At 37.8% G+C, this 72,089-nt stretch overlaps 1 protein-coding gene across 1 annotated transcript; it reads left to right on the top strand.

Annotated features, from left to right (window-relative positions):
• The first annotated feature begins 2,006 nt into the window (after nt 1-2,006).
• Nucleotides 2,007-55,201, top strand: CLEC4A (C-type lectin domain family 4 member A). Its single transcript, XM_046656256.1, has 7 exons — nt 2,007-2,119; nt 17,747-17,882; nt 28,893-29,009; nt 32,195-32,296; nt 50,455-50,624; nt 51,752-51,867; nt 52,888-55,201. Exons 2-7 carry the CDS (start codon nt 17,747-17,749, stop codon nt 53,027-53,029), a joined length of 783 nt encoding a protein of 260 aa, XP_046512212.1. The 5' UTR covers nt 2,007-2,119; the 3' UTR covers nt 53,030-55,201.
• Nucleotides 55,202-72,089: the final 16,888 nt, after the last annotated feature.

A 72,089-nucleotide genomic window follows, 5' to 3' on the forward strand; every position in this document is an offset into this window, starting at 1 on the left:
CAGGAATAGAATGGTTACTTTCTGAAAGGGCATGACCTGCTCTAAAATATCATAGAGGCCTCTCTGGATCATCCTACCAGGGTTTACCTTACACTCCAAGAGCATGGATTTGCCAAAGAGGGTTCAAACACCACTGGTTTATTAGGGCTAAGTGCAGACTATCTACTGTGCAGCCTACACTACCTGGACAGCATTTACTTTGACTAATTAAATCCTGGAATGTTTTCAGTTATCTAGGGACGAATGTATTTGAACACCCAAATGTGAAATATGTTGCCTTCAAGATCCAAAGAGGCTTATAAATCCTATCTTTTTAAATGATAACTTGTTATTTTGGAGGGGATATTTATTTTTTTTAATAAACACTTCTCTAAATGTGGTACAGAAGAGCTATCTCTTTCATTCGTGAAGAAACCCTCCACTCAGTGTATTCTGGAGGTCCTACTTTCATAAACATAATGTGTACGGAAACACTTCTCTAAATACAGTACAGAAGAGCATATCCATCAACACCCAGAAATAGCATTCTTCTTAAGGTATTCTGCAAGTACTACTTTCGTAAACATCTTTAGTATATTTGCTTTCAAACAATCCTCCTATATTACAGAGGTGCTATCACTTTCATTCTGGAGTGAATATGTAAATGCCCTAGATATCCTTCAGAGTCACCTGGAGGGCCTGTTTAAAGACAGATTCTGTGCCCCACCCCCAAAATTTCTGATTCAGTCTGTCTAGGGTGAGGCCCAAGAATTTGCATTTCTAACATCTTCCCAGGTGATGGTGGTCCTTCTGGTTTGTGGACCACACAAAGAACTATGGCTTAGATCACTCAGAAGTTCAGTGGCATGAAGCTTACCAAGGCAGCTAAAAATCCAAAGAGGCTTATGAATCCTATCTTTTTAAATGATAACTTGTTATTTTGGAGGGGATATTTATTTATTTATTTATTTATTTTTTAAGAAACACTTCTCTAAATGCAGTACAGAAGTGCAAGTTACCAGATTGTGCTCTCCTCATAGTATCTGCGTGATATCACTATTGGAGTGAACCACATGATGTCCTGTGAAATGGTGAGATGTTTAAGTTCTTTGCAGTATAAATGGTAGGACAGAATGAAAGAGTTATGTAGATCTGAGGCAAGATGTTGAAAGTATACTATTGTTTCTGGTAGGAGAAAAAGCAAATTGATTCTGATTTTTCTTCCTTATTTACTAAGTGGAGGAAACGATATCCACTATATTAACAGTATATACTAAGGACCAAGGACTGCACTGATTTGCTCTAGACCTCACGTCTGGAATAGCAGCTAAAATTAGAGTCACCACCTGACTAAATTTTTGGTAATCCACTGCCATTGTCTATAACCCATATACATTGGCAAGATGGGCAAGTTAAATCAAGAATATAATTGGAATCATCAACTCTTCATCTTTGAAATCTTTGCTAATAGTACTAATCTCTGTGATTTTCTTATGGATACTTTACTGTTTTGGGTTTACTATTTTGTTAGGAAGGGGGAGATTTAGGGGCTTCAATTTGGCCTTTTCACCATGATAGATCTAAAGGAGACAATGTGGAAATTCTGCCAGCTGCAGATTATCTATTCCACCTGTGCAGTAGGCACTTGGGCAATAACCACAGGGTAGATTCAGCCTCTCATCGGCCTACTCCTTTTGTGGGCAAAGGAAACTCAACAGACTTTGATGTTTGGGATGTTTTGGGATATATGGGAGTCTTTCATATATCTCTTTATCAGTTCTTGAGATCACAAATTAATCACAGTCAAGCCTCTAGTTTTCACTTAAGAGACCTACCAAAGGTTGAATTCAACTGAGTTTGTAGTTTTCTAACCTGTAGAATCAAACTTAGAGTTTGGTTTTTGGCTTCTTCAGCCTGCATCTGTAAGCAATAAAGGAATCTTTTAACATAATCATAGAAACTCTGGTTTTCCAGTTTTACCTTAAGCCAAGAATTAAGGGCTTTGAGCTTGTTACTCTCTTTCTTTAGGTGGTCCAGTCCCATAAGAAGCAACTATTCTACTCTAGAGTGCTTACATTCTCTTTTCGCTTGCAGTCACTTGGTCTCCTAAAGTCTTGTCTACAATGGGCATTTTTTTAAGGTGACAGCATGTTTTAATTTTCATTTTAGTCTGTTCAGGCTGCTATTTAAAAAAATACCATAAGCTGGGTGGCTTATAACAACAAACGTTTATTTCTCACGGTTCTGGAGGCTGGGAAGTCTGAGATCACGGCACTGGCAGATTCTTTGTCTGGAGAGGGCCTGCTTGCTCATAGACAGCTGTCTTTTGTAATAGCCTCACAGGGTGGAAACAGTAAAGGAGTTTTCTCAGCCTTCTTTTATATGGGCACTAAGTCCATTCATGAGGGCTCTGACCTTATGACCTAATCATCTCTCAAAGGCCCTGCCTTCTAAAGCCATCACCTTGAAGGTTAGAATTTCAATATATGAATTTTGGGGGGACACAAACTTTCAGACCATAGCAATTTACTTGGTTATTTTGCCAGTGTATGACGAGGACTGCCAGGCCCATCCATTAACGCTAGTTGGGTTCACTCCTCTCTCATCTTCAACCAGGTTAGATAATAAATCTCAAATTTCCTCGATTTCACCGAGAGTCTATTGCCTTCAAGTTTTTATGGTACCAATTTCTGAAAGCAAATGTCTGGATTTTCAGCTTCTGTAGTATGTGAAGAGCTCTGTTTCATAGAGTGGGAGTGTTCTCCAAACACAGGAAGAGTTAGATGCTGGACAGCCCAACTGAATGGCGATACTGACCACACTTGCCATACTGTGATATGTTTCTCTTAATATGCTATTGTATTTTATTTGGTATTATTTTATTAGGATTTTTAAAAAGCTATATTCTTATGTGGTATCTACCTAGAGTCGTGATTTGTAGTTGTCTAATTTGGTTATTGGAATTATCTTCAACTTAAAGAAGGACTTGAGAAAGTTTCAATCATTTTTGTGTTCTAAAGAGTTAATAAAAAAGAGAATTATCTGCTTTTTTGAGGGGTAATAGAATTTGCCCATGAAGTGGCATTTAAAAAGTTGTTCTTGGGAGGCGGGACCAAGATGGCAGAGTGAGTAGTCTTCTTTGTCTCTCCCCCTTCGAATCTACAACTAATTGGACATTCACCGGTTAACAAAGGATATCCAGATAGCATCTCAAGACGCCTGAGAGACCCGTGCTGCTATACATCGGAAGGCGGTTGGACTCCCCCCCGGGAGGAGGTGGAGATAGGTGAAAACTCTCTGACCCCTGACCCCCGGACCGCCTAGTACCTGCAAGAGGCTCTCTTCCAGCAGACTCCCCAATAGCATCGCCACGCACCAAGGGCGGGAGTGTGCACTCACTGGCGGAGCGACGGTGGAAACAGGTGAGTATAGCCCTACCTAAACCCCCCACGATTACACCTAAGCCCAGGGGGAAACTCCAGGGTCCCGCACCTGCCGGCAGGGAAAGCCTCTGCTCGCCATTAGCAGAGAGGCCCCGCCCAGCATTCAGAACACTGGGAAGCTCCCAAAGAGTGGATTCCCCAGCAGGGCACCAGCCTGCCAGCCGCTGCTGGGCCCCCAGTCTCTGGCTGTGCATGGGATCGTGCAAGAGGTGTCCAGAGTTCCCGTGGGCGTGCTTGGGGGCTGGGTGGAGCTCCAGCACCTGGCTGCATGGCCCAGGGGGAAACTCCAGAGTCCTGCACCTGCCAGCAGGGAAGGCCTCTGCTCGCCATTAGCAGAGAGGCCCTGCCCAGCATTCAGAATGCCGGGAAGCTCCCAAAGAGCAGAAATCCTTGCAAGGCAGCAGCCTGCCAGCCTCTGCCGGGCCCACGGACTCTGGCCGTGTCCTAGAAGGGGCAAGGGGCTCCCAGAGATTCCATGGGAGTGGTTTGGGGCTGGGTGGAGCTCCAGTGGAATGGCTACGTGGCCCAGGGGGGAACTCCAGGTTCCCACAGCAGCCTCAGCAAAAGCCTCTGCACAGCACTAGTGGAAAGGTCCCAACCAGTAATCACAAGGCTGGAAGGCCCTGGGGCAAAAGTAGCACAGCTAGGTGAGCTAACCACAGACTGCAGAAGATACCCATAGCTCTGCTGGGACCTATAGTGGACAAGTGTGATCTTGTGGGCTCTGACAGTGACAGAACTGTGATTATAGGTGATCCTGCTCCCGGCTGCTGGGAAAGCCCATGACACCGCTGCAGACCCCAAGGAGGGAGCACATGTAGGTGGTCTGCAACAGTAGGCACCAGCAGCCTGAGGCCCCCTTGCGATTGCCCCCACAACTGATGAGGGACCCCACAGGACTATGTGACTATGAGGAGGGGCCCAGGTTCAGTCAGTAACAGCTGACAGGGTTCCTGGTTGGTGTGGTCTAAACAGCTGCTCCCCCCCACACCAGTTGCAACAAGTAGAAGCAGTGGCTAAACTCTATCTCTATGCGGAGGCACAAATCCACGCGATCAAGCAGTATGAAAAAATATATTAAATCTCCAGAACAGAAGGAAAATGATAAGTACCCAGAAAACAATTCCAAAGACAATGAAATCTATAACCTAAATGACGATGATTTCAAAACAGCCATTATTAAAAAACTCAATGAGTTAAAAGAGAATTCAGATAGACAACTCAATGAGTTCAGGAGCTATGTCACAAAAGAGCTTGATACTATAAAGAAGAACCAATTAGAAATGCTGGAGATGAAGAACACAATGGAGGAGATTAGGAAAAATCTGGACTCTGACCAGTAGGGTCGATAATATGGAGGACAGAATTAGCAATTTGGAGGATAGGAATATAGGAATGCTGCAGACAGAGGAGGAGAGAGAACTAAGACTAAAAAGAAATGAAGAAACTCTCCGAGAATTATCCGACTCAATTAGGAGATGCAACATAAGGTGTATAGGTATACCAGAAGGAGAAGAGAAGGAGAAGGGGGCAGAAGGCCTGTTCAAAGAGATAATGGCTGAGAACTTTCCAAACTTGGGAAGAGAGCTGGAACTTCATGTGACAGAAGCCAATAGATGTCCAAACTTTATCAATGTAAGAAGACCAACCCCAAGGCATATAGTAGTGAAGCTAGCAAAAGTCAATGACAAAGAGAAAATACTAAGGGCAGCCAGGCAGAAGAAAATAACCTACAAAGGAACCCCCATAAGGCTATCAGCAGATTTCTCAGGAGATAACTTACAGACTAGAAGAGATTGGAATGAAATATTCAAAACTCTGAAGGACAAAAACCTGCAGCCAAGAATACTCTACCCAGCAAAAATATCCTTCAAATATGATGGGGAAATAAAAACTTTCCCAGATAAACAAAAGTTAAGGGAGTTCATTGCCACAAGACCTCATCTTCAAGAAATGCTCCGGAAGAACCTCATACCTGAAAAATCAAAAAAAGGAAAGGGGTTACAAAATCCAGAACAAAGGAGATAAGCAGAAGGACAATAACAGAAAGTAGCAGCTCTCCATCAGAACATGTTAGCAAAAGTTAAATAAAACATTAAAGATAAATGGAACAGAAACACCAAGAATAAATATAACCTAGTCATTTTAACCACAAACTCACAACACAAAAAGGAAGAGGAAAAAAAAAAAATCTGACAATAACAATCTAGAAGGGGAACAGAAAAGAGATGGAACGTTTTAATTTAAGGAAATAAGAGGCTATCAGAAAAAGGACTATCTCATCTACGAGATGTGTTATACAAACCACCTGGTAACCACTAAACAAATAACAAGAATAAAGACACAAATTACAAATAAGAAGAAAGCCAATACAGACATTTACCTACTTGAATTAAGAATCCAAAAATCATGGGATGAGAAACAAAGGAAATGCAAAAGAACTGGAAAACAAGTGATAAAATGGCAGCAGTAGGCCCCCATGTTTCAATAATCACTCTAATGTAAGTGGATTGAACTCTCCAAACAAAAGACACAGAGTGGCAGGATGGATCAAAGAACAAGATCCAACAATATGCTGCCTCCAGGAAACACACCTCAGCCCCAAAGACAAACACAGACTCAGAGTGAAGGGATGGAAGACAATACTCCAAGCTAATAATGAACAAAAGAAAGCAGGTGTTGCCATACTTATATCAGACAAAGTAGACTTCAAAGCAAAACAGATAAAGAAAGACAAAGAGGGGCAGTATATAATGATAAAAGGGACACTCCACCAAGATGACATAACACTTATAAATATATACGCACCCAACACAGGAGCACCAAAATTTGTAAAGAAACTATTAACAAAACTAAAAGGAGACATCAACAACAATACAATAATAGTAGGGGACCTCAACACCCCATTAACACGAATGGATAGATCATCCAGACAGAAACTCAACAAGGAAATTATAGAATTAAATGAAAAATTAGACCAGATGGACTTAATAGAGATATATAGAACACCTCATCCAAAAACAGCAGGTTACACACTCTTCTCAAGCGCGCATGGAACATTCTCAAGGATAGACCGGAACTTGGGAAACAAAGCAAGCATCAATAAATTCAAGAGGGTTGAAATAATATCGAGCATCTTTTCAGATCATAATGCTAGAAATCAACTACAAGAATAAAGCTGGGAAAGGGGCAAAAATGTGGAGACTAAACAACATGCTACTGAACAAACAATGGATTATTGAAGAAATTAAAGAAGAAATCAAATATTATCTGGAGACAAATGAAAATGAAAACACACCATACCAACTTATTTGGGACACAGCAAAAGCAGCCCTAAGAGGGAAATTCATTGCAATACAGGCTCACCTCAATAAGCAAGAAAAATCTTACATAAACAACCTCAAACGACACCTAACGGAGTTAGAAAAAGAAGAACAAACAAAGCCCAAAGTCAGTAGAAGGAGGGAAATAATAAAAATTAGAGCAGAAATAAACAATATTGAAACAAAAAAGACAGTAGAAAGGATGAATGAAAGAAAGAGTTGGTTCTTCGAAAAAATGAACAAAATTGACAAACATTTAGGCAGACTCACTAAGAAAAGAGAGAGAAGTCTCAAATAAATAAAATTAGAAATGAGAGAGGAGAAATCACAACAGATACCAAAGAAATACAAAGGACCATAAGAGAATACTATGAAAACCTATATGCCAACAAGTTGAACAACCTAGAAGAAATGGATAAATTCCTAGACTCATACAACCTCCCCAAACTGAATCAGGAAGAAATAGAGAATCTGAATAGACCGATCACAAGTAAAGAAATAGAAACAGTAATCAAAAACCTCCCCAAAAATAAGAGTCCAGGACCAGACGGCTTCTCTGGAGAATTCTACCAAACATTCAAAGAAGATTTAATACCTATCCTTCTCAAACTATTCCAGAAAATTGAGGAAGTTGGAGCACTCCCTAACACATTCTATGAAGCCAACATCACCCTGATCCCCAAACCTGACAAGGACAACACAAAGAAGGAAAACTACAGGTCAATATCACTGATGAACATAGATGCAAAAATCCTCAACAAAATTTTGGCAAACTGAATACAGCAATACATCAAAAAGATTATACACCATGATCAAGTGGGATTTATACCAGGGACACAGGGATGGTTCAACATCCACAAGTCAATCAACGTGATTCACTACATTAACTAAATGAGAAGCAAAAACCACATGATCATCTCAATAGATGCAAGAGAAAGCATTCAACAAGATCCAACATCCATTTATGATAAAAACCCTCAATAAAATAGGTACAGAAGGAAAGTACCTCAACATAATAAAGACCATATATGACAAACCCACAGCCAACCTCATACTCAACGGACAAAAACTGAAACCCATCCCTCTCAGAACAGGAACAAGACAAGTGTGCCCACTTTCACTGCTCTTATTCAACACAGTACTGGAGGTTTTGGCCAGAGCAATTCAGCAGGAAAAAGAAATAAAAGGAATCCAAATAGTCAACGAAGAAGTAAAACTCTCGCTGTTTGCAGATGACATGATCTTATATATAGAAAACCCCGAAGAATCCATAGGAAAACTATTAGAAACAATTAACAACTACAGCAAAGTTGCAGGGTATAAAATCAACATACATAAATCATTAGCATTTCTGTATGCTAACAATGAACAAACAGAAAAAGATCTCAAGAACTCAATCCCATTCACGATCGCAACAAAAAGAATAAAATACCTTGGGATAAATTTAACCAAGGAAGTGAAAGATCTATACAACGAAAACTACAAGACTTTCTGGAAAGAAACCGATGACGACATAAAGAGATGGAAGGACATTCCATTCACATGGATTGGAAAAATAAACATAGTTAAAATGTCCATACTACCTAAAGCAATCTACAGATTCAATGCTGTCCCAATCAGAATACCAATGACATTCTTTACAGAAATTGAACAAAGAATCCTAAAATTCAGATTGGGCAACAAAAGACCCCAAATTGCTAAAGCAATCCTGAGAAAGAAGAACAAAGCTGGAGGCATCACAATCCCTGACTTCAAAGCATACTACAAAGCTACAGTCATCAAAACAGCATAGTACTGGTACAAAAACAGGTGCACAGATCAATGGAATGGAATTGAAAGCCCAGAAATAAAACCACACATCTATGGACAGCTAATCTTCGACAACGGAGCTGAGGGCCTACAATGGAGAAAAGAAAGTCTCTTCAACAAATGGTGCTGGGAAAACTGGAAAGCCACATGTAAAAGAATGAAAATTGACCATTTTTTTCACCATTCACCAAAATAAACTCAAAATGGATCAAAGACCTAAAGATTAGGACTGAAACAATAAGTCTTCTAGAAGAGACTATAGGCAGTACATTCTTTGACGTCAGTTTCAAAAGAATCTTTTTGGACACCATAACCCCTCAGATGAGGGAAACAATAGAAAGAATAAACAAATGGGACTTCATCAGACTAAAGAGCTTCTTCAAGGCAAGGGAAAACAGGATTGAAACAAAAAAACAGCCCACTAATTGGGAAAAAGTATTTTCAAGTTATTTATCTGACAAAGGGTTAATCTCCATAATATATGAAGAACTCACACAGCTCAACAACAAAAAATCAAACAACCCAATCAAAAAATGGGCAGGGGGCATGAACAGACATTTCTCCAAAGAAGATATATGGATGGCCAATAGACACATGAAAAGATGCTCATCATCACTAATCATCAGGGAAATGCAAATCAAAACTACACTAAGATACCACCTTACACCCGTTAGATTGGCAAAAATATCCAAAACCAAGAGTGACAAATGTTGAAGAGGCTGTGGAGAAAAAGGAACCCTCATACACTGTTGGTGGGAATGCAAACTGGTGCAGCCACTATGGAAAACAGTATGGAGATTTCTCAAAAAGTTAAAAATAGAAATACCTTATGACCCAGCCATCCCTCTACTGGGTATATATCCTAAGAACCTGAAATCAGCAATTCCAAAAGTCCCGTGCACCCCTATGTTCATCGCAGCATTATTCACAATAGCCAAGTCATGGAACCAACGTAAGTGCCCAGCAACTGATGATTGGATAAAGAAGATATGGTATATATGTATGCAATGGAATACTACTCAGCCATAAAAAAGGACAAAGTCGTCCCATTCACAACAACCTGGATAGACCTTGAGGGTATTATGTTGAGTGAAATAAGGCAGACAGAGAAAGACGAACTCTGTGTGACTCCACTCATAGGTGGTAGTTAACATATAGACAAAGAGAACTGATCGGTGGTTACCAGGGGAAAGGGGGGTTGGGGGGAGGGCACTAAGGGTGAAGTGGTGTACCTACAATATGACTAATAATAATGTACAACTGTAATTTCACAAGGTTGTTAACTGTCATAATCTTAATTAAAAATAAAGTTGTTCTTGGGGCCAGCCTGGTGGCACAGCGGTTAAGTTCACACATTCTGCTTCAGCGGCCTGGGGTTCGCTGGTTCGGATCCCGGGTGTGGACATGGCACCACTTGGCAAGCCATGCTGTGGTAGGCGTCCCACATATAAAGTAGAGGAAGATGGGCACGGATGTGAGCTCAGGGCCAGTCTTCCTCAGCAAAAAGAGGAAGATTGGCAGTAGATGTTAGCTCAGGGTTAGTCTTCCTCAAAAAAATAAAAGTTGTTCTCAAAACCTTTGTCTTTAAATTTAGTGAGAAACAAGTATGTGATGGTTAGTTCAATCTACAAAACAGAAGTTACTGTCAAGTTAGCTGCCTTTTGCTAAGTGTATGCTTCACTGTTGATGGTTGAAGGTCAGCCTGGAATTATTCAGTAGGGGAAACTCTAAGGGGCTGATTTTGAGATAGCTTCTTCACAGAAGGAATGTCTTTCAACCATTGACAAGTTGCCACAACCTCTATTTAGTTGCATGGGATTTTTATAAAAGTAATATTTGGCAATAGGGGGACTGGAGACCCACATCTTTTTTCTGTTTCTCACCAGCCACGACATAAACTCCATCCTTTTTTTGATCAGGATCCTTAATATTTTTATAGGTTCCAAGGAATCACAAAATCTTTGTTTTGAAAAAGACTTAATGACAATTTTGCAGAAAACATCATTTTCTGTAACATCCTTGAGAGATAGTTATCCAATATCTGCTTGGGTAGCTCACTCCTCAAAAGTTAGCCTTTTGAAATACAAACAAATTTGGGTTTTGGAATTAGGCAGGCCTGGGTTAAAATTAAAAGCCTATTTTTGTTGGATATGTGATCTTGGCCAATTAGCTAAATTCTCAGACTCTCAGTTTCTTTATTGGTCAAATGAGGAATAGCAATCCATATTTTTCAGGATCATTTTGAATATTAAATGAGATAATGAAAGCAGTATATTCATCACAGTGTGCAGGACATAGTGGGTTCAAATATGTTAATCATTATTGCAAGTCATTTCCCTGTTGATGACTCTAATAGCAAGCCTATTTGCTTTTTCCTTTTTTCTACTTCTTCTCCCCAAATCCCCCCACTACATAGTTGTATATTTTTAGTTGTGGGTCTTTCTGGTTGCAGCATGTGGGATGCCACCTCAGCATGGTCCAGCAAGCGGTGCCATATCCATGCCCAGGATTCAAACCTGCGAAACCCTGGGCCGCTGAAGCGGAGTGTGCGAACTTAACCACTCGGTCATGGGGCTGGCCCCAAGCCTATTTCTTTTAGTGGGAGGAAATCTAAATTGAGCCATTACAATACAGGAGAATTATTGATTCACAATACCAGGAAGGGCAAGGGTGAGGATGACCTTTAGAGTGACTGGTACTAAGAACTTTTTTGTAGACTGATACCAGTCCATGGATGGCTGTTATATGGCTATCATATAAATTGTGTTTAGAAGCTTGAGGAGTCTTGATTATTATTCTTTGTTTGGGTTTGATGGAAGCATTGTAAACCAGCAATGGAAAAACATAGAACAGTTTTATTTCTCCAATAACTGGTACCAACTTATCCCTCTTTAGATCTAGGATCAGAAGCAGAAAAATATGGCAGTCCATGTTTTCTTAGTTCTTTTCAATAAACACTAGTCCTTTCCAATAAATGATTATCCAATCTAACAATTAAAATGTCATTCTGAGGGCCTATCAGTTGCTGGTCATATGTAGAACTGTTGATCCTGTGTTATTTGCTTGCCGTACTTGATGGGTTTCTACGTCTTAAGAGTGCTTGGTGTATGTACTGTGTGCTGTCTATGTGTGCTGTCCTTGCCCCTGCTCCAGGTTATGATGGCCTCTCAGACAGGACCTTCTAGTCTTCAATCAGTGATTGCATCTCACCCTTTTTTGGTATGTTTCTTTGTTCTTAACCGAGGTGTCTCTCACAGCCTAGCCCACTGACAGCATCTCAGTGTCCTTAGTACTATGTATCAAGGAGTATTTTTAAGTCTCTTAGTTTGCTCTCCTGGAACAGGGGACGGTGTAGGTCTCAGGACCTATCACTATTGCCATCTCAGTACAGAACACTTCTGCAAGCATCAAGCTAGGAGAAATCCCAGTGAGAATGGGTACTTAACCTTGCATTCCAGATTTACTCAACCTCCTGAAAAAGATTATTACAGCAACTCTAATTTGTCCGCACTTTCTGGTAGTATTTGTCTTGTAACTTTATACTGATTCTTGACTTGACCATGTAAAATGCTTTGGCCGCTGAAAGACTACACAATGTGATGCAAGTAGAGATTTGAAACATGTGCACATTGGACTTGCCCTCTTGCTGCTTAGAACCTTGCTGGTTTAGCCTGCTGAAGAAGGAGAGACCACGTGGAGCAGACATAAGCTGTCCCAGTTTGGGCCATCTTAGCTAAATCCCTATCAATCTGGCATCTGACATAGATGCATGAGCAGAGTGAGCTGAGACCTGACACCTGATTCAAACCAGAAGTATCCAGCTGAGCCCAGCCCAGTTTGCTGAACTCACAGGAATTTGAACTAAATAAATGGTGGCTGTGGTAAGTTACTAAGACTTAAGATGGTTGATTATATAGCAAAAGATAGCTGATAATCTCATAAGTAATTCTGTTCTATATGTTGTAATAAACACAAGGAACTAAAAGGGATGTAGTAAAGGCAAAGTAAATAATATTTTAAAATAATTTTCAAGTTACTTATTAATGGAACAAAATGTCTGTCTAGTTGTAAATTTGGTTTCTTCCAATATTCGCTTTTAATAGCTATCAGTTGTAAAACATACCTCACAATGTTAATATGGCCCAGAATGAGAAGTATACTATTCGTTGTGCTTAACAAGTTATGATTCTCATTTTTCAATTCTCTCCATGAATCTTTTTGTTGAAACTATCTAGTAAATACCTTATTTCATGATATTAATCCAGTTGTTCTTAAAAACTAATGAGAGGGTGTTACTCTCATTTTAAATTCATCAATAAATGAGTTCAAAAGCCACTGAAACCCCTCATTTTGAATATTTCAGAGAGGAGGGTGTATAAGCCACACCCATACATAATTTCTGGCAAAAGGAAAAAAATCACAACATGATGGAAATATTTCTTTTCCAAGCATCACTTTTCCAAATGCTCTTTCCATAACACAAGTTTCTTTTATAAAGTGGTTGTCTTCTCATTTATTCTGAGTCGCCTTCTCATTTATTATTAAAACATCTTTACCTTGAAAGCACAAGTTAATTATGTGTGTGTGTGCTCATGTGCTTTAATATCTGCTAATTGACATACCACTGGAAGCTATTTCACAGCACTGAAAAAGTGAGCAAAAGTTAGAACACTTGTCCTTTTTTTTTGTTTTTCAAGCATAGTAACATTTAATAAGCTTCCAAATTCTTTTAAGGAATTTCCTAAGTGAACAAAATGGTCACTTCCCATCTTGTTAAAAAATATAGATATTCTAACAAACAGCTTGTTTTTATGAAATTAAACATATCGAAGTATTATAATGATTTATCACACCAACTGCCTGGAGTTAGGCCAAATTTCACAGGTTAAAGGCATATGCCTCCACAAGACTGGCCTCATTTCAGATACTAGCCACAAATTTGGGGGTTTCTAGGGCTACCCACACTTCTGATCAACTACCTACAAATTTCAGGTCTCCCATGACTCCTTTAGATTTGAGAAATCCTTAGAATAACTCACTGAACTCAGAAAAGTGCCAGCCATACTTACAGTTACAGTTTTATTATAGCAAAAGGATACAAATCAGAGCCAGCTAAAGGGAGAGATGCATAGGGCGAAGTCTGGGAGGATCCCAAATGTGGAGCTTTCATTTTCCCTATGGAAGCATCACCTTCCTGACACATTAGTATATGACAATACGCAGAGTATCCCCAACCAGGGGAGCTCCCCTGACCTTTGGTGTCCAGAGTTTTTATTGGGGTTTATTACATAGGTGTGCTTGATTAAGTCATTTGCCACAAAGTTGAACTCAATCTCCAGCATCCCTCCATTGTCTGTGCTGATATCTCATGGCTCAAAGCCTCAACCCTCTAACCCATGGTTGGTCTTTCTAGCTTGGCCAGTCCCCATCTTGAATCATCTTGATAGTATAAACTATCCAGGGGCCCACTATGAGTGACTTTATTAGCATAAAGTATCAGGGCTCACCATAAATAACAAAGACACTCCTACTACTCAGGAAGTTCCAAGGACTTAGAGGCTACCTCTCAGAACTGGGTTCAAAGGGCCAGCCAAATTCTTGATTATACAGATATTTAAACTACAATATGATGTAACTTGCAGAGTGAATGAACAGTGGAGGTACGCCATCAACTTCTCAGAGTTGTGGAACCTCCGCTCTTTCCCCATGATGGATCCCATAACACGCATGACATGCAGCCAACACTAAATCCATATGATATTAGTAAGGCTTATTTTCCTTAACATTTTGAATACATATAAATAGAAGTTCTAATATCTCCTTTCTGTGCCCCAGAGGATCCTCTTTTATACCACCTGGGCTACTTGTGCCCCATTTTGGAGATAACTTCCCTAGAGATCCCTTGGCTAAATAATTTAAAGAGTGCTGTGGTCTGAATGTTTGTGTCTCCTCAAAATTTATATGTTGAAATCCTAACCCCTAATGTGATTGTATTTGGAGGTGGGGCCTTTGGGAGGTGATTAGGTCATAAGGGTGGAACTCTCATGAATAGGATTAGTGTCCTTATAAAAGAGACCCCAGAGAACTCCTTTGCCCCTTCTGCCACGTGAGGACACAGTGAGAAGATGGCCATCTACCAACTAGGAGGGAGAGACTCACCAGACACTGAATCTGCTGGTAACTTGATCTTGGAATTCCCAGCCTCCAGAACTGTGGGCAATAAATTGTTATTTAAACTGTCCAATGTATGGTATTTTCCTGTTTTTGACATGTCTCCCTGTAGGTAGAGTATACTTCCCTGCCCCATTCACAGCAAGTCCAGGTGATTTCCATTGGCCAATGGAAAGAGAGTGGATATAACCACTCTTAATAGAAGATCTGAATGTTACTGGATGTTTCAGGTTACAAGGAACTGCTCTATGATCCTAGGTTCCAGAGTGAGACAATACTTAGAGACGAGCCAAGCAGAGTTACAGTCAACCTTACAGACCCTAAGCCCGCATGTAATGTGAGTGAGAAATAAATGTTTGTTGTTGTAAGCCACTCAGATTTTGGGATTGTTTAGGATACAGTGAAATCCAGTTGTAATGCAGCTTACTCCAGGGAAAAAGAGATGCCTTGAAGAATATAGTTTGCTTTCTCCTTACAAGCTTAGATTGTTAAGACTGTGATGATCGCTGATTATTTTTGGGATGAGGGTGTGTACATGCACACTTGTCCACATGCAAGTGCTTGTTAGGTCCAGGGGTTATTTTGCTGGAAAATTGGTAAGAATTAGCTCTACCTCTTCTCTTACTTTTTTTCATACACCTTTCCCTTTTCATACTAAACAATTCAGTCCTAAATAAAGCATTAGATGGGACAGAGCAAGGTAGGTGTCTTGTTATAGACAAGACATATATATATAGAATGGGGTGGGAGAACAGCAGTGGTCTGGTGCAGGTTGTGAGGGCTCAGGCAGGGGGAGAAGGGTGGCTATGCAGGGAGTTGGCTTGGCAGTGGTGTTAGGGCCCAAGAAGAGTGAGGAGAACATCCCTGCAGTGTTGAGAAAGTGCTGTGGCATGGGGAACTAGAGCCTGTGCAAGTTGAAGAGAGTATCCACACATGGCATTGGCCTGGTTTAGGGTATCAGAAGCAGCCTGGTGTGGGGTGCCAATGCCTGAGAGGTGAAGAAGACTTCTATGTGGTGGAGTCGTCAGGTGCAGGGAGCTCAAGCAGGGTAGAGAGGGCGTCCTTGCTGGGAGGTGGAAGACCTGTCATGGAGTGTCAGGGCCCAAGCAGGGTGAGGAAAGCATCCAGGCAGAGGGTAGACCTGGTGTGGGTTTCAGAGGCTGAGCAGGATAAGGAGGCTGTCCATGTGGTGGGGCACCCCAGTGTGGGGGCTTAAAGGCAAGGCCGGGTGAGGAGGATTCTACGCATGAAGGTAAGTAGGATGTTAGAGCCTAAGTGGGGAAAGGATAGATTCCAAGAGGGGATTAGGGAGCCAGCATCAGGAATCAGACTCTAGGCAGAGTAAGGAGGGCTTTCCTGTGGAGGCTGGCCTAGCATAAGGTGCCACGTCTCAGCAGGGTGAGGAGGGTGTCCATGGAGGTTGGCTGGCCCTGTTCAAGAAAACCAAAGCAAATGAAGAGGGTGTCAACAAAAATGGGGGCCTGGATTTGGCCTACCCAGGGAGAGATAGGCATCTTAGGCAAGGAGTGTGAGCAAAAATAGAAGACGGGTTAATTCCAAGGGATTGATCAAATAAGTAAATAAGTTAAAGATAATGGAAGCAGGTTTCTTAGTGTCATGGGATGGAGTTGAAAATGTGGAAAGGGAGAAAACTAGAAGGAACTCTTTGCTGTTGGACTGGAATTACAGGTATTAGTGTGAACTCTTGGTTTTCAATATGTTTACATATAGAAATAAATATAGAGGTAAATGTGCGTGTGTGTGTGTGTGATGCAGAAGAAGGAGGAGTTAGGTAGGGGAGATTAAAAGAAGGAGGATCCTTTGGGGAGAGCTGAATCTAGGGTGTGAGCTGAGCATGCCTGTGGAAGGATGAAGTATATAATTTTTGGAGTGTTTTCCTCTTGATCTTTGGAAAAAGTCATATTTAGCACTCAGTTTATCTCCTTACAAATTGTAATTCCATTAAATTATCCTAACTTGTTGAAAATAGTCATATATACCTGTATAACCTTTTGTTGTGGACTTGTGGGGCTTATATGGATAGAGAAGGATGGAAAGAAAGGGTAGCCCACTCCTCTAACATTCAGTAGAGAGATCTGCTTTCAGGAGTTGCTGGAGGTGACTATAGCAAAATGAGTGGAGATTCATGATGGAGTTAGTTAAGAACAACAGGGAAAAGCAGAGAGCGCTGAGGAGCAGCTTCAGAAGGCATACGATCTAAACTTTGACTTTTCCACTACATTGGTACACCGACTCTTGAAAGTGGGGAGGCTGACATGTAAATTTTCGTTGATGATCCTCTTAGAATGTGGTACCCCAAAGTTGCCCAATTGGCCACAAATGATGAGGAGCATGCAGCATGAATGAGTACATGCCCAAGTTGGTTGGTCTATAAATAATTATATTTGCCCATAGATGCACACAAATTCTTGAATTTCATTCCTTTTTTTTTTTTTTTGGTGAGGAAGATTGGCCTTGAGCTAACATCTATGGCCAATCTTCCTCTTTTTTTTTTATCTCCCCAAAGCCCCAGTACATAGTTGTATATTCTAGTTTTAGGTTACTCTAGTTCTTCTGTGTGGGATGCAGCCACAGCATGGCTTGATGAGCAGTGGTAGGTCTGTGCCCAGGGTCCAAACCAGTGAACCCCAGGCTGCTGAAGTAGAGCATGCAAACTTAACCACTTGGCCATGGGGCTGGCCCCCTTGAATTTCATTCTGGCTAGTGAGTTCAGATATCACAGTTCTCAGGAAAGATTTCCCTAATTGCTTGGTTCCTCTTTTCCTTTCCTTCCTATTGCTTTCCTCTACACTTTGAGTTCGTACTTTTATTACATTTGTTAGCACATGTTTAAATGTTGTGATTCTCACTGTGCTGGTCCTGGGGGTTGGGCCTCTCTGAGGTTTTTAGTTTTCATGAGATTCCTCTCAGGGTTGTTTGCCTATCTGGGACCTCTGTTCTCATCTAATTGTGTGATAGGAAGTATGTCAAGTTACCACCATATTTGGGTTTTATTTTAAGATGTTTTCAGGAAGAGGTGAAATGAACTTTTTGAAGAGAGCAGAAGATCTCAATATATCTTCAGAGGTCACTTATGCTGAAGTGAGGTTCAAAAATGAATCCAAGTCCTCAGGCAGCCAATCAGAGCCTCCTGAAGGTAAGAAACGTTTTCTTGTGGTCAGAGTTAATGATGAGATGAAGGATGTGGAGAGAATACTATAAACGAAGCATAGGGAATGTTAGTTGCTGGTTCTCTGGCTGGCCACAGTCAGAAAATGGGATTTACAGAAGATTGAGTTTCCTGAAAATAAGCTTTAAGGGATTGTACAGTTATACTATAACAAAACTGAAGTGTGAGAAATCCACTAAAGGCCCGAGCTAAGGAGAGTGCCAGTTATGGTGACAAACTGTCCCTCCTGTGCCTTCTGAGGCTGAATGAGGTTGTGGTCAAGAGATTGGCTACAGGTCCTTTAAACCATCAGCCCAGATGCAGGGGCTATTGATGAATTAGCGGACTTAAGAAGGGAAGAGTTTGGGTGGAAGTGATGTGGGTGTATCTGTTAGTCCTGGACTAACGTGGGACAAAAGATCTTTGCAGATGAAAGACTGGAAAGTCTTACCGAGAAACTCCTTTCCATTTCAAGGGAAATTGCTCTGCAGTCAGAAAATCCATTGCATACTGCATCTCTGAGATGGATTGAACGAAGTTGGGACTAGATAGAGGGTAATTTGATTAGCATGTATGATAGATATAGAGCAAAAGAGAGAGAGAGAAAGCACGTTGACTATAAGAAACTATGAGAGAGATAATGATTGTTCTTCTAAAACGCTTCTGTGGAGACGTGGAGAATGCTCAGGAAATCTGTTCTTTCCCTTAAAAAACTTTATATAACTTTTTATTATATATTGAAATGTTCATTACAGAAAAAAATCAAAAACTAGAGGTACACACAAATTTAAGTTATATGTGTTCTTACCATGTAGCGATAACTATAATTTACATTTTAGTGTATATGCTTCCAGATATAAATATACATAAATGTGTATATGTATTTTTCTAAATGTAAGATCATATTATATGTTATTGAGGGTTTTCTCCCACTTGTCAATTATTCACAACTTAAAGAAAATAATTCTTTTTTTTATTGAGGTATAATTGACATAGAACGTTATATTAGTTTCAGGTGTACAATGTAAATGATTTGATTTTTGTATATATTGCAAAATGATCACCACAATGTCTAGTAAACATCTGTCACCAGACATACATACACAAAATTTTTCTATTTTTCTACTTTTTTTTTTGAGGAAGATTGGCCCTGAACTAACATCTGTGCACATCTTCCTCTATTTTATATGTGGGACCCCTGCCACAGCATGGCTTGATAAGCGGCGCTAAGTCTGCTCTTGGGATCTGAGCCAGTGAACCCTGGGCCATTGAAGTAGAGTGCACAATCTTAACCACGCTGCCACCAGGCTGGCCCCCACAAAGTTTTACTTTTGAAGAATTTTAAGATTTATTCTCTTAGCAACTTTCAAATAAAGTATGCAATGATATTTAATAGTTAATAATACTGTAAGTTGCTATAGTCACCATGCTGCATTACATCACTGTGACTTAAACTTATTTCATAACTGGAAGTTTCAACCTTTTGATGTCCTTCACCCATTTTGCCCTCCCCCGCAACAAGCCACCTCTGGCAACCTCAAATCTGCTCTCTTGTATCTGTGAGTTCTGTTTTTAAAAGATTTTATTTAATTAATTAATTTATTTTATTGAGGTAACATTGGTGTATAACATTATATAAATTTTAGGTACACATCATTATATTTTGATTCCTGTGTAGATTATGTTTACCACCCAGAGTCCTTTTGCCCTTCCTCCCATCTTCCCCTGCACTAACCACCAATCTAGTCCCTGTATCTATGTGTTTGTTCGCTATTGTTGGTTGTTTTTAATCTTCCACATGTAAGTGAAAACACATTATATATGGCTTTCTCTGTCTGACTTTTTCGCTTAGTGTAATACCCTCAAGATCCATCCGTGTTGTTGCAAATGGCAAGATTTCATCTTTTTTTATAGCTGAGTGGTATTCCATTATTTTATGTTCTTTGTCTATTCATCTTCTTTATCCATTCATCCATTGATGCGCACTTAGGTTGTTTCCAAGTCTTGGCTATTGTAAATAATGCTGCAATGAAGATAGGGTTGTAAATATCTTTTTGAATTAGTGTTTTTGTATGTTTTTGGAAAAATACCCAGAAGTGGAATAGCTGGATCATGTGATAATTATATCCTTAGTTTTTGAAGACTCTTTATACTGTTTTCCATAGTGTCTGCACCAGTTTACATTCCCACCAGCAGTGCATAAGGGTTCCCTTTTCCCCACATTGTCGCCAACACTTGTTATTTCCTGTCTTTTTAGTAATAGCCATTCTGCTGGGTGTAAAGTTTTATGCAAGTTTGACTTGCATTTCCCTAATAATTAGTGATGTTGAATGTCTTTCCATGTGCCTATTGGATACTGTATTCTTCAGAAAAATGCCTTTTCAGATTCTTTGCCTATTTTTTAAGGGATTGTTTGTTTTTTTGTTGAGTCCTATGAGTTCTTCATATATTTTGGATATTAACCCCTTATCAAATGTATGATTTGCAAATATCTTCTCCCAATTGTTAGGTTATCTTTTCGTTTTGTTGATGGTTTCTTTTGCTGTGCAGAAGATTTTCAGTTTGATGTAGTCCCATCTGTTTATTTTTCCTTTTGTTTCCCTTGCCTGGGGAGACATGATATTCAAGAAGATACTGCTAAGACCCATGTTGAAGAGCATATTGCCTGTGTTTTCTTCTGGGAGTTTTATGTCTTACATTCAAGTCTTTAATCCATTTTGAGTTAATTTTTGTGTGTAGTGTAAGATAATGGTCTACTTTCATTCTTTTGCATGTGGCTGTCCAGTTTTCCCAACATCATTTATTGAAGAAATGTTCCTTTTTTCACTGTATGTTCTTGGCTCCCTTGTCAAAAATTAGCTGTCCATAGATGTGTGGTTTTATTTCTGGGCTTTTGATTCTGTTCCATTGATCTGTGTGTCTGTTTTGGTGCCAGTACCATGCTGTTTGATTACTATAGCTTTGTAGTATATTTTGAAATCATGAAGTGTGATACCTCCAATTTGGTCTTTTTTTCCTCAGGATTGCTTTGGCTATTTGGAATCTTTTGTTGTTGAATGTATATTTTAGGAATCCTTATTCTATTTCCATGAAAAATGTCCTTGGGACTTTGATAGGGATTGCAAGGAATCTATAGATGGCTTTAGGAAGTATGGACATTTTTACTACCAATTCTTCCAATCCATGAGCATGGAATATCTTTCCATTTTTTTTGTGTCATCTTTGATTTCTTTCACCAATGTTTTATAGTTTTCAGTGTACAGGTCTTTCACCTCTTTGATTAAATTTATTCCTAGGTGTTTTATTCTTTTTGTTGCAATTGTAAATGGAGCTGTATTCTTGGTTTCTCTTTCCGCTATTATGTTGTTAGTGTATAGAAATGCAACTAATTTTTGTATGTTGATTTGTACCCTGAAACTTTGCTGTATTCATTTATTATTTCTAATAGTTTTTTGGTGGATTCTTTAGGATTTTCTATATATAAAATCATGTCATCTGCAAATAGTGACAGTTTTACTTCTTCCTTTCCAATTTGTGTCCCTTTTGTTTCTTTTTCTTGACTGATTGCTCTGGCTAGGACTTCCAATACTATATTAAATGAATGGCAAAAGTGGGCATCTTTGTCTTGTTCCTTTCTTAGAGGGATAGCTTTCAGTTTTTCAACACTGAGTATGATTTTACCTGGGGGTTGTCTTATATGGCCTCTATTAGGTTGTGTTACTTTCCTTCTATACCTATTTTATTCAGACTTTTTATCATAAATGGATGCTATATCTTGTCGAATACTTTCTCTGCATCTATTGAGATGATCGTGTGATTTTCTTTTCATTTTGTTAATGTGGTGTATCACCTTGATTGATTTGCAGATGCTGAAACATCCTTGCTTCCCTGGTATAAACCCCACTTGATCATGGTATATGATCCTTGTATTTGATCTGTGTATTTGATTTGCTCATATTTTTGTTGAGAATTTTTGCATGAATGTTCCTCGGCAATATTGGCCTCTAATTTTTGTGTGTGTGTGTTGTCTGGTTTTGGTATCAGGGTAAGGTTGGCCCCATGGAGTGAGTTAGGAATTGTCCCCTGTTCTTCAATCTTTTGGAAGAGTTTGAGAAGGGGAGATATTAAATATTCTTTGCATGGCTGGTTGAATTCACTAGAGAAGCTGTCTGGCCCTGGACTTTTGTCTTTTGGGAGGTTTTTGATTACTGTTTTGATCTTCTTACTAGTGATTGGTCTATTCAGATTCTTTATTTCTTCTTGATTCAGTTTTGGGAGGTTGTATGATTCTAAGAATTTACCCATTTCTTCTAGATTATCCAATTTGTTGACACATAGTTTTTCATAGTATTCTCTTATAATCGTTTGTATTTCTGAGGTGTCCGTTGTAATTTCTCCTTTGTTTCTGGTTTTATTTATTTGAGTCTTCTCTCTTTTTCTCGGTGAGTCTAGCTAAGATTTGTCCATTTTGTTTCTCTCTTCAAAGAACCAGTTCTTAGTTTTATTGAACCTTTGTATTGTCTTTCTAGTCTCCACTTGATGTGTTTCCACTCTGATTTCTATTATATCCTCCCTTCTACTAATTTTGGGCTTCACTTGTTCTTCTTTTTTCTGGTGGCTTTATGTGGATTGTTAAATTGTTTATTTGAGATTTTTCTTTTTTCTTAAAGTAGGCCTGTATTGCTATAATATTCCCCTTTAGTACTGCTTTTGCTGTATCCCATAAGTTTTGGTATGTTGTGTTTTCATTTTCGTGTGTCTCCAGATATTTTTTGATTTCTCCATTGATCCAATAATTTAGTAGCATGTTATTTAGTCTCAATATATTTGTGACTTTTCCGGTTTTCTTCTTGTGGTTGATTTCTGGTTTCATACCATTGTGGTCAGAAAGATGCCAAATATGATTTCAGTCTTCTTAAATTTCTTGAGGCCTGCTTTGTTTCCCAACATATGGTTTATCTTTGAGAAGATTTCACATGTATTTGAGAAGAATGTGTGCTTTGTTGCTTTTGGATGGAATGTTCTATGTATATCTATTAAGTCCATCTGGTTTAACGTTTCATTTAAGGCCACTGTTTCCTTGTTGATTTTCTGTCTAGATGATCTATCCACTGACATAAGTGTGGTGGTAAAGTTCTCTACTATTATTGTGTTATTCTCAATTTCTCCCTTTTGGCCTGTTAATAGTTGGCTATATACTTTGGTGCTCCTCTATTAGGTGTGTATATATTAATAAGTGTTATGTCTTCTTGGTGGAATGTTCCTTTTATCATTATATAATGTCTATCTTTTTCTCTTATTATCTTTTTTGGCTTGAAGTGTATTTTGTCTGATATAAGTAGAGCTACACCCACTTTCTTTTGGTTGCCATTTGCTTGGAGTATCATTTTCCATGCTTCACTCTGAACATATGTTGTCTCTAGAGCTGAGATGGGTCTCCTGGAGGCAGCATATTGTTGGGTCTTGTTTTTTAAACTGTTCAGCCACTCTGTCTTTTGATTGATGAATTCAATCCATTTACATTTTGAGTGATTATTGCTATATGAGGACTTAATAATGCCAGTTTATCTTTTGATTTCTTGTTGTTTTATATTTCCATTTTTTCTTTTTCCTTGTATTTCTGTCTGCCATTTCAGTTTGGTGGTTTTCTGGGGTGTTTTTCTCAGTTTCCTCTTTATTTATGATTTGTGACTCTGTTCTGATTTTTTGTTTTGTGGTTATCATGAGGTTTGTATAAAAGATCTCATAGATGAATGAGATAGTCCTTTTTCTGCTGATAGCATCTTATCTCCATTAGCCTATGCAGATTCCATCCTTTTCTCTTTCTCGTCTATGTTTTTGTTGTCACTAATCATCCTTTTTTTGTATTGCGAATTTGTTATTAAATTGAAATGGTTATAGTTATTATTGATACTTTCTTTCCCTTTAGCCTTTGTGTTATAGTTAAGTGTTTACTAACCTATTCTGATATAGACTTGCAATTTTCTGATTCTGTCTGTCTATTTATCACTGTGTTTAAAGCTTGGTAAACCTTTTTTTTATTGTTTCAGGTAGGAAGGCTCCTTTTGACATTGCTTGTAAGGCAGGTCTAGTGGCGATGAATTCCCTCAGCTTTTGTTTGTCAGGGAAAGCTTTTATTTATCCTTCGTATCTGAAGGATAAATTTGTTGGATAGAGTATTCTTGGCTGATAGTTTTTCTTTCAATATTCTGAATATATCATTCTACTCTCTCCCAGCCTGTAGAGTTTCTGCTGAGAAATCCACTAATAGCCTGATGAGGGTTCCTTTGTAAGTTATTTTCTTGTCTCTAGCTGCCCATCGTATTCTTTCTTTGTCACTGACTTTTGACAATTTTAATATAATATGCCTTGGAGAAGATTTTTTTGCATTGAGATAGTTAGGAGTTATATTGGCTTCATATACTTGTATATTCAGTTCCTTCTCCAGATTTGGGAAGTTCTCAGCTGTTATTTCTTTGAGTAAGCTCTCTGCTTCCTTCTCCATCTCTTCTACTTCTGGGATACCTATTATCTTTATGTTGCATTTTCTTTTTTTCTTTTAAAGATTTTATTTTTCCTTTTTCTCCCCAAAGCCCCCTGGTCCATAGTTGCATATTTTTTCTTTTGGTTGTGGGTCCTTCTAGTTGTGGCATGTGGGATGCCACTCAGTGTGGCTTGATGAATGGTGCCATGTCTGTGCCCAGGACCTGAACCAGCAAAACCCTGGGCTGCCAAAGCAGAGTGCTTGAACTTAACCACTAGGCCACGGGGCTGGCCCCTATGTTGCTTTTTCTAATTGAGTTGGATATTTCTCATAGAATTTCTTTGTTTTTAAAAAATCTTAATTCTCTCTCCTCTTCCACCTGAATCATTTCTATATTTCTATCTTCAGTCTTACTAATTCTTTCTTCCATATGGTCTGCTGTATAGTCAATGATTTCTACTTTACTTTTTGTCTCATTAATTGTCTTCTTCATCTCAAGAATTTCTCTTTTTTTCCCCCGAGTTTCAGTTTCTTTGATGAACTCCTTTTCTTCATTAGTTTTATTCCTGAGCTCATTGAAATGTCTTTCTGAGTCTTCTTGTAACTTGTTGAGTTTCCTTGTGTCAGCTATTTTGAATTCTCTGTCAGTTAGATTGTAATCTTCTGTGATTTCAAATTTGGTTTCTGAAGAGTTGTTATTTTCTTTCTGTTCTGCTGTGTTACTGTAGTTCTTCATGGTACTTGATGAGTTGATCCTCTGCTGGTGTATTTGTGGTAGTAAACACCTTTTTTATTTGGGTAAGGCTTTGGTTACTTTGGTTCTGAGCTTCTTCTGATTGTACTTGAGAGCCTGCACTTTCCATCCTCCACTGCCTCTGCTAGAGGTGTCTTCAGTGCCTTCCATGTGCTGCTTGTGCCTCTGAGGTTGCTGGTGCCTTGCTGCTTATGATGTCACTACAATCTCAGGTGTCACCACTGGGGTCACCAAGCTGTGAGCACTTTTGCTGCTTCTGGGATCACCTGGGTCTTGTGGTCCCCCACAGGCTTTCTGCAGGATCTCCTCAGGCTCAGGTGCTGTTACTCCGTTAACCACCTGTGCTGCTGCTCCCAGATTATCTGGGGTTGCTGGAAGCACCACTGCCAGGGGTGCTAAGTTCACAGGTGTTGCTGTTGCTGCCAGGGTTTGGGGTCTTATATGCAGCCCTTGCTGCTGGTAGAGCCAGTGATGGGGATGCTGCCACTAGGGTTGGGTCACGGGTTCTACTGTGATTCATGAAGCCTCAGATAGCAAGTGCCGTCTGTCACTGCTGGGGGAGAGACAGGGGCTAAGCCATGACTGTTGTTGCTGGTCCTGCAGTTTCTGGTGGTTGGCATGCACTGGTGTGCTTTGAAACCTTAGGTCAGGGCACTCTACCCCTGCTGGGGAAATATGTGTTTTAGATGTAATCCCCATGTTAGAGAGACCAGTGCCACTGCCAGGGGAGAGGGAAGTGATGGGTCACTAGCTCTGCTTTGTGTCTTGAGGCCTCAGGACATGTGCACCACCTGCTACCACTGTGGTGGGCAGGTGCTAAGCTGTGAGTGAGTGTCATTGCTGCTCATGCAGCCTCTGGTCACTAGCATGTGTTGGTGTATTTTGAAACCTCAGATCAGAGCACCCCACCACCACTGGAGAAATGCATGTTTTAGTTGCTATCCCCACTGCTGGAAAGACCAGAGCCACTTCTATGGGAGAGGGAGGGAGGGGGCTGGGTCACTGGCTCCGTTCTGTGTTGTGAAGCCTCAGGATGACTGTGCCACCTGCCACCACTGGTAGGGGGTAGGGGCTAAGCCATGAGTGGTATGTCTGCCCCTGCAGTCTCTGGTTGCTGGCACACTCACCAGTGTGAAGATCCATGTTTTGAATCACTGCTGTGGGCAGGCGGACGGGGCTGCTCCAGTGGTTCCACTTGCCTCCTGGAGGTCCAGCCCACCACCTTTAGATACATAGATGCATGGATCTCTCAGGCATTCTGGTGTGCTGTGCAGGGAGTCCTCTTTTGGTCAGTGGATATCCTACTGGGTTTTAATTTAGAGAAGAGTGACAAAGGGAACAATTCACTCTGCCATGATACTGATGTCACCTCTATATTTTCCAGTCCTTCACTGAAGTTCTCACTGTGTTCATCTATTCTCCCAAGATCAGTGAGCATTGCTGTGACTTTTAGTTTGTCTGGTAGATTGTTTATTTCTGTTTTGTTTAGTTCATTTTCTGAGGATTTGTCCTGTTCCCTTATTTGGAACATATTCCTTTCCTCTTCCTTTTGCCTACTTCTCTGCTTATTTCTATGTATTAGGTAAATCAGCTACATCTCCTAATCTTGGAAATGTGGCCTTATGTAAGAGATGCCTTATGGGGCCCAGAATGTTCTCCCCTCTCATCACCAATGCCAAATGCTCCAGGAATCCCCTATGTGAGTTGCATGTGCCCTTCTGCTGTGGCAGGATTGCTATTGCTGCAGGTGCATGGGTAGGCTAGGCTGGCCCCTGGGCCAGCTAGTTGTAAGACTAAGCCACATGTGGCTGCTACAGTCACTTTATTGGGTGGGGCAAGCCCAAGCATGGCTGACTGCAAGGCCTAATATCACACAACTACTGCTGTTTTGCTGTTAAGTGAGTCAGGCTCCAATATGTCTGGTTGCTAGGCTCAGGGGCTCACAGTTGCTGCAGGCCTCTGGTGAGGCTCCCTGCAGCATGCAGCTGTCATCAGCTCTCTTTTGGGCAGGGCTGGCTTCTGGCCAGATCTAGCTATGCTGTCGTGTGGTACACAGCTGCCTCAGGAGTGCAGACGGGTAGAGCCAGCCCCAGGCATGGCAGTGCACAATAATTTCAGGCTTTGGAAGGCAGGGCAGATCCCCTGTTTGGCTGTTTGTGATGGCCAGCAGCGCAAGTCTGCTGTGGACCCACATGTCCCACCGATGTGGGCCCACAAGTTTGCTGTGGGGTCAGTCCCTGGAGTGGGATCCCTGCTGCCTGGCTATGCTCCATTACCTTGGGTGTTCTAGTGGTCAGGGAAGACCCTTGTGCTAACAGGCTAGAGGAAGGAATCCAATGTCACCTGCCAGCATCAGTGTCAACACAACTGAACTAGGCCACAATAATAGCTGCCACCAGTGTCTTGGTCCCTGGGGGGATGGGCCCAGCTGCCTCCTGGCTCTCTGGGATATGCTCTGAGCTTAGTGAGTGAGTTTTGTCTTTTTGTTTGTTTGTTTGTTTTTACCAATAGACTATGCACTTTTCTATCTGGTGTTTTTGTGCTGGTTTCTAGGTTGGGTAAGTTTGTGTGTGGGCCTTTTAAGAGCAGGTTTTTCTTTCTCTGAAGTTCTGTAATTTTCCTGGGTATATTCCCTATTGGTTTTCAAAGCCAGCAAAACCAGGTATTATGAGATATTGTCTCTTTGTGCTGGATCTAAGGGCTGGGGTGCCTAATGTGGAGCTCAGATCCCCTACTCTTTCAGAAACTACTCCATACCTTTGACATCACTTCTGGCCGTGAAGTACTATGGCTAGTATGTGGTTTTTTCCCTCAGCAAGGCTGTATTTCTGCCTCGTCCACACCTGTCAGTGTTGTCCCTTTTGTGGAGGTTCTTTTTATCCATTTTCCAGATCTTTCTCAGAGGAAATTGTTCCACAGGTAGTTGTAGATTTGTTGAGTCCACGGGAGGAGATGAGCTCAGGATTCTTCTGTGCTGCCATCTTCCAAACTCTCCCTGTCGCCCTTTGGATTCCACATATAGGTGGGATCATACAGTATTTGTCTTTGTCTGACTTATTTCATTTAGCATAATCCCTTCAAGGTCCATCCATGTTGTCTCAAATGGCAAGATGGCATTCTTTTTTATGGCTGAATAATATTCTATTGTATATAAATACCACATTTTCTTTATGCATTCATCCTTTGATGGATACTTGAGAAAGTAATTCTTAACCATGAAATAGCAATTAAAAGGATGTGACCTTATTTTAAGGATGTGATGAGGGATGATTCTAAAGATTTATCTGCTATGGTGTTATTTAAAGTTTTTGAAGTTGGAAACAATCTGGAAGGTTATTTGAATACATAATGAAATACTATGCAACCACAATAGAGAATGTTAAAGAAGAAAATATAGTGGTATGAAAAATGTTCATCATATAGTGTATGAGAAAATAGGAGATCAGAAACTGGTATATACAGTATGTCAATCATGTGGGAAAATGTGCATGCATGTATATACACTTTAAAAATTACTGGAAGGATATATACCAAAATATTAACAACAGTTATTGTCAATGGTAGAAATTTGTGCTTTTATGTATTTTTCAAAGTTTCTACAACGAACATTATTATTTCTTTCCTATTTTCATGTTATTTCAAATATTGCATTGTTAGTAATAGTGTGTCATCCAAGGAAAGGAGATGAGGAAGAGAAAGAGAAAGAGGAGGTAAAGGTCAGAATTTATTACTGATGAAACTAATTTGATTTCTCCTTCAGCTTCTAAAGAGAACACCAGCTTTCGCAAATGTAACTCTGGTTTTCTCAAGCTACCTCTTGTCTTATTGCTGACATTTTTGCTGCTATTTGGAATTTCATTTTCTGTCGCTTTTACCAGTAAGTATCCAACTGAATCTATAAGGAATGTCTGCCTTATATGAACAGATGGCATACATTAGATACTGATACTTAACAGTGGGTTTATCCAGAAATTTGGAAAAGAAGTCTTCTCTGGGGGGAGACATAATTAGTGGGAATCCATTGGGAATTCTGTTTTATTTGAATTTAGTTACTCTTCTATAAAAATAATGGAATCCACTCTCTTTAGAGAAATTGAGGAATATATGTGTGTGCATGTGTTTGTGTTGTAGAGTGAAATCTATAGGGCACCATTTCTACACTAGACAGTTGTGCAAGTGAGAGAGAATCTATATTTCCTTACTAGTGTTTATAAGGCCATGCCTTTTTGAGTGCACAGACACGTATTTTGGGATGAGCAGGTAGACAAGAAGGAGATGGGAAGAAATATTCCAGGAAGAGTTTCCCTTTGAAATTTCACCTTAATTATTTCTATTGTGCCCAAGACTGTGTGGAATCTAAAAGTCCATTTGGCAAATATGTGGATTTCTGCATATCTTTGGCTTTAAGAATTTCTCAAATTTTTAAAAGGTATTAAAATGAATATATATTTGGGTAGATATTTTATTCTTCCATTTTGTCATTTAATAAGCAATAATGGCTGTCTACTATATGTCAGACACTGTGCCAGACAGAGTCTAGACAGAGCCATAGCCCTTGGTCTCAAGAAGTTCAGGGAATGGTGGTAAGTGTTCAAATGAACCAATGGTTATAACATTTTATGGTAAGTGTTGTGTAGATAAGAAGCACAGGATGCTGAGATAGGCTTCCTGAAGGAGGTGACACTTACAGCTGTGTGTACCAAGAATGACGTAGAGATGTGAGAAAGCATGGAAAAATTTGTGGAAACATAAATATAAATAACTGGAACATATGGTGCTAAGTGAACTGTGAGAAATGAAGTTGTAGGTGGGGGACATAAGTAGGGCTCAGATTATGAAGAGTGTTTTGTAGCATTCTAAAGAGTATGGATTTTTTTCCCTGAAGGCTGTTTTATTAGTATCTTCTGCTGCTTAATAAACCAATCTAAAACTTAGTGGATTAAAAGAACAACTGTTTATTTAGCTCATAATTCTGTGGTTTGGCAATTTGGACTGAGCTCAAGTGGGAGGTACCTTGCTCCTGGCTGAAATCATTCATGCATATGCAGTCAGGTTCCTGTCACTCAGTTTCTAAGGAAGAGGATGTCAGCTGGAATGACATGGGCAATTCGGTCATATTTCTTCCATAGTTCATTAGGCTAGCCTGAGCTTATTCAAATGGAGACTTGTAGGCTTCCAAGAGTGACAGTGGAAATGAGCAAAGCCTCTTGAAGCCTTAGCTTTGAACTAACTAGAGTTGCTTCTGCACATTCTATTGGCCAAAGGAAGTCTTAAAGCCAGCCCACATTCAAGTGGTGGAGAAATAGACCCCACTTATTTGTTGGAAAAGCTGAGAAGTCATATTGCAAAGGAATGTGGACACATGGAGAGTTGAATATTGTGGCCACTTTTGCAATGTGTCGTAGTCATGGAGAGCCATGGAAGGATTTTAAGCAAGGAAGTGATATAATTAAATTTGACTAATAGAAATATGCTTTTGGCAGAGGTGTATAAAATGGATATTTGAGGACAAAATTGAAAGTAAAGAGAGCGGTTAGAAAGCCAATTCATTATCCAGTTGGGAAATAATGAGAACCTGATCTAAGGCTGTGGTAGTGAAGAAGGAGAAGAGGGGGTAGCTTTGAATGATAGTGAGGAGGTAGAATAAAGGAGGTAAAAAGGCTTGATGAACATTTAGATCTGAGGAATAAGGGATCAAGAGAAGTAAAGTGCAGCTCCAATATTCTGACTTGGTGAACTAAGAAATCATGAAGTTAATCAAAGAGGGAGATAATATAGGATGAATAACAGGTTTGTGATGAAAGATGGAGATTTAAGTTTTGGGCATACTGAGTTTTATATGACTCTGGAAACCTCAAATGGATGTATTTAATTGGAAACATATTTGTCTGGATCTCAGGAAAGAGGTCTGAGTTTTGGTAGTCATTTACATATGTGTAGCAGTTGAAACCATGGGGACACGTAATATCACTCAGGAGAGGATTTAGTACGAGGAAGAAGGATAAAGATGGAACTTTGGGGATTGTTACATTTTAAAAGAGATGGATGGAGAAAGAGGAGCTTTTCAAGGAGTATAAGAAGCAACAACAAGAAACATGGGGGCAAAACCAGGAAAGAGTAGTGTCCCAAGAGTTAAAAGGGAAGAGAACTAGGGTCAAGTATTACAGGAGGTCAAAGAGGAAGAAAACTAAGAAGTGGTCTAGGATATTACTGATGACCCACTGCAAGCCTGATTTTAGTGGAGTGGTGGAAGCAGAAGCCAGTATGTGGTGGGTTAAGGAGCAAATGAGGTCAGGAGGAAAGAAAGAGAAAATTCACTTTCTAGAGGGAGAGTAGGTTAGTTTTAAGTTGTGAGAGACTGGAGCGTGTTGGTGTACTAAGGAATAAGAGTCAGTTGGGATGGATAAAGGAAAGAAAGTGAAGAAAATAATGTCCTGCCCTCCTGATCAATGTTGGATTTTCTTTTTTGTGTGTGTGTGAGGAAGATTGGCCCAGAACTAAGATCCATTGTGAACCTTCCTCTTTTTGCTGAGGAAGATTAGACCTGAGCTAATATCGGTGCCCATCTCCCTCTATTTTGTATATATATGAGATGCCGCCACAGCATGGCATGATGAACAGTGCGTGAGTCCATGCCCAGGATCTGAACCTGCAAATCTCAGGCTGCTGAAGTGGAGCATGTGAACATCCTCAGATAGAAATGTTTAACCATTTTCTCTCCATTTCCCCTCCTCCAAGGCTTAGCCTTTGCATGCATCATACATCTAGTATTGAAGGAAAATATAGGTAAGTCCCTTTAGACCCACTGTAGGGGAACTGTCCTGTTCTCTTTCAACTACTGATCTTCAGCTATTTCTGAAGAAATCTATGGTTTCAAAATCAGTAGGATTAGGATTACATTAAATGTGGGGTGATGGGAAATTTTTTCCACAGTCTGGATCCTTCTACTCAAGTAATTGAACATTTGTAGACTTTGTTTGTGTAAAGAATGCAAGAGAGTAATAATAAAGAACAAAGTCAAAACACTACCAGTAAAATGAATGGTCTTATTCTCTTTTTCAGTTTATTATCACAAATATTCTCACTGTCTTAAAGAAGAAAAGACTATAAAGGAAATCAGGTACACAACACTGGAATGTGTGAAAGAAAACTTGAAGATGGAAGGTAAAAATTAATGTGCCTATAATTCAGTTGTTGACTATACTGTGTAAGGATTCCAAATCAATATTTCCAACAAGATTCACAGGGAGATCATACTAAGAAGTTGAGTCTCAGGATCATTTTAAGCTTTAGGTGTACAAATATATAGAACTTAAAACTCTTATATGCATATCTTTAATTTGTGCAAGGAGAGTCTTAATTGTGAAAAAGGTTATGTTGCTTTTGGATTTCTTCAGCCTTCACTTCTCTCTGAACTTTTGTGCACACTTGCTCTGTTTCTCACATATCAGTTAAAGCACACTTTCTCAAGAGAGATCTAATCCATTTGTGCTTTGAGAAAACATGTGTTGTATGTGTGTAAAACGTTTATGGGAGGATGCATAAAATACTCTTACTGAGTTCTGCCTACGGAGACTAAGCTTGAAGACGTTGGAAGAGAGCGAAAGTTTTAGTTTTGTTTGATGAAGAAGATGATGATGATATGAAGATGATGATTTTAATATAGAGGTGAATTGTTTAAATTAAAAAATAGACTATTTTTAAAGAATAGTTTTATTTTTGCAGCAAAATCGAGCAGATAATAGAGTTTCCATGTCACTCCCCTCCCCGTACATACAATTTCCCCAATTATTAACATCTTACATTAGTATGGTACATTTCTTACAACTAACGAACCAATATTGATACACTATCATTAACTAATTCACAGTTTATTCAGGTTTCCTTAGTTTTTACCTAGTGTTATTTTTGTGTTCTGGGATCCCATCCAGAATACTGCATTACATTTAGCTTTCATGTCTCTTTAGGCTCCTCTTGGCTGTGGTAGTTTCTTAGATGTTCCTTGTTTTTCAAGACTTTGACAGTTTTGAGGGCTATAGGACAGGCATATTGTAGGATGTCCCTCTGGTGGAATTTGTCTGATGTTTTTCTAATGATTAGACTGGGGTTACTGGCTTTTCAGAGGAAGATCATAGACATAAAGTAGCATTTTCATCACATCATATCAACATAATTTTTGACTGTTGATGTTGACTTTGATCAACTGGCTGAGGTAGTTTGTTAGGTTTCTCCACGGTAAAGTTATTCCTTTTTCCTCCTTTCCGTACTGTACCTTTAGAGGGAAGTTGCTTTGCACAGCCCACAATTAGGGCTTGGAGAATTAAGCTCCCTTTCCTGTAGGATAGAGTATTGTATTAGTCTTCTTGGGCTGCCATAACAAAATATCACAAAGTGGGTGGCTTAAACAACAGACAATTATTTTCTCCCAGTTCTGGAGGCTGGCAGTTTAATATCAAGGTGCCGGCAGGGTTGGTTTCTATTGAGGCATCTCGGCTTCTCTCTCTGGCTTACAGATGGCCACCCTCTTGCTGTGTCCTCATATGGCCTTTCTTCTGTGCACACGCAGAGAGGTAGAAAGAGAGAGAGAGAGGGAGCTGATGTCTCTTCTTCTTATAAGGACACCAGTTCTATTGGATGACCGCCCCGTGCTTATGACCTCATTTAATCTTAATTACTTCCTAAAAGGCACTATCTACAAATACAGACACATTAGGGGTTAGGGCTTCAACATATCAATTTTGGGAGAACACATTTCAGTCCATAACATTTCACCCTCTGACCCCCCAAATTCATATTATTCTTGCATGCAAAATACATTCACCCTGTCCCAATAGCCCCTAAATTTTTAACCCATTCCAATGTCCATTCCAATTGCAATTGGAATTCCAATTCTAATATCAAAGTCTCATCTGATTATCATCTAAATCAAGTATGGATGACACAAAGTATAATTCATCCTGAGGCAAAATTTCTTTCCATCTGTGAACCTATAAATCCAGACAAGTTATATGCTTCCAAAATTCAATGGTGGACACACATAGGATAGACATTTCCATTCCCAAAGGGAGAAATCAGAAAGAGGAAAGGGATGATATGTTCCAAACAAGTCCAAATCTAGCAAGGCAAATTTCATTAGACTTTAAGGTTTGAGAATAATCTTCTTTGGCTTGATGTTCTGCCCTCTGGGCCCGCTAGAGTGGCAGTGTCACCCCCATGGTTCTACATGGGAGCTCTGTCCCATGGCTCTGTGGGATAGCCTTGCCCCTGAGACACTGGGCAGCGGCCTCCTGGCCCACTGAAACCGAGAAGGTTGCCCCACACTCTGAAACCAAGGAGGAAACAGCCTTACCCCCTTCACCTGTGGTGAAAGTGGCAGCCCTGATGATCCTTGAATTGCCTTCAAGTCATTGTTCCCTTTTCATAAAAGATAATACATGTTTGAAGCCTATAGCTCTATTGCCCCATGCTGTAGAATAACAATACCATGCTGTAGAAAGTCCAATAACTTTCCTTCGTTCTGTCCCATTTTCTATCTCCTTTAGTCCCAGCTGACAGTATTTCTGCTGGTATGATCCTATTTCAATTCCTGGTTAAATCCATGGTAATCTCTTTATGGAGTGATTGTCCAGCCACATCCTTAGTGTTCTGTCCAGAATATATTTTCTCATTTTTTTACAATATGGCTAGGTTGAGAATTTTCCAGATCTCCAAGTTCTTGTTCTTTTTTGCTGAAAACTTCCTTCAATTTTATCTCTTTTCTCTTGCATTTTACTATAAGCAGGAAGGAGAAATCAGGCCACAACTTTAACACTTTTCTTAGAAATCTCCTCTGCTAAATATCCAAGGTTGTCACTTAAAGTTCTACCTTCCATAAAACAAGAGGAAAACATAATTCAGCATTTTTTTGCCAGTTTATTACAAGAATTGCCTTTCCTCCAATTTCCAATAGCATGTTCCTCATTTCCACCTGAGACCTAAAGCATCTTTAACGTTCATATTTCCACCATCATTCTATTCATTACAATATATGTATTCTCTAAGATGGTAGAACCTTTATCTACAGCTCTCTTTTCTTTCTGAGTTCTTACCAGAATCACATTTAAGATCCATATTTCTACCAACACACCTTTCCAGGCAATTTAGGCTTTTTCTAGCATGCACCTCAAAACTCTTCTAGCCTTCCCATCACCCATGTTCAAAAGCCGCTTTCACATTTCTAGGTATCTGTTACAGTAGCGCCCTACTTTGTACCAAAATCTGTGTTAGTCTGCTTGTGCTGCCATGATAAAATGTCACAGACTGGGTGGCATAAACAACAGAAATCTATTTTCTTACAGTTATGAAGGCTAGAAGTCCAACATACCATAAGAGTTGGTTTCTAGTGAGGCCTCTCTTCCTGGCTTATAGACGGCTACCTTCTTACTGTGTCCTCACTTAGCTTCTTCTCTGTGTGCATGGGAGGAGAGAGAGAGATTTCTGGAATCCCTTCTTTTTCTTATAAGGAGAAATCCTATTGGATTAAGGCCCTACCCTTATGACCTCATTTAACCTTAATTACCTCCTTAAAGGCTCTACCTCCAAATATAGTCACATTGAGGGTATAGCTTCAATATATGAATTTTTGGAGAACACAATTCAGTTCATAACAAGTATCTATATAATTTATTTGGAATTCTTGTGCATGTGAGATTTGTCTCTTGTACCCTATTTATTGATTTATTCAATCATTTATTTATATTTGTATGTACTCATAGATATTTATTTTATATTTTGAGTTATAATCCAATACTGTATTTATTTTGTTGCTCAAGTTATTTTACCATTACCATTGGGAGCTCTTTCAGTTGGCTCTTGTGTCTTTGTGACATACCCTCATCAATGTGTTGTTTTGTCTTTGAGCACTTCCCTATTTTCGGGGAGTACAATATGCTCTGGGCTTGTATTGTATATTTCCTGTGCCAGTCTTAGAATCAGCTACTCCTCTGTGGAGCTCTGGCTCATGTTATTGAAGAATGGTATTAGGAACCAAGATCTGGACACTAGGTATGCTTATTACTACTGGGGTGTAATTTCTTTTAGGCCCTCTCAGCTGACAGAGCAAAGAAATATATGTGAGTACTAACCTGTGAATGTTCATATGTTAATAAATATTTCTACATGCAACCATCTGTAACTACAATAAGTAAAACATCAGTTTTTACTGATGTCTTCAAACTGTAATCCATTGGCACATCCATCATTCTAGCATACTTCTTTTGATATCATTAAATGACCACTCCAACAGAGAGAATCTGGTTCCCACAATCTGCTCAGTACATTAAGTTAATTATTCAATTCCAATGAACACATATAGCAATGTCAGAATTGTCAACTCCTACCACCATGGGCAACAACTTTATCAACTAGAATATAGTGCTTATGTGCAATTTCTTTTTAACTTTCTTTCTTTTGTAACTTCTTTTATAAGTTCTTTTATAACTTTTGTAATTTTATTTTGTACTCTTATTAGACTCCATTTCCAAAGTTACTTAGGTTATCACTTTACTCCCACTCTCTTCATTGTGGCTGCTGCCTACATTTGTAATACAGTTAGATTCTCTTGTCGCAGTCTTCATTCTTTCATGGGATACCCTGACCTCCTAAATGAATTTTTAACATTTGCATACAATAGATATGTAATATTCTATGGATTTTCTGTGTTCTAGGATGAATGTGTAATGTCATGTATCCACTGTTGCAGTATCATACAGAATAGTTTCACTGCCCTAAAAATCTCCTGTGCTCCAGTCTCCTCTCCAAACTCTTGGTAACCACTGAAATTTTTATTGTCTCTATAGTTTTGCCTTTTCCAGAATATCTTATCATTGTAATCATACAGTCAGTAGCCTTTTTACATTGCCTTATTTTACTTAGCAATCTGCATTTAAAGTTTCTCCGTGTCTGTTCATGACTTGATAGCTCATTTAAAAGTCACTGAATACTATTTCCTTGTATGGATATACTGATGTTTGTTTGTCTGTCCATCTGTTGAAGGACAGCTTGATGGCTTCTAGTTTTTGAGGCTAATAAATAAAGCTACTATAAACATTTGCATACAGGGTCTAGTGGGGATGTGTTTTTAACTCAATTGGGTCAATACCTACAAGCATGATTATTAGATTATATGAGAAGACTATTTTTAGTTTTGTAAGAAACTACCAAATTGTTTTCCAAAGTGGCTGTATCATTTTGCATTCCCACTAGTAATGAATGAGAGTTCCTGTTGCTCAACATTAGCACTTCCTATTGTTAATTTTTTTATCCATTCTAATAAATGTGTAGAAGTATCTCATTGTTGTTTTAATTTGTAGTTCATAAATTGCAATGACATATGATGCTGAGCATCTTTCCATATGCTTGTTTACCATCTGCACATCTTCTTTGGTGTGCTGTCTATTCCCATCTTATGGCCATTTTTAATTGGTTTGTTTGTTTTCTTATTGTTGAGTTTTGAGTGTTCTCTGTATATTTTAGATACAAGTACTTTATCAGATATGTGTTTTGCAAATATTTTCTCCCAGTCTGTGGCTTGTCTTTTCATTCTCTTAATAATATCTTTCATATAGTAGAATTTTCTTTTTGAGGAGACTTTGAATTTATTCAACTTCAATTTGGATCAGTATGTAACAATTGCAGGAGCTTAAATTTGAGATCAAGATACTAATTTCCAAAGAGACAATACAGATAGAGGTACCGGCACACATTTATAGAGTATGTTTGATTAGGTTTTTTTCCAGAGAGATATACAGATAAATATCAGATGACTCTGTATAAAGAGTATGAGTTACTTTGACGAATGAAACATCTCTATCTCAATGACTCAGATTGGCTACTAAATAAAATGGTGCATGTATCTGTGTATCAATTTCAGTCTCAGTGTTTTGTTTTGTTTTTTCACTTAAAAGTACTGGAAAATATATTTGATCAAATTCAGTTGCGTGATTTTCTTTCCTGTTTGAGGTCTGCATCACTTGCTTGTATAACATTCAAATGGGTGTACTGTTTGTTGAAATTTTCACTCCACTGAATATTTGAGTTCACATGGTCATAACATCCTAGTAACCTGATCCTTGTTTTACAGTTGGCCATGCCATTCTGAGCTGATGAAGGTAAATTTTAAAACAATAGATAAATAAGAAGCAATTACCCTTGGGTGATATAAGTACAGCTTTCAGTTACTTTAAAGTAAGCTTTTTAAAGCTGACAATAAGAACTCATTGTCTGATAAACACTACTGGAAAAATAAGAGCTCTCATTTTGAATTCTTATAAATTTATGAGGTTATATTAATGGAAGGCTCTAGTCATATGAAGCCTGCTGTAAGGGAGTTGAGTCATCCTGGGGGTAACTGTATAATGATAACTCAAAGGAAATGAAATGCAGTTCTCAAATTGCTTATTTTGCAGTAAGACAACATAAAATGCAACAGTAACTTTGATAAATGTATCTTATAAATTCTGATCCTGAATTTCACAGTTAGTTGGTCTGTACAAATACAATATATTAAAGTAGGTATGTAATGTATTTGCTTTCATGAAAATAGAACAACTTTTATGTCATCACTCAGTTTATGTGATTTGGATCAAGAACTGTATTCACTTTTGTGTTTACTAATCCATTGCACCAAATTCCCCAAAACTCATGATGATGATGATGTGATATGTGCCATATGCAGAGAAAGATGACCAAATAAGCAACCTATTAAGAATGTTGGTTATCATCTTCTTCTTTTAAGGCTGAATAGTATATACCACATTTTCTTTATCCATTCACCTGTTGATGGACATTTCCAAAATAGTCAAATTCATAAAATCAAAGACTGGAATGGTGGTTACCAGGGACTGGCAGGAGGGGGAAATTAAGAGTTATTAATCAACAGGCATAAAGTTTCAGTTAAGTAAGATGGGTAAGCTCTAGAGATTTGCTGTACAGCGTTTTAGCTATAGTCAACAATAATGTAACATACACTTAAAATTTGTTAAGGGGATAAATCTCATGTTAACTGTCCTTGCCACAATAAAATCAATAAATTAATAGGGATAAATCTCATGTTAACTGTTCTTGCCACAATAAAATCAATAAATTAATACATCAAGAATGTTGCTTACCAGTTGTACTTCCCTAGAGACAAGAATTATGACTGCAGATTCATCTGACAGCTATCAGGTTTTCCCAAAGAGTCTCCTTGGAAACCATAGTCCAATAATTTAGGTGGGAAAATATATATAGTTTGTTTGAAAAATAATATAACCTTTTATCACTGGGATATCCAGTGTGCCTTAGCATGTTAACAATTTTGTAAAGTTCTACATTTATCCTTTCATTTATTCATTCTGTACATATTTACAGATGCTGATGATGAGCCGGCAATGGGACATTGAACAAAACAGAAAGGTTCTTTCCCTTACAGAACTTTTCTTAAAGAGGGGGAAGAAAGTAAATATATTTTATGTGGTAATAAGTGCTGTGTTAAAAGTTAACTATTAAAAGGGGACAGCAAATGCTTGGTTATGCTATTCAATATAGAACGATTAGGGATGATTCTAAGAAAAGGAGACACTGAGCAGAGATCTGAAGGAAGTGAAGAAGCAAGTCATGAATATCTTAGGAAATGAGCCTCTCAAGCAAGGGAAGTAGATAGTGTAAAGGTCTTCTTGACAGAAACATTCTTAGAATGCGTATGAAACAGGTTGGCCAGTCAGCCAGGAACAGTGTGAATAAGAGGGGGTGAAGTCAGAAAGTTAGCAGAGATCACATGTGCTGTGGTAGACTTTGGCTTACACTGAGTGCATTTGAACGTGTGAGTGGCATAATTTCATTTTCATTTTTGAAGGACCATTCTTACTGATGAATGAAGAATAGATTTTAGCAGAGAAAAGGTAGAAACTTGGAGACAAATAAGAAATCTATTGCAATAATATAGTGAGAAATAATGATGGCTAGAAACTGGACAATGGTGGATGATATGGTGGGATTCTGTATATAATTTGTAGGTATAGCCAATAAGAAAGTTGTTGGTAGATTGGATATGAAGTGTGCAAGAAAGATTCCTTGGCCTGAGAAACTGGAAAAATGTATTGCCAATTGTGAAGAAAAGGAAGACAAAGGAAAGGGCATAAGTTTTTTAATTTGTGAGACATCAAATGTTCTCTTTGGAAAATATAAAATCAGAGCTGCTTACTACGTTTAAGGGGGAATGTTGGGAAGTTGTTGGGCATAAGAATCTGTAGATTAGAGTATGCAAAGCTAAAGACTAGATTAGATCACTTGAAGAGTGACAGTGAAAGTAGACAGTGAAAAGTCATTTGAGTTCATGGAGATAAGGAGCAACTTATAAAGAATATTAAGGGGTAAGAGCCACACAAATAGAACTTGAAGTAAAAGAGAATGACATACTGAAGGCCAAGGGAAGAAAATGTCTCAAGAAGAATTGAGTCATCTGCGTCAATTTATCTCAATAACGAGCTCAAGTTGCATGTGGAAGAGAATTGAAAAAAGGATTTGGCAATTAGGACATCTTCAGTGACTTTGGGTAGAGCCATTTTGGTGGAGTTAAGGGTTTGAAAGCCTGACTAGAGAGGGCTTAATAGATGGTGGAAAGAAAATAACCGAAGAGGGTGAGAAAACTACTTTCAGTTAGAGCAAAGAGACGAAGATTGCTGATAACAGACTGTGGGCTTCTGAGGGCAGAGTGGGATGTTGGTTTAGAAATGAGCAGATTTAAAGTACTTGAATTGCCAAGTTTACACACTAAGTGGATTTTCTTATATGACGGCCTGTACTGTTACAGCATTCTGGTCTTATTACCTGGATTCTACCTCCATATATCACACATACAGTACAAATGTTTAACTGGTAAGGTTGTATGAGAATTGCACTAATTACTAACTTGTTTTAGAATAGCACTTTTTGGTAATTATTTTTATCTCAACTGACTAGTAACTCAGAAAAAAATCAGTTATTTATTTATGTAGTTATTTTTTATTGCGTTATATTTGTCATACAACATTGTGTAAGTTCAAGGTGCACAACGTATTGATTTTATACATTTACATTGCAATATGGTTGTCATAGTAGCATTCGCTAATACCTCTATTGTATCACATAATTATCATTTCTTCTAGTGTCGGAAATACTTCAAATCTAGTCTCTTTGCAGTTTACTGTTTACAGTGCAGTTTTGTTGTCTGTAATCACTGTACTGTGTATCAGATCTCCAGGACTTATTTATTTACTAATTGCACCTATGTCCCCTTAAACATCTCTCTCATTGCCACACCCCCGGCCCCTGGTAACCACCATTTTACCCTCTGCTTTTATGATTTCATTTTTTTAAGATTCTACAAGTAAGAGATATATCATACAGTATTTGTCTTTCTCTATCTGACTTATCTCACTTAGCATAATGTCCTCAAGGTCCATGAATGTCATTTCAAATGGTGGAATTTCCTTTTGTTCTCATGACTGAATAATATTCCATTGCAGAAATATACCACATCTTCTTTATCTGTTTATCCGTTAATGGATACTTAGGTTATTTCCTTATCTTGGATATTGTGAATAATACTGCGGTGAACAAGGGAGTGCAGATATCTTTTCAATATGCTGTTTTCATTTCCTTCAGATATACCCTGAAGTGGGATTGCTGGATTGTATGGTAGTTCTATTTTTAATTTTTTGAGGAACTTCCGCACTGTTCTTCTAGGGGCTGAACCTGTTTACAATCCCACCAACAATGCACAAGGGTTCCCTTTCTTCGTATACTCGCCAACATTTATCTCTTGTCTTCTTAATGATCGCTCTTCTTAAAAGTGTGAGGTGATATCTCACAGTGGTTTTGATTTGCAATTCCTTGATGATTAGTAACGTTGACCACATTTTCATGTACTTGTTGGCCATGCGGACATTTTCTTTGGAAAAAAGTCTATTTGGTTCCTCTGCCCATTTTAAGATCAGATTTTTTGTTTGCTATTGAGTTATATGAGTTCTTTATAAATTTTAGATATTAACCCCTTATCTGATACATGGTTTGCAAAAATTGTCTCCCAATCTGTAGGTTACTTTTTCATTTTGTTGATTGTTTCTTTTGCTGTGCAGAAGCTTTTAAGTTTGATGTGGTCCCACTTGTTGATTTTTTTCTTTTGTTGTTTGTGTTTTGGTGTCATATCCAAAAAAATCATTGCCAAGAACAATGTCGAGGAGCTTCTTCCCTGTGTTTTGTTCTAGGAATTTTATGGTCTTATGTTGAAGTCTTTGATCCGTTTCTAGTTAATTGTTGTGAGTGCTATAAGATAGTGGTCCAATTTCATTTTTCTCCATGTGGTTATCCAGTTTCCCCAACATTATTTGTTGAAGAGACTATTTTTTCCTCAGTGGATGTTTCCAGCTCCCTTATCAAATTTTAGTTGATTGTAGTTTCTCTATTCTGTTCCATTAGTCTATGTGTGTATTTTTATGGTAGTATCACACTTTTTAATAACTATAACTTTGTAGTATAGTTTTAAATCGGGAAGTGTCATGCCTCCAGTTTTGTTCTTTCTCATGATTGCTTTGGCTATTCAGGATCTTCTGTGGTTCCACATAAATTTTAGGATTTTTTTCAATTTCTGTGAAAAATGCTATTGGAATTTGATAGTGATTGCATTGAATCTATAGATGGTTTTTGGTAGCATGGACTTTTTAACAATATTAACTCTTCCAATCCATGAACATTGATGTCATGCCATGTGTTTGTGTCTTTTTCTATTTCTGTTATCAAAGTATTGTAGTTTTCTTTGAATAGATCTTTCACTTCCTTGGTTAAATTTGTTCCTAGGTATTTTATTGTTTTTGATGCTATTGTGAATGGGATAGTTTTCTTTATTTCTTTTTCAGGTGTTTCTTTGTTGGTGTATAGAAAAGCAACTGATTTCTGTGTATTGATTTTATATCCTGCAACTTGACTGAATTCATTGATTAGATCCAACAGTTTTTAAGTTGAATCTTAGGGATTTTCAATATATGAGATTGTATCATTTGCTATAGCAATAATTTTACTTCTTCCTTTCCAATTTAGATGACTTTTATTTCTTTATCTTACTGATCGCTCTGGCTAGGACTTCCAGTACTGTGTTGAATAAGAGTGGTGAGAGTGGGCACCCTTGTCTTGTTTCTGATCTTTGAGGAAAAGATTTCAATTTTTTTCATTGCTTATAATGTTAGCTGTGGGTTTGTTGTATATGGTCTTTGTTATGTTGAGGTATGTTCCTTCTATAATCAATCTTTTGAGGGTTTTTATCGTGAAAGGATGTTGTATTTTGTAAAATGCTCTTTCTGCATGTATTGGAATGATCATAAGATTTTTATCCTTCATTTTGTTAATGTGGTGTGTCACATTTATTGATTTGCATATGTTGAACCATCCTTGCATCTCAGGGATAAATACACCTTGATCATGATGTATGAATATTTAATGAGCTATTTAATTCAGTTTGCTAATATTTTGTTGAGAATTTTTACATCTATATTCTTCAGGTATATTGGGCTGTTTTTTTCTTTTCTTGTAACACCATTTTCTGTCTTTAGTATCAAGGTAATGCTGGCCTTGTAAAATGAGTTTGGGAAGGAATAGTGTTAATTCTTTTTTAAATATTTGGTAGAATTCTCCAGTGAAACCATCTGCTACTGGGCTTTTCTGTGTTGGAAGGTTTTTGATTACTGATTCAATCTTCTTACTGGTTATTTTTATGTTCAGGTTTTCTATTTACTCATGATTCAGTCTTGGTAGGTTGTATGTTTCTAGGAATTTATCTATTTCTACTAGGTTGAATTCTACTAGGCTTGATTCTTCTTAATCCATCTAGCTTTGTGTCAGTGTCTATATATTTGATAAAGCAGATACCTCTTCTAGTCTTTATAGACTGTTTTTGTCAGGGAAATACTTTCTATTGCTGCTTCCTGGATCTTGGGGCTGCTTCTGGGATTGTAGTCAAGCAGGATGATCTGGATCACATGGCTACTGCTGGGTCTGCAGCTAAGTCCCTGGTTGGCATGCTTGTTCCTGGAAGCAAATTCAGGCATAGTTCCTGCTGGATCTCCAAGTGGATAGGACTGCCTCAGGATCACAATTCCATGGGTCTGGATCCAGGTCAAGGGGCTGCTTATGGGTCTGCATTTGTGTGTGCATACAGCGAGCCTGTGGTGTGGAGGGGTGTGATTCCTACTGGGCTTTTGGGTGGGCTCCCACTGTGTCCATGAGCAGTTCCCTGAGTGGGCAAGACTGCCTCTGGGACTGTGGTAGAGCAGGGCAGGAGCCAGGACATAGGTTTGTTTCATTGTCCACAGTCAGGTACATTGTTGTTGGGCCTACTACCAGGGGCATGGATGAGTATAGCTCCTGCTGAGACCCTAGGGAGGCAGGACTGCCTCTAGGACCACTGTAGAGTGGCTCTGGAGATGGGTTACAGGGCTGCTCCTGGATCAGCAGCCAGGTCCATGGTCAGCAGGCTTGTTATTAGGGGGTACAGTAGGGCATGGCATCTCCCAGGTCCCTTGGAGGATGAATGGTGGCAGGACCACAGACAAATGAGACTGGAGCCAACTCCACAGAGTTACAGGGCTGCTTCTGGGTCTGCAGCCCAGACCATGATTGGCATGTCTGCCACTAAGGTACAGCCCCACTCTCAAAGCAGGCCTCCTTGGTCTTGAGCTCCACTGGCAGTTAACAACCTCCTATCTAGATCCCAAGACACCCACAAAGGTGTTTTTGTCCATGGATGACTGCCAAATTGTTGTTTCTGTGAGGAAGGAGAGGGCTGGGACTTCCTATTCTGCTGTCTACTGATGTTACCTGCATGTTGCCTTTTTTAGCCACACCTACTTCCCTCTTGACCCTTCCAGAATGGCTGTATTGTTTTTCAGTAATGTTTGGGTGATTCGTTTGCTCTACATCCTTACCAGTATTTGCTGTTGTTATTATTTTTTATTTTAGCCATCTAATAGATGTGTAGTGATATCTCACTGTGGTTTTAATTTGCTTGTCCCTAATTGCTAATGGTGCTGAACTTCTTTGCGAATTCCAGTGGAGGCGAGTGTGGGCACCAGCTTTCAGAGATAGGTAAATTAAAAGCCAGACCCTCAAGCAGCAGCTAGAAAAATCAGAGTGCTGGATGTGTAGTCCAACTCCTTCCAGGGTAAAGCTGGAATCTTGGTTATTTTCACTGGAGCAAGCCAGGAGGAGGAGCCATGGGAAATGTCCAATGGCCCATTCAAGCTTCCAGGGGACTAGTAATTGCCTGCCCTTTCAGCTCCCAGGTGTAGGATAGTTAAAAGCCAGCCACTAGGGCTAGCAGCTGGAAAAGTCAGGAAATTAGATGGGTAATTGCATCCCTACCAGGGAGAAACTGGCAGCTGGGCTTTATTGCCTTGCTTGTTCTGTGCCGAGCCAGGGGAAAGAAGAGAAGGAAGGGTCTACTATTCCTATTTTTCTGAGTTTTTATCATGAATGGGTGTTGAATTTTGTTAATTTTTTTTGCATTAATTACTATGGTCATGTGAATTTTCTTCTTTAGTTTGTTCATTTTGTTAATTACATTGATTGATTTTTGAATATGGAAACAGGCTTGCTTCCCTGGAATAAATACCACTTGGTCATGGTATATAATTCTTTGTATATATTACTGAATTGTATTTGCTAATTGTAAGGTTTGTTTTGTTTTGCTGAGGAAGATTAGCCCTGAGCTAACATCTGTTGCCAAACTTCCTCCTTTTATTTTTGCTTGAGGAAGATTAGTGCTGACCTAAAATCTGTGCCAATCTTCCTCTACTTTATATGTGGGTCACTGCCACACTGTGGCTGACCAGTGGCATAGGTCCACACCTGGGATCCAAACCTGTGAATCCCGGGCTGCTGAATCAGAATGCACCAAACTTAATGACCACGCCAGGGGGCTAGCCCCAAGGATTTTTAAATCTATTTTAATGAGGCATATTGGTCTGTTTTTTCCTCTTTTTTTGATACTTTTGCCCCCCAGTTTTGATCTCAGGTAATACTAGCTTCATAAAATGAATTGAAAAGTGTTTCTCTTCTATTTTCTAAAAGAGATTGTGCAAAATTGGTGTTACTTCAAATAATCTCTTGGTAGAATGCCCTGAGCTTGGAGATTCCTTTTTTTTTGGAGTTTTAAAATTATAAATTGTGTTCCTTAATAGTTATAGGGATATTCAAATTGTGTATTTCATATCGGGTGAACTGTGATACTTTGTGTCTTTTTGAGGACGTAGTTCATTTTGTCTAAGTTGTCAAATTTGTGTGTACAGCTGTTTTTAGTATTCCTGATTATCCTTTTGACATCTGTAGGGTCTGTAGTGATGCTCTCTGTTTAATTCCTCACACTAGTAATTTGTGTCATCTTTTTGTTTTTTTGTCAGTTTTATGAGAGATTTGTCAATTTTATTGATCTTTTCAAAGAACCAGTTCTTTGTTTCATTGATTTACTCTATTGTTTTTCTGTTTTCAAGTTCTTGATTTCTGCACTTATATTTATCTCTTTCTTTCTGCTTGCTTTAGGTTTATTTTGTTCTTATTTTTCTAGGTTCTTAAAGTGGGAGATGACATTATTGACTTGGGACTTTCTCCTTTTTTCTAATGTATGCATTTAGTGCTATAAATTGCTGTGTTAACATTGCATTGACTGTGTCCTACAAATTTTCATATGCTGTATTTTCATTTTCTTTTAGTTCATTGTATTTTTAAATTTCTCTTGAGACTTCTTTGATCGGTGGATTATTTAGAAGTGTGTAGCTTAATTTCCATGTTTTAGGAGATTTTTCTCTTTCTTTCTTTTACTGATTTTTAGTTTGATTCAATTGTGGTCAGAGAACACTCTTTGTATGATTTAAATTGTTTTAAATTTGTTGGAGTTTGCTTTATGGCCCAGGATATGATCTATCTTGGTATGTGTGCCATGGACACTTGAAAAGAATGGGTATTCTGTTGTTGTTGGAAGGAGTGTTCTATAAATGTGGATTAGATATTGTTGTATGATGATGTTGTTGAGTTTTTCTATGTTGTTGCTAATTTTCTAATTGTTCCATCATCTGTTAGAGAGGGGTGTTGATGACTCCAACTGTAATTGTGGATTTGTCTATTTCTCCTTCCAGTTATATCAATTTTTGCTTCACATATTTTGCAAATTTGAGGTTTGTGTATACTCATTTAGGATTACAGATCTTCCTTAACTTATAATGGGGTTATGTTCCAATAAACCTATTGTTAAGTTGAAATTATCATAAGTCAAAAATGCATTTAATACATCTAACCTACCAAACACATAGCTTAGCCTAGCCTACCTTAAATATGTTCAGAACACTTACATTAGCCTACAGTTGGGCAAAAATTATCTAACACAAAGACTATTTTATAATAAAGTGTTGGCTATCTCATGTGATTTATTGACTACTGTACTGAAAGTGAGAAACAGAATGGTTGTATGGGTACAAAATGGTCATAAGTTTGTTGGGTGTTTACCCTCATGATCACGTGGCTGAGTGGGAGCTGCAGCTAGCTGCCACTGCCCAGCATCAGAACAGAGTATTGTATCACATGTCACCAGCTGGGGAAAAGACCAAAATTCAAAATTTGAAGCATAATTCCTACCAAATGCATATCATTTTCACACCATCATAAAGTTGAAAAATTATACATCAAACCATAGTGAATTGGGGTACATCTGTACTATGTGAGGCTCTATTTACTTATAAATTTTTATTATTTCAAAGGACTTTATTTTTCAGAGAAGTTTTAGGTGCACAGCAAAATTAAGCAGCAGTTAGAGAGATTCCCATATAATGCCTGCCCCTACACATGCATAGCCTCTCCCATTATCAACATCCCCATCAGAGTGGTACATTTGTTAAAAACCCAATTAACCTATATTGACACATCATTATTACCCAAAGTCCATAGTTTACATTAGGGCTCACTCTTGGTATTATACGTTATATGGGTTTGGACAATTGTGTAATGACATGTGTCCACCATTATAGCATCGTATAGAGGAGTTTTGCTGCCCTAAAAATGCTCTGTGCTTCACTGAGTCATTCCTTCCTCCCCACTAAGCTCTGGAAACCACTGATCTTTTTATTGTCTCTATAGTTTTGCCTTTTCCAGAATGTTGTTTAGTTGGAATCATACTGTATGTAGGCTTTTCAATTTGGTTTCTTTCATTCAGCAATATAGATTTAAGTTTCCTCCATGCCTTTTGGTGGCTTGATAGCTCATTTCTTCTTAGTGCTGAAAAATATTCCATTGTCTGTATATACCACACTTTATCTGTTCACGTACTGAAGGACATCTTGGCTGCTTCCAAGTTTTGACAATTATGAATAAAGCTGCTGTAAACATCCCTGTTCAGGTTTTTGTGTGGACATAAGTTTTCAACTCCTTTGGGTAAATACCCAGAAGTGTAAATATTGGGTTATATGGTAAAAGTATTTTAGTCTTGTAAGAAACCGCCAAACTGTCTTCCAAAGTGCCTTACTATTTTGCATTCCCACCAGCAATGAGTGAGAGTTCTCATTGCTCCACATCCTCACCAGCATTTGGTGTCAGTGTTCCAGACTTTTGTTCATTCTAATAGGCATGCAGCGGTATTTCATTGTTGTTTTAATTTACATTTCCCTGATGACATGAGATGTGGAGCATATTCATATGCTTGTTTGCTATCTGTATGTCTTCTTTGGTGAAGTATCTGTTAAGATCTTTGGCTCACTTTTAATCAGGTTGTTGGTTTTCTTATTGTTGTTTTAAGAATATTTTGTATGTTTTGAATAACAGTCCTTGTGCAGATGTGTCTTTTGCAAATATTTTTTTCTAGCCTGTGGCTTGTCATTTCATTGTCTTGACAGTGTCTCTCACAAAGCAAAACTTTTTAATTTTAATGAAGTCCATATTATCAGTTCTTCCTTTCATAGATTATGCCTTTGGTGTTATATCTATAAAGCCATTACCAAACCCAAGGTCAACTAGATTTTCTGCTGTGTCATCTTCTAGGGGTTTTATAGTTTTGCATTTTAAATTTAGGTCCATGATCCACTTTCAGTTAGTTTTTTTGAAGGGTGTATGATTTGTGTCTAGATTCTTTTTTTTTTTTTTGTAAGTGTATGTCCAGTTGTTCCAGCACTGTTTGTTGAAAGACTGTTTTCTATTATATTGCCTTTGTACCTTTATCAAAGGTCAGTTGGCCATATTTATGTCATTCTATCTCTGGGATCTCTATTTTATTCCTTTGATCTATTTTTCTGTTCTTTTGTCAATACCATGCTCTCTTGATTATTGTAGATTTATAGTAAGTCTTAAAGTTGAGTAGTCTCAGCCCTCCCACTTTGTTCTCCTTCAATATTGTTTTGGCTATTCTGGATATTTTGCTCCACTGTATAAACTTTAGACTCAGTTTGCAGATATTCACAAAGTAAGTTTCTGGTATTTAAAACACTGGTTTCTGTGTCTTCTCAGTTCTGCTGTTGAGCCCATCCACTAAACTTTTTATTTTGGTTTTTATGTATTTCAATTATAAAATTCCATTTGGTTCATTTTTTTTTTGAGGAATATTATCCTTGAGCTAACATCTGTGCCCATCTTCCTCTGTTTTATATGTAGGACACCTGCCACAGCATGGCTTGATAAGCAATGTGTAGATCCACACCCAGGATCCAAACTGGTGAACCCCAGGCTGCTGAAGCAGAGCTCATGAATTTAACTGCTACACCACAGGGCTGGCCCCCATTTGGGTCTTTATTGTATCTTATTTTGTTTGCTAAGAATTTCTGTTTCCTTGTTGAGGCTTTCTATTTTTTTGTTTGGTTCAAACACGTTTGTACTTTCTTGTTGAAGCATCTTTGTCATGGTTTTGAAAAAATCTTTGTCAGATAATTCTAATATTTCTTTTATATTAGTGTTGGCATGTATTTATTGTTTTTTAATTAATTTTGAGAACTTTTTCTTGGTATGATGAGTGATTTTCTGTTGAAAGCTGAATATTTTCATATTTTATTGTAAGATCTGGATCTTATATAAACCTTCTGTTTTTGTTGGCTTTTCCTAACACCATTCTGGCAAGAAAAAGGGGGCTCTGCCTTGTTACTGCCTGATATAGGTAGACTTTACCTCCTTGACAGCTGGTGGACAGGGGCTCCTTGTCACCTCTGGGCGAAGATGGAAGTTCTGGTTTCCATGTGATCTCCCTTGGACTTAATTTTAATAATACACACACTTTAAAAATTGCTTTTCTTATATTGTACCTATAGGGCCTTCTTTCAAGACGGAGCAAGTCTGGAGCTGCTGCCCAAAGAGCTGGATTTCATTTAGATCCCACTGCTACTTTGTTTCTGCTAACAACAGAAACTGGAGTGAGAGTGAGAAGCACTGCTCAGAAATGAATGCGCACCTGCTGGTGATCACCACCAAGGAAGAGGAGGTACTTTCGAATCGATAATGGAGTCGGGAGTCCTGTCTGGGTTTCGTACACCTCTCTTGTCTCAGGAGGAAGTTTTCAGGGTTTTAGGGTATTGGTGCTGATGCAGAAGGCTTTCAATAAAATAGAGAGGAAAGGCTACCTAAGTCTATACCTTCCACAGCTTCTTCCTGCTTCCATAAAAATAACCTCCCGCCAAATAAATTGGGGCATTTAAAATATATTACGTGAGGTTTGAGTGGAAGGGTGAAAATATTTCCATCTGAAATATCAGTTTACTATTTTTCAAATTGTTATAAATTATTTTAAAATGTGAATGTGTTATAAATTATTAAGTATTTACAAGAGAAGGGGTATTACATCAAATAGGGACATAAAGTTCAATCATGAAGATTCACAATCAACAACCAGAAATACAGTTAAAGAATCTCCAAAGCTATGAAAGGAAAATGATTTAATCTGCAAAAATTTTCTTATGTGTAACTTTGAAGAATACCATCTCTTAGTGAAGATAAGAGAGGAAGTGAGTCTGAGATGACAATTCATTATGAATATGGAGAGAAATGACTCCCATATGTATTGATCTTGCTATATTCTGAATGTCTGTATCCCCTCCAAATTCATATGTTGAAATCCTAACCCCCAAAGGTGATAGTATTAGGAAGTAGGGCCTTTGGGAAGTGCTTAGGTCATGAGGGGGGCACCCTCATGAATGGGATTAGTGTTCTTATAAAAGAGACCCCATACAGCTACCTTGCGCCTTCTACCATGTGAGGACACAGGGAGAATGCACCATCTGTGAACCAAGAGGAGAACCTTCACCCGAACCTGCTAGTACCCTGATCTGGGATTTGCATCCTCAAGAACTGGGAGAAATAGATTTCTGTTGTTTATAAGCTACCAAGTCTGTGGCATTTTGTTATAGCAAACTAACAGACTAAGACAAACATCATGCTCACAGGTGATGTCTTTTATCCTGTGCTGCTCAGCCAGAGAAGACCTAGGTTCCTGGGCATGGCTCCCATGTAGCTCTTCTTCGATCCTCTCCTTTTCTTCTCCCTAAGAACATGAAGAACTCAATTCTACCTGAATACTCTAAAGGCTATAACTCTTTTCTTTTCTTCCCACAGGATTTTATCACCCAGAAACTACCTGTGAAAAATGTTTATTATATAGGGCTGTCAGACCCAAAGGGGAAAAGACAATGGCAATGGGTTGATCAGGCACCATACAACAAGAGTATAACGTGAGTATAGAGTTAGATAAAGGAATCCTCAGTCCTGGCTCATGCAGGGATTTTAGGGTGCTCCAACTAGGAGCTATTGAAATAAAATAGCTCACTCTTCTTTTAACTCTTGGGTACTAGGTTAAATAATTGCACTTATTATCTCGTTTAATCATCACAAGAACTCTGAGGCACATAGTGTTATTTTTTCTACTGTAGAGATGAAACTCAATTTAGAGTTTGATAACTCAGCGAAGTTTATCCAGTGGCAACAATGGTCCTCAGATGCAGGTCTATTTGACACCAAAGTCTGTGCTATTAACCACTGCCTTTCTATCTCTAAATATAAGGAAAATTCATGTGAGTTAAGATGATAACCAGTTATTAAGATTAATATCTCATAAAGCAAATAAGCTAAATTCTGATACTTATATCATCATATTTATGTAGGTCTTTAAAAACTTTTAAGTACATTAGTACATGTTAGTACATTACCATCTTTGATCCTTATATCAACTGTGTGAAATATATGGGGATATTACTCCTGTCTCTGTTTTTTAGTTATGAAAAGTGAGAATTAGGGAAATTAAATTGCTTTCCCAAGATAACAGTGATAGTAGCAGATTCAGAGATTTTAACTAGTTCTTCAGACTCCAAAAGCAGTGCATAAAAAAAGAAACAAAATTCATTCGTACTTGAGACCAGGATGAAATCTTTACATCATTTTAAGGGAGCATATGGACTGACAGTGTTCTGGAAACAGGACATAAATATGCACAAATAGAAGAGAGCCTCTGGGATCTGCTGGGAAAATGTTTAATGCAATAAAATGTCACAATACTGTGTGACATAAGCACAATTTTCAAGGGAGATGGCAGAGATACAGATGGAGGAAAAACTTCAGGAAAAGTGGAGAAAGAATGATTTGGGCATACCTGACTTTGACTTCCATACAGTTCAACCCCAGCCCCCTCCCTTGCTGTCTCTAACCCTTTTCAAAGCACTGTTTTGACAAACATCCTCATCATTTCTCCCTTTCAGATTCTGGCACCCAGGTGAACCCAGTAATCCTAGTGAGCGTTGTGTTATCCTAAATTATGCATCAAAACAATGGGGCTGGAACGATGTCTATTGTCATGGAGCTCAGACTTCAGTTTGCAAGATGACGAAGATCTACATATGAAAGGAACATTCTTCATGAGCAAGTGGTTCTGTTGGTGTCCACTATTATAGAGATAGCTAATTTGTTCTTTTTATTCATGTGTGAGTCTTGTAAAAGAGATCTCCTTTTCAATTTTTCAGTAGCCTGTCATCTATTCTACTTATAGAATCAGTGCACAGATTCAATCATTTAATCTTTCATGAAATGAACATACATTGAACATTTTCCATGTGTAGAGACTATACTGGAAAGCCCTGTTGCAGACAAATGAAGGGAGTGTGAGCCTCCTTTCCTAATTTTGTCTGATTGCTAAGGCTTAGATACTGATCTAATTATATGATGTGATTCCTCCATCTGTCTGAATTTTTCTCTTTATGGGTTAGTCAAAAGCAAAATAATCCCAACCGTTACTTTACATTTCTCTCAGACAGATTAATTACCTTTCACTGAAAGCGTATAATGTAGCAGTTGGAATATAATACACATCCATGGAAGACAAGTTCTAGCTTTGGCCCAGTGGATTCTTTGGGCTTCTCAGCATTCTCTGTTCAGTCTTGGCCTGTCGTTTAACATCAGGGTAGGCAAAGGGAAATCAGAGATTGAGCATTAGAGATTTAGAATTAGAGAATTAGAATTAGAAATTATTACTAGTCAGTTGACATAGCTTTATGTTCATCAGGTATTCTGGTAATTTTTCCTTTGCTTCATTCAGTTTATAGTTTCTATGTGTGGGTTGCCACTCAAATGGCCCTTGATTTATTTGCATTTCCATTTTTACTAAAGTTCTTACAGATCATTTTCTTTCTACTACAATATAAAATATGCCATATTTACAATAAAGTCTGTAATTCATTGCCTTAGTGTGATAATTATAATTGATTATGATAAAGCTGCTTCTCACCATGGCTATCTATTGAGACCTGGGATTGGGCCCTGATTATCTTGATGTAACTGAGTAATTGCATTTTTCACTTGTTTCCTGACTATATCTAAAGCCGAATTATTTTTATACAGATCTGATCTTATCTACTATATGTAGAATTTATCAGTTTACTTCCCAGAGAACAACTTACGTAATAAATCTGGGAGAATTCTGGGGGAACTTTATTTAGAATGAACTTTGCCCACTATTATTTCAACAATATGGGGATGGAATGAAGGAAGGGCAGAAAAAGCCACTTCACTACATGCCTTTGATTTTCAGAATAGACGGTGTGCTTGAACTGCAGCGAAATGGAGAATGGTGATATTAGTCAGTACTGGAACTTTTCTCTTCCCTTACATTTTATGAATATGATTCGGAACTTATTTTCTTTAAGTTTCCCCAGAGCACCATTAAATCAAGATTGTGTGAAACAGATTTTATGTATTTTTTGTTTAAAGAGTAAAATAAAATGACGAAGTATCCAACTAACTCCAATTTATAAAAAGAATTGTGAAAAATAATAAAATTGTTTCAAGTCATTAAGTTTTGAGGTGGCTTATTATTCAGCAATGTATAACTGGAACACTTTTGAATTACATTACAGTTTTGAACCAAGATTCTACAAAATAATGAAAGATGCTCAATCACATTGCTGTCTCTAAAAACATTAGTAATAATTTTAAAATGAGAGTATGTTAATTTTACCATCAGTGAGTAAAATGCAGAATTAAAGTGTTCATTTTTTATATCATTTAATTCCTATTCTTATATAGTGGGTATATTATATTACATCATAGGTATGTGGTTTTTAAATAAATAAGTGTTCAAAATTAAGTATGTGTATACTAAATTTTTTTCCTACTATTAAGGATATGTAATCAAAAATTGTTTTGAGATCACTATTCTAGAAGATGGGTCTTAAAATGCTTGATGAAAGTTTAGGTAAATGTTCTATTTAAGTTAAAAGAAAAAGACAGGCTACATACAGAAATATTTGAAGAAAGTATGTTTGTGTGTTGGTTTATTTGGCAGATATAGTTAAGTCTACAAATGAAATATGTCAGAATTTTAGCGTCTATATTCATCTTTATAGTTACTATTGAAAACAAATAAACATGTAAACAAGTAAATCTACCAATGCTTCAAGCTCTTTTGGTCCACCTCCCACTTAGTAAATGGAAGAGAAGGCAGGAACTCTGTGGAATGTCCGGTACTGGGGAAAGTACTTCTGCCCGTGGGAATTAAATTTTTTTTATTTTTTAAATTTTTTCCTTCTTCTCCCCAGAGGCCCCCCAGTACATAATTGTATATTTTAGTTGTGGGCCCTTCTGGTTGTGGCATGTGGGATGCTACCTCAGCATGGCTGGATGAACAGTACTAGGTCTGCACTCGGGATTCGAACCTGCAAAACCCTGGGCCACCGAGGCAGAGCACACGAACTTAACCACTTGGGCATGGGGCCAGCCCCTGCCCTCTGGAATTAAAATGATCAACCTGGATGATTTCTCTGAAGGCGAGAATCTCCTGACAGCTGACAACTCTTCAGGGTCTGTTTATGTTAATTTTGCTTAGATGATCTTAATACTGAAATATGGATTAATAGTTCTGTCTTTGCCAATATGGAAATCATCAATGGTTCACACTTTGTCAAAGATGAATTCGATGACTCAAGGATAGGAAAAATAATGTGACAATTCACCTGTATTAAGCCAAATGTTCAGTATAAACGTTTGATTAAATTAATCATATTCTGTTCACAGAATGAAATGTTCTGTAGCAGTTAAAATTGTTGCAAATGGGATTTTACAATAAAGAACCAGTATTGAGGACTGTGGTGCATGTTGTTGGTCTATTCATCCCTTCTTCCTTACAAACGAAACTTCAGTCTTGTTTAGAGAGTCACTTTCCTTCGTGCAGCCAAGGTGCCTTGGGATGCTGACCTCACATTCAGCCCTGTGGGTTGGTACTGAATAATCCAAGGCAATCAAAACAATCACCCTGCAGGTTTGCTTAGCAGTAGGCACAAACTGCAAGTCATGAATTGCCCCTCCTCGTTTTCAGAGGAATCAAGGAGCTAATCTTCCTCTCTCAAGGAATATGAACAGAGAAATGTATAGTCCTGCTTGCTACTGATAGTCATTCTGTGACCATGAGGGGAGCTAGCCTTCAGATGACAGGAACTGTGTGGATAGCAGAGTAGAGCAATGGAAATACCCTCTTTTCTTAAGGCTATGGTTGAACCACTGAGTCAACTATTCCTGAAGCACATTCTACTCCCAGTTTCTAATGATAACAGCTAAAAATTTCCTGATTAAGTCCAATTAAATTTTGACTGATATTAGAAAGCATATTATTTGTAGTGAACAAACTTTATTGAAGTTTAATTTATGTACAGTTCTAAACTAACATGTTCAGCTAACATATTCAGAGTAGAGTTGAGGGATTTTGACAAATGTATGCAAATCTGTAACCACCATGCTGATGGGGCTTCAGGCAGGCTGCCCCAAAATATGTTGGCATATTGATTATTTTGAATTAAAGCTACGTAGGAAACAGCCAATGCAAAAGGTCACTCTGACCCTTTTTTGTCCTCCCGAAAGCAGGAAATAAATCTCCCCTGTAAAAGGTATCCTCCCTGTACCAGGAGCAAGAGCCACATCGTTATCACCAGAGATGGGGAATGTGGGACTGAGAAGGGTGTATAAGCAAATCTTGTTACTTTCCTAATTTACTCCTCTAAGCCCAAACTTCTCTCTCTTGTCAACTCTTCACAAATTTATTGTTTCTAGAAGATACAGAGGCTGCCTGCTTTGGTCACTTCTTTGGGCTTCATATTCTTATGGAGCCCTCGTATGTATGAAATTCAATTTGAGTTTTTCCTGTTAATTGGTCTCATGTCAATTTAATTCTTAGACCAGCCAGAAGAACCTAGAAGGGTAGAGGAAAACTTTTTCCTCCTCAACAGTGCCAATCAACATAACACACATTGTCATCATTGTAGAACATTGCCTTGTGCCCCCGCCTTAGGAAAGCAGTGATCTGATTTCTATCAACATTTGTTTTTCCAGCTCTAAGATTTCATATGAAAGGAATAATAAAGTATGCTTTTTTCCCTACCTTCCTTTGCTCAATATGTTTGTGACATTCATCCAAGTTTTTTTTACTTTTTCTGCCATACATTCAATTTTATTGTTGAATTGTATTCCATTTACAAATATATCTTAACTTGTTAACCCATTCTCTTTTTGGTTTGAATCTTTGAGGTCTTTCTAGGTTTTAGCTATTATGCATAAAGCTGCTATAAACCTTCTTTTATATGTCTTTTTGAGGCCATGTGTTTTTATTTCTCTTGGATGTAGATCTAGGAATGAAATGTATCTACCATTACAGTGTCATAAAGAATAGTTTCACTGCCCTAAAAGTCCCTAGTGTTTCACCTATTCATTCCTTTCCTTCTCCCCCATTACCCCTGGCAACCACTGATCTTTTTTCATTTTCTATAGTTTTACCTTTTCCAAATGGTCACATAGTTGGAATAATGTAGTAAGTAGCCTTTTCAGATTGGCTTATTTCACTTAGCAATATGCATTTAAGGTTCCTCCATGTCTTTTTGCGGCTTGATAGCTCATTTCATTTTATTGCTGAAAATTTCCGTTGTATGGATGTACCACAGTTCATTTATTCACCTATTGAAGAACATCTTGATTGTTTCCAACTTTTGACAATTATGAATAAAGCTGCTATAAACATTCAAGTGCAGGTTTTTGTATGGCTGTGTTTTCTGCTCATTTGGGTAAACACCTAGGAGCACGATTGCTGAACTGTATGGTAAGACTGTGCTTAGCTTTGTAAAAAACTGCCAAGCTATTTTTCATAGTGGTTATATTATGTTGCATTCTCACCAACAATGAATGAGTCTTCCCATTGCTCCATATCCTCATCAGCTTTTGATATTGTCAGTGTTTGGATTTAGCCATTCTAATAAATCTGCAATGTGGTATCTTGTTTTAATTTGCAATTCCCTAATGACAAATGATATTGAATATCTTTTCATAAGCTTACTTACCATCTATATATCTTCTTTGGTGAGGTGTCTCTTCGGATCTTTTGCTCGTGTTTTAATTGAGTTGTTTGTTTTCTTATTGTGAATTTTAAGAGTTCTCTGTAAATTTTGAATACAAGTTCTTTATCAGATGTGTCTTTTGCAAATATTTTCTCCCAGTCTTTAGCTTATTTTTTCATTCTTTTTTTGTTTAAAAGATTTTATTTTTCCTTTTTCTCCCCAAAGCCCCCTGGTACATAATTGTATATTTTTAGTTGTGGGTCCTTCTAGTTGTGGCATGTGGGGCACCACCTCAGCATGGCTAGATGAGTGGTGCCAGGTCTGCACCCAGGATCTGAACCAGCGAAAACCTGGGCTGCCAAAGCAGAGCGTGCAAACTTAACCACTTGGCCACAGGGCCAGCCTCTGTTTTTTCATTCTTTAACAATGCCTTTCACAGAGCAGAAGATTTTAATTTTAATCAATTCCATCTTATCAATTTCTTTTTCATGGATTATACTTGCAGTGTTGTATCTAAAAACTCATTATCAAACTCAAGGCCATCTAGATTTTCTCCCGTGTTATATTCCAGAAGTTTTACAGTTTTGTGTTTTATTTTTAGGTCTATATTCCATTTTGAGTTAATTTTTCTGAAAGCGTATGATCTATGTCTAGATTCATTTTTTTGCATGTGAATGTCCAATTGTTCCAGCACCATCAGTTGAAAGGACTAGACTTTCTCCATTGGATTGCCTTTACTCCTGTGTCAAAGATCAGTTGACTATATTTCTGTGTGTCTATTTCTGGGATCTATGTTCTGTCCTTGACTTATTTGTCTTTTCTTTCACCAATACCACACTGCCTTGATTAATGTAACTTTATAGTAAGACTTAAAATTAAGTAGTGTCAGTCCCCCAACTTTGTACTTCTTCAATATTATGTTATCTTTTCTAGATCTTTTGCCTTTCCATGTAGGCTTTTAAATCAATATATTGATACCCACAAAGCAGCTTGCTGGGGTTTTGATAGGGATTGTGTTGAATCTATGGCTCAAGTCAGGAGGAACTGACATCTTAATAATATTGAGTTTTCCTAACCATGAACATGGACTATCTCTCCATTTATTTAGATCTTTGCTTCATTTCATCAGAGTTTTGCAGTTTCCCTCAAATAGATCTTAACATACTTTGTAACATTTATACCTAGGTATTTGTTTTTTTGGTGCTGATGTAAATGGTGTTGTGTTTTAAGTTTCAAATTCCAATTGTTCATTGCTAAAATATAGGAAAGCAACTGACTTTTGTATATTAATGTTATATTCTTCCACATTGCTATAAGGATTTATTAGTTCGAGGAGTTTCTTTTATAAGTTCTTTGAGTTTTTCTACATAGTCATTCATGTCATCTATGAACAAAAACAGTTTTACTTCTTCATTCTTAATTTGTATAGATTTTATTTCCTTTTTTGCCTTTTTGCATCAGCTAGGACTTCCAGTAAGATATTGAATAGGAGTGATAAGAGAGGAAATCCTTGCCTTGTTCCCAATCTTAGGGGAAAGCATCCAACTTCTCACCATTAATTATGATGTTAACTGTTGGTTTTGTAAATGTTCTTTAAGTTGAGAATGTTCCTCTGTGTTCCCACTTTGTTGACAGTTTTTATCATGAATGTTTGTTGTATTTTTTCAAATGCTTTTTCTGTATCTATTGATGTGATCATATCATTTTTTTCCATTAGCCTGTTGATGCGATGGAGTACATTAATCAATTTTTGAATGTTGGCCTTGCATACATGAATAAATTCCACTTGGCTGTGGTGTATGGAATCTTTTTATACATTGTTGAGTTCAATTTGCTGATGTTTTGTTGATTTTCACATCAACATTCATGAGAGATATTGGTCTGTCATTTTCCTTTTGTGTAATGTCTTTGTCTGGTTTGGGTAATAGGGTAATGCTTGCCTCATAGAATGAGTTAGGAAGTGTTCCTTCTGCTTTTGTTTTCTGGAAGACATTGTAGAGAATTTGTTTCATTTCCTCCTTAAATGATTGGGAGAATTCACCAGTGAAACTATTTGGGCTTGATGCTTTCTGTTTTGGAAGGGTGTTAATTTTTGACTCAATTTCTTTAACAGTTATAAACCTATTCAGATGATCTATTTCTCCTTGTGTGAGTTTTGGTAGATTGTGTCTTTTAAGGAATTGGTTCATTTTATATAAGTAATCAAATTTGTGGGCATAGAGTTGTTCATAATATTACTTTACTATCTTTTTTATCTATGATGTCATTAGTGATAACTCCTTTTATAACTTCTTTTTCACTTCTGATATTAGTGATTTCTGTCTCTTCTTTTTCTTGGTTAGTCTGGCTAAGTGGTTATCAATTTTATTGATATTTTCAAACAATGAACTTTTGTTTTCATCGACTTCTTCTATTTTCTGTTTTCAATTTTCATTGAATCTTTTCTAATTTCTATTATTTTCTTCTGCTTACATTGGATTTAATTTGCTCTTGTTTTGTAGTTTTAAGGTTGAAGCTTAGATGACTGATTTTAGGTCTTTCTTCTTTTCTAATATATTCAATGTTACAAATTTTCTTTAAGCACTTCTTTTGCTGCATCCCATAAATTTTGATAAGTTGTATTTTCATTTGGTTAAAATTAAAAAAAATTTTAGGAGGAATTCCTTTTTTACCCATGTGTTATTTAAAGTGTGTTGTTTAATATCCAAGTATTTTGGGATTTTCTATCTATCTTTAATTTATTGATTTTTAGTTTAATACCACTATGGGCAGACATTGTGTGATTTTATTCCTTTAAACTTGTTTAGGTGTTCTTTATGGCCCAGAATGTGGCCTATTTTGTTGAATGTTTCATGTGAGTTTGAGAAGAATGTGTATTTCATTGTTTTTGGATGAAGTATTATATAAATGCCAATTTAGATCTGGTTGATTGACGGTGCTGTTCAGTTGAATTATATCCTTAATTATCTCAACCTGATGGATCTGTCAATACTAAGAGAGGAGTGTTGCTGTGTCCAACTATAATAATGAATTTGCCTATTTCTCCTAGCAGTTATATCAGGTTTTACTTTTGTATTTTGTATTATCATATTTATATGTTTTGATGCTCTGTTGTTAGGTGCATACATTTTTAGGATTGTTATGGCTTCTTGGAGAGTTGATCTCTTTATCATTACATAATAGTAGACTTTTCAGATTGGTTTCTTTCATTTTATAATATGCATTTAAGGTTCCTCCATGTCTTTTCATGGCTTGATAGCTCATTTCTTTGCAGTGCTAAATAATAGTCCATTGTCTGTATGTACCACAGTTTATTTATACATTTACCTACTGAAGGACATCTTGGTTGCTTCAAAATTTTGGCAATTATGAATAAAGCTGCCATAAAACATCCCTGTGCAGGTTTTTGTGTGGACATAAATTTTCAACTCCTTCTGGTAAATACCCATGAGTGGGATTGTTGAATCATGTGATATGAATCTTTAATTTCATAAGAAACTGCCATAGTGCTTTACCATTTTACATTCCTACCAACAATGTATGAGAATTTCTGTGGTTCTACATCCTGACCAGCATTTTGTGTTGTCAGTGTTCTGAACTTTGGATATCCTAATAGGTGTGTAGTGGTATCTCATTCTTGTTTTAATTTGTATTTTTAAATGGAGTCCCATAAGTTCCAGAGGCTTATTTCACTCTTTTTTATTATTTTTTCTTTTTGCTCTGCTGACTAGAAAAGTTCTTACTCTTACTTTAAAAAGATGTTTTTACTATTAAATACTAAGCCATAGTATATTGTGGAATAGGTAATATGCAGGAGATTAGGGAATAAATGGAGACCAAAACTGAATGACTTCTCTGGAAGAGATCTGGAAATATATGGAAAGAATCCCAAAGCCAAAGGAAATAGCTGAATTAAAGTATATAAACAGCATATAATGTACAGAAATAGAGTATTAATATATACAAAGAGACCTATAGGTCAGAAAAGTAAGCTGATGTAGCAACTGGCTAATCTGGAGAACTGACCTCTGTGATTTATTTGACTATCTCCTTTCTCTCTCTAGAGGATACAAAGATAATATTATGATAAGTCAATAGCTCAAGCAACCTCCTCCAAAACTGCTTGGGATCCTTATTATGGATTTATTATTTTATATTATTCCTCTATTCTTTTCCTTAGCATAGTACTACAACTTTTATTGTTCTTTCAGTGATTATCCTAGACACTAAAAATACATCCTTGATGTATCAAATTTAACTTTGGTGATTTTACTTTCCCAGAGTCATGCAAAGATACTAAAACATTTTGTCCCATTTACTTCTATTTTGACTATTTTTTGCTATTCTCGTTATGTTTTAAAATGATACATTTAAAACTCCTATCTTATTTTATTATTTGATACACAGTATTTTCATGTGAATTTTGCAAAATATTTGCCTTTTCCATTGCTTTTCATTTTTTCCTGAAGCTCTGGTCTTTTACATGGGTTAATTTTTCTTGTGTTTGCAGATACCTTTCATGTTTCCTTTGGTGCAGGCCTCCTGATGATGATTTTTCTCAGTTTTATTTATCTCAAAATGTTTTAATTTCCTTTTATATTGAATGATATTTTCAGTGGGTATGGAATTCTAGTTTGGTAATTATTTTTCCCATACGAGTTTGAAGATATTCTTCAATTTCATTGTGTCTTCCATTGTTTAATAGTCAAATGTTGGACTTGTTGCTCCTGTGAAAATAACAGTATTTTAAAGTCTGTCCATTTTAGATTGTTCTCTTTGTTTTTCATTTTAAGCATTTTACTCTCATGTGCCTAAGGGTGTGTGTGTGTTTGTTTATGTTTTTCCTGCTTGAAGTTCATAGGACTTTTTGATTCTAGGTCTTTCATCACTTTTTGAAAATTCAGAGTTAACATCCTTTAAAACATTTCTTCTACCATATTCTTTATGTATTTTTTCATGGATTTGAATTATATGTGTATTTCACTTTGTCATGTCTCTTACTCTTCTAATTTTAAATTGTTACTTCTTTGGGTTTCATTTAGATGTTTTTTTTTTTCCTATCTTCCAACTCAGTAATTTTTTTTCTATCTGTATCTAATTTGAGGTGTTTTTGAGTATAAAAACTTTACAACAATAAAATAACCAATTATTAGAATTTTATAATTTTTCTATTATATGGAAAAGGAATCAAGCATTTTCATGCAGCTTCAAGGTATTCTTGGGCCTAATATACAATTTCTTTTTAAAACATGCATTATTGCATAATAACAACACTTAAATAGGTAAACTTTATATTTTTCTTATCTACTTTTAAATGCATTTCAGTTAAAAAGTATGAATTTGTATATAGCCTATAACTGTTTGGGAAATGTTGGTTTATAGGATAATTATGCATTTTTGGATTGTTTAAAATTAAAATACAATGAAATTAGAAGCCCAATATAATGATCAAAATGTACTCTTCTCTAGTTTCTTTTAAAATTGTAAAGCTTTAAATCTGGAATAAAATAGGTGATAAGAAATTGCCTTTTAATAAGCATGTACAGCATATTGTTTTTTTAAATTGAGGCTATGATAGTTTACAACATTGTGAAATTTCAGTTGTAAATTCTTATTAGTCAGTCATCTTATAGGTGAGCCCCTTCACCCTTTGTGCCCATCCCCCACTCCCCAGTCCCCCTTCCCCCTGTTAACCACTAGATAGTTCTCTTTGTCCATGTGTCTGTCTATTTTCCACATATGAGTGGAATCATTTAGTGTTTGTTTTTCTCAATCTGGCTTATTTTGCTTGACATAATACCCTCAAGGTCCATCTATGTTGTTGAGAACGGGACGATTTTGTAATTTTTTTATGGCTGAGTAGTATTCCATTGTATATATATATACCATATCTTCTTTATCCAGTGATCACTTCATGGGCACTTAGGTTGCTTCTATGTATTAGCTATTGTGAATAATGCTGCAATGAACATAGGGGTGTATAAGTCTCTTTGAATTGCTGATTTCAAGTTCTTTGGATATCTACCCAGTAGTGGGATGGCTGGGTCATATGGTAGTTCTATTTTTAGTTTTTTGAGAAATCTCCATACTGTTTTCCATAGTGGCTGCACCAGTTTGCATTTCCACTAGCAGTGTGTGAGGGTTCATTTTTCTCTACAACCTCTCCAACATTTGCTATTTTTTGTCTTGGTTATTATAGCCATTCTAATGGATGTAAGGTGATATCTTAGTGTAGTTTTGATTTGCATTTCCCTGATAATCAGTGATGTTGAGCATCTTTTCATGTGCCTGTTGGCCATCTGTATATCTCCTTTGGAGAAATGTCCGTTCATATCCTCTGCCCATTTTTTGATCAGGTTGTTTGATTTCTTTTTTGTTGAGTTGTATGAGATCTTTATATATTATGGAGATTAACCCTTTGTTGGATATATGATTTGCAAATATTTTCTCCCAGTTGGTGGGTTGCCTTTTCATTTAAGTCCTAGTTTCCCTTGCCTTGTAGAAGCTCTATAGTCTGATGAAGTCCCACTTGTTTATTCTTTCTTTTGTTTCTCTTACCTGAGAAGACATGGTGTCCGAAAAGATCCTTTTAAGAACTATGTCCAAGAGTGTATTGCCTATATTTTCTTCTAGAAGTTTTATAGTTTCAGGTCTCACCTTCAATCTTTGATCCATTTTGAGTTTATTTTTGTGAATGGCATAAGAGAGAATGGTCTACTTTCATTCTTTTACATGTGGCTTTCCAGTTTTCCCAACACCATTTGTTGAAGAGAATTTCCTTTCTCTATTGTTCTCAGCTCCTTTGTCGAAGATTAGCTGTCCATAGATGTGTGGTTTTATTTCTGGGCGTTCAGTTCTGTTCCATTGAGCTGTTTGCCTGTTTTTGTACCAATACCATGTTGTTTTGATCACTATCGCCTTGTAGTATATTTTGAAGTCAGGGATTGTGATGCCTCCAGCTTTGTTCCTTTTTCTCAGGATTGCTTTAGCGATTCTGGGTCTTTTGTTGCCCCATGTGAATTTTAGGATTCTTTGTTCTATTTCTGTGAAGAATGTCATTGGGATTCTCATTGGGATTGCACTGAATATGTAGATTCCTTTAGGTAGTGTGGACATTTTAACTATGTTTATTCTTCCAATCCATGTGCATGGAATGTCTTTCCATTTCTTTAGGTCATCATCAATTTCTTTCAGGAAAGTCTTGTAGTTGTCATTGTATAGGTCCTTCACTTCCTTGGTTAAATTTATTCCTAGATATTTTATTCTTTTTGTTGTGATTGTGAATATGATTATGTTCTTGAGATCTCTTTCTGTTAGTTCGTTATTAAAGTATAGAAATGCAACTGATTTGTGTAAGTCGATTTTGTACCCTGCAACTTTGCTGTAATTGTTGATTATTTCTAGTAGCTTTCTGATGGGTTTTTTAGGGTTTTCTATATGTAAAATCATGTTGTCTGCAAACAGTGAGAGTTTCACTTCTTCATTGCCTATTTGGATACCTTTTATTTCCTTTTCTTGCCTAATTGCTCTGGCCAAAACCTCCAGTACTATGTTGAATAAGAGTGGTGAGAGTGGGCACACTTGTCTTGTTCCTGTTCTCAGAGGGATGGCTTTCAGTGTTTCCCCATCGAATATGATGTTGGCTGTGCGTTTGTCATATATGGCCTTTATTATGTTGAGGTACTTTCCTTCTATACCCATTTTATTGAGCATTTTTTATCGTAAATGGATGTTGGATCTTGTCAAATGCTTTCTCTGCATCTATTGAGATGATCATGTGGTTTTTGTTCCTCATTTTGTTAATGTGGTGTATCACATTGATTGACTGTGGATGTTGAACCATCCTGCAGATGTGTCCCTATTATAAATCCACTTGATCATGGTGTATGATCTTTTTAATGTATTGCTGTATTCTGTTTGCCAATATTTTGTTGAGGATTTTTGCATCTATGTTCATCAGTGATATTGGCCTGTAGTTTTCCTTGTGTAGAACTTGTCTGACTTTGGTATCAGGGTGATGTTGGCCTCGTAGAATGTGTTAGGAAGTGTTCCATCTTCCTCAATTTTCTGGAATAGTTTGAGAAGTATAAGTATTAAGTTTTCTGTGAATGTTTGGTAGAATTCTCCAGAGAATCAGTCTGGTCCTGGACTTTTATTTTGGGGGATGTTTTTGATTACTTCTTCAATCTCTTTGTTTGTGATTGGTCTATTCAGATTCTCTATTTTTTCTTGATTCAGTTTTGGGAGGTTGTGAGAGACTAAGAATTTATCCATTTCTTCTAGGTTGTCCAATTTGTTGGCATATAGTTTTTCATAATATTCTCTTATAATCTTTTATATTTCTGTGGTATCTGTTATAATTTATTCTTTTTAATTTCTAATTTTATTCATTTGAGTCTCCTCTCTTTTTTTCTTAGGGGGTCTGGCTAAATGTTTGTCAATTTTGTTTATTTTCTTGAAGAATCAGCTCCTTGCTTCATCGATCATTTTTACCTTTTTTGGTTTCAATTTCATTTATTTCTGCTCTAATTTTTATTATTTCCCTCCTTCTACTGACTTTGGGCTTTGTTTGTTCTTCTTTTTCTAATTCTCTTAGGTGTAGTTTGAGATTGCTTATTTGAGATTTTTCTTGTTTGTTGAGGTGAGCCTGTATTGCAATGAATTTTCCTCTTAGGACCACTTTTGCTGCATCCCAAATGAGTCGGTATGATGTGTCTTCATTTTCATTTGTCTCCAGATAATATTTGACTTCTCCTTTAATTTCTTCAATAATCCCTTTTTGATTCAGTAGCATGTTGTTTAATCTCCACATCTTTGCCCCTTTCCCAGCTTTTTTCTTGTAATTGATTTCTAGTTTCATAGTGTTATGGTAGGAAATGATTCTTTATATTATTTCAATCCCTTTAAATTTATTGAGACTTTATTTGTTTCCCAACATATGGTCTATGCTTGAGAATGTTCCATGCACACTTGAGAAGAATGTGTAACCTTCTGTTTTTGAACGGAGTGTTCTATATATGTCTATTAAGTCCATCTGGTCTAGTTTTTCAATTAAGTCTACAGTTTCCTTGTTGACTGTCCGTATGGATGGTCTATGCATTGGTGTAAGTGCAGTGTTCAGGTCCCCCTGCTATTATTGTATTGTTCTTGATATCTCCTTTTAGTTTTGTCAATAGTTGCTTTATGTACTTTGGTGCTCCTGTGTTGGGTGCATATATATTTATAAGTGTTATGTCTTCTTGGTGGTGTGTCCCTTTTATCATTATAAAATGATATGTCCCTCTTTGTCTCTTTACCTGTTTTGTCTTGAAGTCTACTTTGTCTGATATAAGTATGGCGACACTTGCTTTCTTTTGATCACTATTAGCTTGGAGTATCGTTTTGTATCCCTTCTCTCTGAGTCTGTGTTTGTCTTTGGGGCCGAGATGTGTTTCCTGTAGGCAGCATATTGTTGGGTCTTGTTTTTAAATCCATCCTGCTAGTCTGTGTCTTTTGATTGGAGAATTCAATCCATTTACATTTTGAGTGATTGTTGATATGTGGGGGCCAAATGCTGCCATTTTATCGCTAGTTTTCTGGTTCTCTTGCATTTCCTTTGTTTCTCATCCCATGTATTTTGGACTACCAATTCAGTTAGGTAGTTTTCTATGCTGGTTTTCTTAGTTTTCTCCATATTTATAATTTGTGTCTCTGTTCTAATTATGTGTTTAGTGATTACCATGTGGGTTGTATAGAAAATCTCATAGATGAGATAGTCCATTTTCTGGTAGCCTCTTATTTCCTTAGACTAAGCTCATTCTATCCCTTTCCTCTTCCCTTTCTAAGTTGTTATTGTCACATCTTATTTCTTCTTGTGTTTTGAGTTTCTGGTTAAAATGACAAGATTATATTTATTCTTGGTGTTTTTCTTCCTTTTATCTTTAATTAAGCATTTGCTAATTTGTTCTGATGGAGAGCTGCAGTTTTCTGATTTTGTCTATCCACTTATCTCCATGCTCAGGGTTTTGTGAGCTCTTTCCCTTTTTTTTTTTTCCAGGTATGAGGGCCTCCATGAGGAATTCTTGTATGGGGGTCTTGTGGTGATGAACTCCCTTGACTTTTGTTTATCTGGGAAAGTTGTTATTTCTCCATCATATTTGAAGGATATTTTCACTGGATAGAGTATTCTTGGCTGAAAGTTTTTGTCTTTCAAAATTCTGAATATATCATTCCACTCTCTCTTAGCCTGTAAGTTTTCTGCTGAGAAATATGTTGACAGCCTGATAGGGGTTCCTTTGTAGGTTATTTTCTTTTGCCTTGCTGCCCTTAACATTTTTAATTTGTCATTGACTTTTTGCCACCTTTACTACTATATGCTTTAGAGTTGGTCTTTTTACATTGCTAAAGTTTGATGATCTATTGGCTTCTGTCACATGGATTTCTAGCTCCCTCCCTAGGTTTGGGAAGTTCTTAGCTATTATTTCTTGAACAAGCTTTCTGCTCCATTCGCCTTCTCTTCTCTCTCTGGGATACCTATAATCCTCATGTTGCATTTCTTAATTGCATCAGATATTTCTCAGAGTTTCTTCATTTCTTTTTAGTCTTAGTTCTTTCTCATCCTCGAGGTTAAGCATTTCTATATTCCTATCCTCCAGACTGCTAATTCTGTCCTCCATATTCAGCCCTACTGTTCAGGGAATCTAGATTTTTCTTAATCTCATCCACTGTGTTTTTCATCTCCAACATTTCTGATTGGTTCTTCTTTATAGTTTCAAGTTCTTTTGTGATGTAGCTCCTGAACTTGTTGAATTGTCTTTCTGTATTCTCTTTTAACTCATTGAGTTTTTAAATAATATCTATTTTGAATTCTTTGTCATTTATAGATTTCTGTGTCTTCAGGATTGTTTTCTGGGGACTTGTAATTTTTCTTCTATTCTGGAGATTTAATATATTTTTTCATATTGCTCGATGGTGTGTATTTGTGCCTCCACATAGAGATAGAATTTGGTTACTGCTTCCATTTGTTGCCACTAGGGGGAGGAGGCAGGAGCTGTGTAATCTATGCCCAACAGGATCCCTGTCAGCTGTTCCTGACTGAACCTGGGCCACTCCTTTGGATTGCACTGGCCCTGTGGGATCTCCCATCAACTGTGGGAACAATCTCATGGGGGCTTCAGGTTGCTGCTGCCTGCTCCCACACACTCGCATAGACATGCTCCCTACTTATGGTCTACAGTGGTGTTATGGGCTTTCAAGGCAGCTGGGAGCTTGTTAACTCAGATTCACAGCTCCACTGCCATCTGGTCCTGGATGGCACCAGCTGTTTTGCTTGTTGGTTGGGACCTCCCCACTGAGTCTGAGCCTGTGCCACTCCCTGGGACTGTGGTGGGATTGTGGACTCTCCCACTGGTTGAGAGAGTGATCACACAGGGGCTCAGGGTTCCTCTCTCCTGCTTCCACAGTCCTCCCAGTCTCACTGCCCCTTTGGGGCTGCTGTGCTCCTGTGGACATTTGCAGTAACTGGGGGCACTTTTGCCTAGGCTGCAGATATGCTGCCATCTGTTCCTAGGTCACACCAGCCTTTGAGATTGGTGGGTGGGGCCTCCCCACTGGGATGGAGCCCATCTCTCCCTGGGGTCATGGTGGGACTGTGGACTTTCCCACTGGACCTAGGAGTGATCATGCTAGGGCTCAGGGTTGTCCTTGCCTGCAGTCCCACTGGATCTCACTAGCCCCTTTGGGGCCACAGCAGAGCTATAGGTGTTTAAGGCAGCTGGTGGTTTACTCACCCAGCTGTGCCACGTCTGCTCCTATGTCACACTAGCCTTTGTGCTGGGTGGGCAGGGCCTCCCTACCAAGTCTGAGCCCAAGTCACTCCCTGGGGCTGCAGTGGGACTGTGGATGTTCCCATTGATCCAAAGAGCAATCATGGGGGGCTCACATTGGCAGTCACCTGTTTCTGCAGTTACACTGAGGCGCTTGCCCACCCTCAGGCCCATGGCAGTGCTATGAGCATTTCAGCCTGGAGAGAGTTGCTCACGGGTACTGGGCTGTCTGGGTGCCAGAGAGTTCTCACTATCTCCACCTCCTCCCTGGGGTTAGTCCATCCACCTTCTGATGTATAGCAGCATGGGTCTCTCAGGCATCCTGAGGTGCTGTGTGAGTATCCTCTGTTGATCATTGAATGTCCATTCAGTTGTAGTTCAAAGGGGAAGAGACAAAGAAAACTGGTCACTCCACCATTTTTCTGATGTCACTCTCTGTACAGCATATTCTTATAAAACCATTATTGAATTTCAAATATATATTTGAAGTTAAAACAATTATTTTTTAAAAATACTTTTCATAACATAATGAGCAGCAAAATTGACTATTAGGAAGGCAAATCTTGTTTTACTCTCCTCAAGTTTTTCAGAATAGGCTTTCAAAGCTTCAGAATTTTGTAAAATATTTTGAATAGTTCAGTCTTTCTGAAAATTCCAGTACTTTCAAAGTACTAGAATTGACAATCTTTAAAATGTCAATTTTATTTTATAAAGTATCAGCTTTTCATTGTAGACTAATAGCAAACATCTTGTAAAGAAATGTAAGAAGGTTAAGATATATTTTATTTGCACTTGAAGAGTTAGTTTCAAAGAAAAGGGCAGCACTGACTGGAGTAAGGAAGTATTTGAGTGTATTTCCTGAAAGGAGTTAAAATGTACACACACACACACACACTTCAAAAACAAAATTTCAACAGTGAAGCTATTGACTTTTTGCAGCAATACTTGCTTCAGTTTGAGTGAGGGTCATTCTGCTTGAAAATATAATAATTTTAAAATCTTGCCTACCTCTAGTGATCAGGAACGTTTAATGATGCTAACCTCCAGCAGAAATTCTAGTTTGTTCCTCAGGGGTGAGTGAATTCATGGATCACTGGGTCAGGGAATGGTGAGTAAAATGTACGTCCCTAGCTAAAGAGTTTCATAAGTAGTGCCTGGAAATGTAGCAGTTTGTATGGGAGAAAATTTCTCAGTTATTTTCTCCCCCTTTAAGTGGGAGAGGATGGCTAGCGTGGGCTGGAGTTGGATAATTTTCTTCTCTCATGGAAGGCTAGAGCTGGGTGTCATTGGGGATTTCTTTTCTCCCATGTGGAAGGTTAGAATTGAAAAGAGCTCAGTATTTCGCTTTCCCCAGGTCAGTCTGATAATACTCCAGAAGGTTAGGCTTTGCTTAACTAGCTTCTTCTGTGGGCAGGCTTATTTAGAATAATAGAGTGCTTTGGCCTCTTTCAAACTGATTCCTTTTCCCCTCACTTGGTTGGAAGCACAAGGAGATTTTTCTCTGATATTTACTGTGAAAACATGGTCAAACTCCTGGAGATAAATTTTCCAAAAGTGTATGGAGGGTACCCCCATGACTGTGTCCCCCTGGAGTTTTTAACTCTCTGAGTTGTCCCCACTGAGGCTCCAGCAATTCATAAATTGCAGTTCAGGTTTTCCTATCCTGGCACTGTTTCCTGCTGCAGCTTCCGCTCATGAGTGCTCTGTGAAGCCGACTCCCTGTGTTGGCCTGTATGTCTCTCCAATCTTGGCGGCAGGGGTTTGCTCTGTGGCCTCACCTCTCTCATGGATCCTAGAAGATTTGTTGAGTTTTCAGTCTCTTCAGCTTTTTGTTTGTAGTTGGGACAGAGTGGCAACTTCCAAGCTTCTTACATGTAGAATTGGAAACTGGAAGTCTTGCTAATGTGTTTTTAAACCCACTTATTGAGTACTTAATTTCAGTTACTGTATTCTTCAATCCTAAAATTTCATTTTGATTCCTTTCTTGTTTCTAATTTTCTGTAGAAATTCTCAATGTTTTCTTTTATCTCTTAGCATATTAAGCATTTTACTTTAAAATCTTAATCTGAAAACTCTGTTATCTTGAACATCATTAGTCTGCTTCTATAATCTATTGTTTCTTTTGATTTTCACTCGTTTTTTTCTCTTCATGTGTAATTACTTGATTCAGTATGATATATTGTGTATGAAACACTGTACAAATAATTTGATGACTTTTTATTTCTTTTCAGAGATGAATTACTTTTGCTTCTTGTAGGAAGCTATGGCACTAGTAATCTTCAATCACCT

Source organism: Equus quagga, chromosome 1 (genome assembly GCF_021613505.1).
Source record: "Equus quagga isolate Etosha38 chromosome 1, UCLA_HA_Equagga_1.0, whole genome shotgun sequence".
In the NCBI taxonomy this organism is placed as follows: Eukaryota; Metazoa; Chordata; class Mammalia; order Perissodactyla; family Equidae; genus Equus; species Equus quagga.

Bases quoted from the DNA above. Each gene is read 5' to 3' on its own strand.
- CLEC4A (XM_046656256.1), top strand. From the start codon at position 17,747: ATGTTTTCAGGAAGAGGTGAAATGAACTTTTTGAAGAGAGCAGAAGAT. The intron at 32,297-50,454 runs GTAAAAATTAAT...TTGTACCTATAG, and splicing joins AGAAAACTTGAAGATGGAAG to GGCCTTCTTTCAAGACGGAG. The intron at 50,625-51,751 runs GTACTTTCGAAT...TTCTTCCCACAG, and splicing joins TCACCACCAAGGAAGAGGAG to GATTTTATCACCCAGAAACT.